Below are 72,089 nucleotides of genomic sequence, written 5' to 3'. Positions count from 1 at the left end.
TGTAGGGTCACCACACTTCTGGTTAAAATTTGGTTTCTTGTGGACATCTGATTAGAAAATATTACTATCAGTTCGAGTAGACCATTCTAGTATGCCATTCCAAATGCTAGTGTTATTTTATTAAAGTGGATTATTATAAATTCCTGAAAATAGTCTCTATTTGTCTAATATAATGAAGTTCATAGTTTTATCAATGTCCAGAAATCTATCAATATTTCAGCCTTTGATTTGAGAAATTTCTTTAACATTCATTCTAAGTTACAAAAACAAACCCAGAACACTATGAAAGCATAGCTTAACAACAACACTATGAAATACTATTAGTCAGATTAAATTTTCTGCAACTTAACAACTCACAGACATTCAGTAGTCAACACTGGCTTTTATTTTCTACATACTTACAAGGCTTAATTCAGTTAACAGTTAAAAATATTGGAACAATGTAATCAGTATCATCTTTCATAGCCAAGGGAAATATATTTTAAAATATAACTTGCCTAAGTCACAGGGTCTAAATTAAAGTTCCTCACCTTAAGACTCTAGTAATCTAAATTATTTGTTAATTTTGTCCCAAGAGTTTATTATATATTTGTCTCTGCTTCTCACCTTCAGGCAGCATTAAAAGAATTTGTTCCTGTCCTCAGGAACCACTAAAGGATGTACCTCCAGCCTACCTTTCAAACTGCTGTTTTGTATGTCAACATTATTATTAGCATGTTCTTTTGTTTAAATTTATTTATTTTACTTTAGGTGAATACTATATGTGGCATTTTCCCCCATGTTATCCCTCCCCACCCTCCTCTCCCTCCCTACCACCTGCTGCCTCTCCCCTGCAACCCCCACTGCCCCCAGTGTGGACTTCATGACTACAACACCAAAAGCAATGGCAATAAAAGCCAAGATAGACAAATGGGATCTAATTAAAATTCAGAGCTTCCGTACAGCAAAATAAACCATCATGAGAGCAAATCGGAAACCGACAGAATGGGAAAAAATTTTTGCAATCTACCCATCAGACAAAGGGTTAATATCCAGAATCTACAAAGAACTAAAACAGATTTACAAGGAAAAAACAAACAAACAAACAAAAAACCCATTCAAAAGTGAGCGAAGAATAGGAACAGACATTTTTCAAAAGAAGAAATATATGAGGACAACAAACATATGAAAAAATGCTCATCATCACTGGTCATTAGAGAAATGCAAATCAAAACCACACTAAGATATCATCTCATGCCAGTTAGAATGGCGATCATTAAAAAATCAGGAGAGAACAGATGCTGGAGAGGATGTGGAGAAATAGGAACACTCTTACACAGTTGGTGGGAGTGTAAATTAGTTCAACCATTGTGGAAGACAGTGTGGCGATTTCTCAAGGATCTAGAAATAGGAATTCCATTTGACCCAGCAATCCCATTACTGGGTACATACCCAAAGAACTATAAATAGTTCTACTATAAAGGCACATGCACACATATGTTCGCTGCAGCCCTGTGTACAATAGCAAAGACCTGGAACCAACCTAAATGCCCATCAATGATAGACTGGGCAAAGAAAATGTGGTACTTATACACCATGGAATACTATATAGCCATAAAAAACGATGAGTTCATGTCCTTTGTCGGGACTTGGTTGAATCTGGAAACCATCATTCTCAGCAAACTGACACAGAACAGAAAGCCAAACACCGTAAGTTCTCACTCACAGGTGGGGTGTTGAAAAACGAGAACATGGACTCAGGGAGAGGAGTACCATGTTTTTAAAACAGTCTTTTCTTATTGTTATTTTGCTTTATAATTTTGTTATTATTGACTCTTAACCCATACTTCTTTACATGTTCCTCTTTATTAGTCAATTTCCATTATATATTATAGAATTATTATCATTGTGTCCATCACTTTATTTGGAAGTCTGAATTTCCACACATGATGTAGCTGTCAGATGTAGGTAGCTACTTCTTTGTCTCTTCTGACTAGATGGAAGTAAAGGGAGGCTACTATATGCAGCCATAGGCCACTTTCTGAGTCAAGAGTTTTGTTTCTCATTAAAATATCCTCCTTTGTTTGAAGTAACCAGATGTAATTTCCTATCTTCATCTTCATTATGGACATGTAATCAACATATTATCTTCCAAATGACTTGAGCAACTGAATCCATTTTCTTCTTCAGGTTCTAATTTTCCCATCTGTTATTCTACAATAGGTTTATTGAACTAAGGAAAGGTATTTATTGCAAAATGTGACAGGAGCTTTTCTGTTTTCCCCTTGTCCTATGAAAATCTGGCCTGTGGACTTGGGAAGAAAAGCAGCACAGCTGCTAGGACTGAGCACATTCAAACAAACATACTGTAATGGTTTGTCTTTCTGTTTCCTGGTTTGAAGTAGGTATTATGAACAAGGGACTGTATTTGCCATTTCTCTAAGAGTAAGATCTTGTTCCTGTTGATATTAGGATAGGATGCAGTGGTTACACTTCAAGAGAATTATGTTCCAAACAGCAGAGATCTCACGAAACTTAGCTGAACCTTGAGAGATTTGTTGCTGTTATTGTTGTTCGTAGGATGGATTTACTGAAAAAACTGCTGCAATGAAAATCTAGAACTGAAGATATTGTGAAAATAAAACTATATATTTTAGAGTTAAAGCAAATGAATCAAGACATCTAGAAATCTATATGACAATCTTTTTTTACAAGTTTAAATGTACTATCATTTTTACTTTACAGCTATGACTGACCTGCCCTCAGCAAGACATGCCATTTGAATTTTCTAGTTTTTATGATAAATAGATTTTGAACTCTGCACAATCTTATCCAGACTCTCTTTTAACCCAAATGAACCTGCAAGTAGGCATCATTGGCTTGGGTCCTTGTCACTCGGTGTGATGTTGGCAAGAAACATATAAAGTTAAAAGAAAAGGAAAACTGAATCAATAAGTAGAATCTTAGATAGATACAAAATGAGATGCTGACCTTTTCTAGTTAAAAACTAATTATTAGGTCAATAGAGAGTGGTAAAGAAGTAAAAGAAATCCTCCAAGAATATCCACTGCAACCACTTTGTAAGTTATCTGTTATTAAAGCATTATTTAATTACCTCCTGAGATGAAAGCAAGATCACCATCAGTGGATGACACACAGACATTTTGACTGGTTTCTTCACAAAATGGGAAATTTGTGGGTTCTTTTTGTATTTTTAACACTACTTTATAAACTCTAAATTTAAGATGTTAAGTATATATGCTTTTCTTTCAGTCTTAAATAGAATGTAGGTTGGCCTTTGAAATAAAATGTAAGTGCCAGATTCTCTTAATTATTTTTAGTTGTCTTGTTATTGTTGTGTGTGCTAAGAATATTTTAAAAAGTATGTTGGATGAGAAGCCATTCTTGTAACATGAGGCAGGCAAACCCAGAAGTTAGGAGCATATTACTCCTTTTAACTGAGTGAGTAACTGGAGTTACTAGTCAGTGACTAGCGTGACTAGAGCATGAGAAAGTAGTGTCTCAGAGTGATGAGGTCAGAAGTGATATTACCTGTGGGATAAAAGAAAATTACTTTATCCAGATCAGAACAAATCTTGAATCTTGCTGTCAAAAGTAATATGCCGTACCTAAGCTTAGGTATAAACAAGTTAATCTCATTCATACAGTGTCAATTAATACAAAACTTCAAAAGACTTCCACTTGTGGGTATCACTGTGCTTGCATAATATCAGTGTGCTTTGGCTATTAGGAAAAGGTTTAGCAGAATAAACAAAAATAATTTGTGACTCATTTTAATCCCTTTCCTTACAGACAACATTTCTGAATATAGCTGAAAGAAGCAAAAAGTTCCGAGACCCTAGGATATGAATTAGAATTGGAGACTAAGTTGAGAGGATCACAGTGCCCATGTGAACTGCTTCAGGGAAGAGCAAAAGCCTGGGCATGCTGGAAAGCAAGACAGCTGGTGACTGGGAGCACATGGTAGGAGAGCTGCATGGATAATTTTTGGCTTTAACAAACGTGAATTTACCACAGGCACTGGAGAGTAGATATATATGAACCCAGGCTTACATCTGTGTGTGTGAGACTGATATGCACATAAGCAGGAAAATGTTGCTATTTCTGCCATTTTACTTTGTTTTCCTGTCAAACATCAAGTTAACAAATAAGCAACTAAAAGCCATAGAATTTCCAGCAATAGAAGCAAGATGGTTGAAAGTGATTCACCAACTAATAGATAACTATTTCTTAGTGGAAGCTTCAAGGGGGCATGCCTGTAATCTGCTTAGAACACAGGTCAGAGAGATTGAGCCAGTTGAGGGTGGTTGTCTGAAAGAGCTTAGACTGAGTTATACTGACGTTATTTATACAAACACAGATCACATCAGAAGCCAGGTGGCTGGCAGAGGCATGGATGATAGTATAGAAAAAAATGCCTGAGACTGTGGATGGGGGAGGGGAGAAGACAGAGGACTGAGAACATGACTACCTACCTTTACCTGAGTTTGTTTTTTGCTTAATGTAGATATGGAGTGAAGAAAAAGAAAATGACACAGCTTCACTTTTAGCTAAAGTTTTCACTGGTAGCTTAATATCAAATGGAGAGAAAATGTAGTAACTATTAAAAAAGTAACTGGCTATTAAAATGGAAAGATGAGATATGTTATAAAGACAGGCAGTATTCTTGGGTCAGGTCGATTAACTTCAATGCAATTTCCTTTTTCTCTGTAGTTTCCCTTATACCGTCTTGACACTGCATGCCTTTCATGCCAAATAACTTCATAGTAATGAATGTTCCACAGTGTTTGTGAAAGCCAAGCATTTGTGACCAAAAAACAAGCACCACCACCAATAGCAACAAGAACAGGCAGTGTTGTAATATGACACACTGGTGAAATATACCTCTATAACATCATCAATAACATGGTGATAACATGGACTTTACAGAGTTAGCATGAGAATTAGCTAAAAATATACATGCATATGTATATGTATGTATGTATTTATGTGTGCACATGTATATGTGTGTTTATATTCAAACAATGCCGGTCTGATTCATTTTAATAATTTAAAGGAAGTGATTATCTTGTTAAACTATAAATTCTCATGAAGGAGATAATGAACATATTGTTGATCACTTTATCCCAAGTTACTCATGTCTAAATGCACAGGGAGTGCTCACTAAATAATTGTTAGAAAAATTAATATTAAATTGAGAACATGCCTATAAATTATGTGACAGAAATTTCTAAATGTTTTATTCTACTTAGTTACTATTTTTTTAATTTGACAAAAATGGGTAATACCAACTTTTTAACTTTGTATATAATTAAGAAAATACTTCAGTGATTACTTAAAGAATTAACTGTGTCCAGTTTTAGAGGAATATGACACTAAAATAATGCAACAGTTATTGTAAATTGATTTTATGATAGATTTTTGATATCTCATTTATGTTATTAAAACACATACTTAAATTGTTCCCTTTGAACAACAAGAAAGAATAAACACTATAAATGTAGATAATGAGCAAGCTAAAAACTTGTTTGATATCTAGTTTTTTGAGTATAATACTGGAAATACTGGAAATTACATATATAGCTAAGAATTAGTATCTGTATATGTCTCTATAAACCATATACACAAAATAATTTTTAATTATGTTAGTATTTACATAAGATATTGTTTGATTACTGTTATAATTTTAATAATTCTAAGTAAAAACTTTAATATTTTTACCTAAATGACACTAGTAGAAGTTAACTACCTTATAAAATATTCTAATTAAAACTGAAGTAAGTTATTTTATATTTAAAAGTATATGTTTAATCAACTATTAAAATGTTATGCTTATTTTATAAATATGTAACTCAAGTGTTACATGATATTTATGAGTCCATTCCATTCATATTTAGTATTATATAATGACAAAGGATTTTTTGAGAAATTAAATAATATTTAATGGAAGCTTCGTCTATCAGGCATTGTAAGATCACTGGTATGGGACTAGTGCTTTCACCAAATGAAATAAAATCTGAACAAATTACATAAGACAACTATTTTCAGGCATTGAATTAGAGTCAACTTGAGACTGTAATCCCTGAAAAAAGGGATCCCTGTAATTTCCTCACAAGATGGGCTGCACCTTTGGACAATGTTCTAATTTGTTTCAGACAGCTTGGACACAAGAAAAGCCCATGATCCCTCTGAGCTGAGAAAACAGAGAATAGAGCTTGTGGCTTCTGAAGCAGCCTGAATATAAGATATGTGAGATCAAGTCACCAGACAAAAAGAGTCAAGAAGAGTTGAATTAGGAAGAATTTGTTTTTGAGGCCTTAACTGAAAGCTGAGCTGCACATATTCTAGTAGGGACTCAACTATTACAGAGTTGAGAACAGAAGAGAAATAGGGTTTGAGCAATGCTGGGAGATACTGAAATTCTGACCCAGCAAGAGAGGAGAGTTGATATCCCAGGTGATATTCACCTAAGGCAATAAAAATATTATGCATTAGAAGTAACAACAATTCTTACAGTTTTCTCTAGTAACAGAAATACATTCTTAAAATCAAGCCTAATAAAGTTCACAGTGCAGAACTTTAAATGCAGGAAGTGTTTCCTATATAGTTAGAGGCTTGATAAATAATACCTTATGTTTTCCACAGAGCCACCCTAACAATATATTAAAAATTACCCTAAACAAGTTAAAATCTATGGTTTTCACAAAATACATTGGCAATGTTAAGTGTACAGTCAATGTTAAGCATAATGTCAAAAGGAAAATATTCCCCAGAAACAAGAAAAAAAATAGAAATTGACTCTGAGCTCAATATTGGAATAAGCAGTCTTTAAATCTACTACTAAAATATATTGGGGGGAAAATATGTTGAAATATTCACAGAAAAATGTGGGTGTAATAAGTAAACAGAATAATATAGCAAGTAAATGAAATCTATAAAAATCGAGTGAAAATTGTAGATCTAAAACGTATACCTAAAATTTAAAAAATTCACTGGATGAGTTTAAGAATAGTGCAGTGGTACAAAGAAAGTTCAATGAACTTAAAGATAGTCTAGTAAAAAAAAATCTAATTTAAAAAACAGGGAGAAACAATTATTTAATACCGAGTGAAAGATCCTGAGGGACCTGTGGAACAATACTAAAAGTTGAACATATGTGTAATTAAAGCATCACACAGAGAAGGAAGTAACAATGAAGCAGAAAAGCATTTGAATAAAAACTGGCCAAAGTTTCCCAAATTTGATGAAGAATATTGATGTACAGATTCAAGATGTTCAGTGAGTCCTGAGCAGGGTATATATAAAGAAATATGTATTTAAACACATCATATTCTACAGCTTAAAAGCAAAGATCAAAGAAAAATTTTGAAAGCAGCTAGGGAAAAAGAGAGCATATTATATCAAGGGAAACAAAAATTTAAATGACAACTCAATGTGTATTATATTCAGTAGAAGATAAATGGAAATGGGAAGATACCTTTAAAGTGTTTAAAAAATGTAACTGTCAGTACATAATTATACGTCCAGAGAAAATAAGAGTAAAATAAGTAGCTTTTCAGAGAAATTAATGTTGTATTAGTTATTAGCCTCCACAACTACAAATAATAAAAAAATTTACCTTGGACTGGAAGAAAATTAGTTGGAAAATAAAATCTATAGAAGTAAATAAGGTAAATAAGTTGGTAGAAATAAAAATATTTTTGTCTTCTTCCAATTCCTTAAAAGAAAGCTTACAACTTAAAGAAAAACCGTATTGTACATTGTGATTATAATGTATATATGTATACATATCATACATAAAATACCTAAAAGTAATACTACAAATGACACATAGTAAAACAGATTTATACTTTTGTTAACTTGTTGCATTAATTGTGCAACACTACAATCAGCTTAATCTAAGTGATATTGCCACTACTACATCCAACAGTAAAACAATATATATTCTTTTCAAGTCTAAAAGAAGTTTCACCAAGATAGATTATGTGATGGGACATGCAAATCTCATAAACGATAAATATCATTTAGTATATTCTTTGGGGAAAATGAAACTTAATTTAAAAATAAGGAAATTTCAAAGTATCTGTAAATTAAGTAGTACACTTGTAAGGACTCCATCAGTCAAATAAAAAATCTCAAAAGAAATATTATAAAACATTGAACTAAAATAAATGCACAAAATATGCAAATTTGCAGGATACATTTAAAGTGATGCTTGCATTGAAATTTACTTTTTATACACTTATAGCAAAAAGTTTTTTTAAAAGTTTAAATAACAATTATCTAAATTTAAAAACTGAGACATTTGAAAAAAAGAGGAAATTCAAAATGGATCATGTAACTAAATGGAAAATTGAAAACATAGGGAAAAAAGCAACAACTTCATAACCTTGAGGCAGGCCTGAAACTTTAGATAATACTCAAAATACAAGGAATATATGAGAAAAATTTTTAATCTGCTCTTCAAAAATATTTAAGCCTTTTGGTTCCTTAAAACAAATCCCTCAAAAATTGAAAAGTAAAACACAGTCAGAGAAAAGCATTCTCAATACATTTATTTGGCAAAGAACTATATGTCTAAAATACATTCAAAAATCATATAATCTCATAAGTAGAAGACAAATCACCCAAACAAAAAAAGTAAACTTCTTATTTAATAACTTCCCAAAAGACGATATATGATGGCTAATAATACAGGTAAATATTTGGCATTAGGATGTACAGCTTTAACCACAATAGGATACAAAACAGCATTTCATTCATACATTAGAATGGCCCAAGTTATAAAGATAGATAGACAATACTAATTGTTTCCACAGATCTGGACGAACTGAAATTTTCATATATCATTGAAAAGGTAAAAGATATTACAAGCACTTTGGAAAATAGTTTCGCAGTTTCTTATAAAATTTAGCACCCATTTACCATTGATAGCAATTCCACATGGTTAATAAAAAATATATCTACAACAATACTTTATTCCTAGCACCTTTATTCATAATAACCAAAAGGTGAAAATAACCCAAATGTTCATCATCTAAAGACATGATGATGTATAATATTGTGGTATATTACTAGAATTGCATACTACTCAATAATAAAATGAAGAAAATACTGTTAGAGTCAGTGACATTATTAATTCCCCATCAAAAAAATAATGTGTGGCTGAATGAAAAATGTAAGCTTTCAGAGAGTACATATTGTATGTTAATATTTATATAAAATTTAAGAAGAGTCAAAACTAATCTAAAATGACAGATTCAGATCTATTTTTTGTTAAGAATCTGTTATGCGCTAGGGTGCCTTCTAATTCTCGTCTTGATAGTTGGCCAAAGAGAAGAAGGTATATTCCCTACATTTTCCCAAGGATGTGTAATATAAAAAAGTAAAATAAAAGACATGATATAGTATCAGGCAATGAGAAGCTACCAGCAAAAATGATTGATGGGTGTGAAATTTTAGCCAGGATGCTCTTTGAGGGGTTACAAGTGTCCAAAGACCTGAATAGCAAGAGACAAAGCAAGGGGATATGCCCTCCAAATAAAGGGAAGGGCAACAATAAGAGTTCTTGCACTAACAAGGTTTTTTTCTGGTCTGTGAAGCTACACACATTAAAACAAATAATAGTCATATTAATTTTTAGAACCAGTTAATGAAGTCTGATGTAATTTAAGTTTATTTCCATATTAACATCTTTAATCCTGAGAGTTGTATCAATACTAATATCACTTTTTTCTGATTCATAAGGTTTCTAACCTTGAAGACCTCATTGATTTTTTTTATGTTATTACATTTAGATCAGCTCAATGTCATATCCATGATAATTAGAACACTCTATCAAAAATATAAAATGCATTTAATTATTTGCTTTTTAAAAATGTCTTCATGGAAAGATGAGAATTTTCCTCCTTCCTGTGTGTAAGTGCCTGATAGCCTTGGACATCATTATTAAAAAAATAATTCAGTAATGTTCCTAAGGAGCAAACTCAGTATTCAGAATAGAATGCTGATATTATGCAGCATGGTTTTTATTTTTTTCTGTTTTTGGTTGCTTCTTAATTCAATTAAAAGCATTCATAACTGCCTAATATTTATCAGTTTATACAACAGGCACTTTACTTATAACAAAACTTAGTATGCATTTATATATACACATATGTATACATAAGTACACACCCACATATATTTTATAGAAATAAAAATATGCTATATGCATTTTATATAATCTATGTATCTATGTATATATATCATTTGATGAGTATAAACTATATGTATGTATATTTGCATTATATATACATATGCACATATACACACTATATGTATGTATATTTCAGACACGTGAACATTCACAAACTATATCTATTTCTACATACATATAGTTTGTGTATATACATGTGTGTCTGAAAGCTAATACTCTGAGATGTTAAATAATTTGCCTAAGGCCAAATAACAGTTGATTCCAAGGTCTGCAAAACTTAGATTTCTTGGATGCCAAGAAAATCGAAGCTGGTTGAAGACTGAAGACTTTATGAGGATAGATAAAACATATAATTCTTGTCCTAGTTTGTTTCATGCTGTGATAACAGAATGCCTAAGGCTGGGTAACTTATAACAAACAGAAAGTAATTGGCTCATGGCTCTGGAGGACAGGAAGTTCAAGATCAAGGAGCTGGCATCTTGTGAGGGTGTTGTTGTGTCATCCAATGTCAGAAGAAGAGAGAAAAGGAGAGAGAAAAAAGAGGGCAAAACTCACTCCACTGCTGAGATAAGAAAATCATTCCTACAATAATGCAGGAATGGCACTAATCTTTTCATGGGGACAGAGCTCTCATGGACTAATCATGTCTCATTAGGTCCCATTTTCCAACACTGTTACATGAGGTTAAGTTTTCAACACATGACTTTTCTGGGACACAGTTAAACCATAGTACTAGTGTATGAATAGTAAGAATCCATCACCAATTACCACACCCTCACCCTTTAAACGAGAAGTGTAGGGAAAATGCCAAGTGTTTGAATAAGATATTGAAGAGTTTTATATTGTATGTAACATTATTTGGTAGGGAGTAATTTATTTATGTAAGTGGGAAAATACATGAGGTCTTAAGCATCATTTGAGAAAGATCCAATAGAAACTCTGAACTGTACTTAGCCAAAACTCAAACTCTATAAAACTCAAATTTACAAATTTTCTAAACATAGTCTGGGATATAAAAAATTTGCTTTATTGTGTGATTTGTTTTTGATTCTGTTCAATTATGTAACTAATGCAAATATCTTGCTTTTTTATTGCATTTTAGGTATTGGGGTACATGTGAAGAACATGCAAGATAGTTGCATAGGTACACACATGGCAGTGTGATTTGCTGCCTTCCTCCCCTTCACCTATATCTGGCATTTCTCCCCATGGTATCTCTCCCCAACTCCCCGCCCTCCGCTGTCCCTCCCCTATTCCCCCCAACCGACCAGTGTGTAGTACTCCCCTCCCTGTGTCCATGTGTTCTTATTGTTCAACACCCGCCTATGAGTGAGAATATGTGGTATTTCATTTTCTGTTCTTGTGTCAGTTTGCTGAGAATAATGTTCTCCAGGTTCATCCATGTCCCTACAAAGGACACGAACTCATCGTTTTTGATTGCTGCATAATATTCCATGGTGTATATGTGCCACATTTTCCCTGTCCAGTCTATCATCTTGCTGTTTTCTAATAGCAAATATCTTGATAGGTATGAAATTTTAGCCAGGGTGCTCTTTATACCTAACAGGTGTAAATCCACATGATCAACAGGCAATCTCAAATATTTTAGGTTAGAAATGATAGTCTGGGCCACATGGGAACTTTTACATGAAATTTGGAGCACACATCACTCTTTGTCCATCAGTGACTTCATTGCACCCCATTTTTCTCTGTTTCATGGGCTCTATATAGTTCCACACATCTTCACTTTTTATTCCCCTGTAGGAAGGGTCCCTTGAAAACATTCAAGCTTTGCTTTTTATATAAAATTGACTCATTTTGATGAAATGTGTGGATGTTATTATTACTATTCCGGAAATTTATTATAATCACATGTCACTGTACTTTTACTTCATTTATAAAAATTGGGGAGTTTGGACATTATGCATATTAGTCTTGTTGGGGGGGGCTTTCATTCTCTTCCATATGTAAAATTTGGAGTCATGTCCTTTAACCCATTGGTTAAAATCTCAAGCTGAAGTTAGTTCTACCATTAATATGAACTTGGGCAATTACCTACCTGACTTATTTGTGGTCTAGGTTCTACATCTGTGGATATTAATCAACCAGAAACCCAAATGAGTTAACTGATATTAATAACGTAGAAAATGACTTAACAATTATTACAAAATACACACTGCTGCTTATATTACCAGTATCATCTTTGTAATTGAATGTTATCTTTATGCCTTAACAATTATCCAGTCCTTCAAAATATTTTCCATATCCGTACTCTGGAAATTTCCCAGCTGTGAATAATGTACTAGCTTCAATTTAAAGAAAATCAAAAGATATATTCTTTATCAAGTGTTCAAGCCATTGTCTTTTTGGCCCAAAATACTTTCTTTTTATGGAAATGGTTAGTGACATGCATACATATGCTGCTTATTTTTAAGATTCAATTATAGAAGACTAATGCAAATATCTTGCTGTTTTTTAATAGCAAATACTTTGCTATTAAATACCTGTTTTATTGTTGTCAGAGAACTGTTTTAACTAACAGAAAATACTGTGACTCATGCTCTGGAAATTTATATACCTTACAGGATGGTGAGGATAGTGAGAGAAAAGTTTGCTGATACGTTTCAACTTTTCAGTCAGAAATAGAAGACGTAGGAAACTAGCCTTGTGGCTGATGTTTATTCTTTTTTGCTTATAAAATACAAAAATAAGCAAAAATATGTACAATCAGAGTCTAAAAGAAATAAAATAAAATCTTACATACAGTATGCCTTGGAGAGAAGAGGGGTATTTAGAGTGTATTTAGTTTGACTGGAGAGAGACATTCTTTGACAAATAAATAAGCGCAGTCATTTTTAAAGCTTTTGTTGAGACTTTGAAAAGTTTCTGAACTATAAATTATGGAAAATAATTCAAAATGAGTTGTTGTTACATTTGTAAAAGTACTTATGAGTATACTGATTTTCTCCTATTTAAAAGTTAAAACATTTATTCATATATTATATTCCATATTTATACCACAGTATCACTATTTATTTGCTGCTTCTTTTCTGAATCAACATCTAGATATTTGAAAAGTTTTTTTAAGTAACAATGCTGAAAGATTTTAAAGTACAATTTCTATTATTCCTACACATAATTTTCCCTAATGCTGAAACATTAGGGAAAATTATGTGTAGGAATAACATAATTTTTATATTATTTCCTTCTTTTTTATGAATAATCAGGAGATCCCTGTTTATTTTTATAATATCTCTTCTGTATCTTAAATCTAGTTACTTTGTCATAGAGTCATGACAGTTTCAATGCATAAGTTATACCTTTTATTTTATATCTCCCTCATCATTTAAGGTTCTATATTACATATGTGATCAAATTAGTCTAAGTGATCAAGACTATTCTTGCTTTTAACACAACTGTCTAATTTTGGTTTTACAGCTTCTTCTACTTAGGCAAATTGTCAGAATTCTTTATAATATAAACCTGCAATTTCATAGGCATATTGTTATTTCACATCAAAGCTACACAGTGATATCTGCTAAACTGAGTAACATTTGGGGATTGCAGTAAACTCTTTGAAAAGAAATTTATAGACTTGCATTTATTATGTGTGTAAGTTATCCAGTGAAATTATTGTAGCATTGAGATCAACAGTCATCACAGGTAGTACACCTGCTCAATCAACTTAAGTAATTTGTGATTGTGAGAGTGGAACGTGCCTAACACACTATTCTGTATTCAATGTAAACGTGGCATTTCAGGTGGTGAAAAGGTAATACGGTATGACTGGTGTCACTACTTTCCTCTGTCTGTGGGTGGAAACAAAACATTTGTTTTGAATCAACAATTATCTATTGCACATGTGAACACTTATCTTTATGGAGTGTGTGTGTGTGGGGGGTGTGTGTGTGTGTGTGAATTTACTTCTACAACTTTCTATTGAAATTATATCTCATTATATTGTGCTGTTTCCCCAATATGTCTTCATTGACTCCACTTGAAGGTTAAATATTCAAAAAGCAAACTAATAAATTGTATATTTTGTTTGCTTATTTATTTGTTTCCCATTAAAGTAAGTGTGGGTCTTCTCTTATAGACCTTAACATTCTGTTTGATGCTGGCCCTACTCTCTCTTCCTAATCCTTAATACTATCCAAGTGTGTCAGGATTTGTGGTTTTTGTTGGGTGAAAAAAAATTTTCTTAAATTACAGATCATAGTCTTATTAAAATAGATAACAAGAGCTACTTTTTAAATATCCTGAAGATTTAAATGATTACAAAAATTCTTCAAGTTTAGCATAGTACATATTTTCTATACTACTGAATAAGAAATACTCTAATCTTCAGAAGGCAGGTTTTTTTTTTTTTTTTTTTTTTTTCTCAAGGGAAGTACTTTAAATCCTCAATACTAGGGAGGATGTTTGGTAGGAGAAAAAAGAAAAAATAATTAAGAAAATTGTGCTTGTATAAATTTGGAGAAAGACTTTCAGGCACTACTTAAAATTGAAGTAGTGCGTGTCCTATAGTTGTCACTCAATAAATATTTAATGAATGAAAAATGCTATCAAACATTTCAATCACATAGAAGAAAGTGCATATAGTCAGAAAGCATTTCGCAAAAGCTATTTAAGAAAGGCTGTAAAAGAACTTACTTTCACTAAATGATAAGTTTCTGAATGTCCAGCATTTGCACAGATTTGTACAATTGCAGCAAGACAGGAAATTAGCTAAAGCCCTGGGAATAGAGTCATTGGTACTGTATGTTTGAAGCAGCAATTTTCTGTAATTTCAAGACCAAACTCTCAATAAATCCAAAAAGATTCTAAGGACACTGTGATTTACAAGTGAATCTGGGGTAAGAGCATGTGCTGTGCATGTGGCAAATATAGGTGCAGCATGATGCCTGAATTTATAGAATTATAAGGAAGAAGACAATGACTCACCCAGAGCAATGCTATTCTGGTCACAACTTGATTGCCTATACCACATATGAAAATAGATGATTATTACACCATTCTCTACTCATGGCAGAAATGGTTCAGGACATTTTATCTATAACTTTCCTCTACAAGAGCTCCTCACAGAAATTACTAGCCATTACACATTGGTTTGTGAGTTGAAATTAGTCATTTCTGACCTACCTATTCAAAGATGTGAAAAAGTATTTTATAGTAATAATAGAACACATTGTAGTTCTTTGTGATAATGCTTATTTGTGATTTTAAAATAAATATTTGTGTGTGTGTGAGTGTGTGTCTGTCTGTGTGTCCAGCTCCCTGTCTGTGTGCTTCAATTAGAGGTTTGTTCTCTACATATCATTTATTTAATAAGTTCTGTTTTTTCTTAAGTGAGTGATTGTGTGATATACTAAAGAAGATTTCAAGGGCTGTAAGGAGAAGTAACGGAATGGAGCGAAACTGATCAAAAATTAAATTATTGTTTTCCTGTACAGATTGTGTTGAAGAAAACAAAGATAATATTTTGTAAATATTGAAGTATTCTGTTTTAATTTCTTCTTAATTATATTTCATTTCTAATTTCCATGTCCTTATTTGGGAGGGCTCTTCAGGGAAAGAGGATAGGTAGCTAAGCTCAGAACAAGGCATTAGCTTGAAAACCAAGGTTTGTAGCAAGAGACGGTTGCTAACTTTCTATAGCTTCTAGATAACACAGCATGGGTCAAGCTTTAAAGAGCATTATATATATATATATATATGTGTGTGTGTGTGTGTGTGTGTGTGTGTATGTGTGTGTGATAAGAAATATATATATGTTATATAAGAAATATATATATATGTTTTATAAGAAATATATATATGTTATATAAGAAATATATATATGTTATATAAGAAATACTTTCACTAAATATGCTTCATCTGAGGCTGGACTGAAATAATAACATGAAAGGATAAAAGTATAACCTTACCAAAAATGTTAAGAAAGCATTATAAATAAAAAAAAATGGCAGACTGTAGCATTCTTGGCTTTTTCCTTCTCATTTGGAGACTAGTCTTGAGGAAAGAAAGGGGTGCCAGAAGCATCCATTAAGTATGCTAAAGCCTGAAGGAAGAGAGAAGGAGGCCCCCAAGTACTTGAGGCACAGCATCCTCAGAACATCTTTGTTGGATCAGAGTGATGAGCTGAAATAGGGCCTTGGCATGTGTTTGTCTCAGCTTCCTGTTATATAAAAGTGTCCAGAAGGTCTCATGTACTTAATGACAGACAGAGAAGGTGGTCAAAGGGACTAATGAGGACAATCTAAGTGACAATTACAGCTAAGAGAATGAGTAATTGGAGAGCGATACCCACAGGGAAGACTGTATTCATATTGAGATCAAACAGGCCTGGTCTCAGGTTGGCCCACACTATATGACAGAAATTGGCTACTGTTCCCTAAGGGTGGTGTATTAGCTTTAAGAATGTAATTTTAGTTGTTCTCTTCATTATTAGTTCAGTCATATCCCCAATATATTTTATATGCCATATAACCCGACACATTTTAAAAATAATTATTTAATACCAAAATGACATACTTTTAGCTGAGATATAACTTCAGTACACAACCAGAAGGAAGCAAAGAGAAATTGCAAATTGGAGAAAAATTTGTTGTGCTAAAGTGTGGCCAAATAGAAGATTTAACAAGTTAAAAGTAGTTACTATTTTAGTAATAAATTGTTATTATCATTCCCAATTAGGGTATCAGCAAAATAATTTTGGTCTTCCCTGGTGAAACTGTACATATTAAGAGAAAGTAATTTCTTAAGGACATAAATGGAGGGTGATGTCATTAATTATAGCAAATTTAAGAAATGAAACATATACATGGATGGATCTAAAATGAGATCTAAGAGATCACTTTGCACCTCAGAGGCCATGAATCAAATAATTATGAACTGTAACATATGATGGACTAGTTCACCCCCATTCTGAATAAGTATAGCACAAGGAAATTGGGTTTAAAATTTAAGAATAATTCATTGAATACAAATCTAATACACATCAGTGAGATAGCCAGAAATGTCTTGTTCTAATGGTCTTTAGAATGTGATTTAGTCTTTATGCATAGCTAAAAATATGAGGAAGAGCCACACATCTTGTAAAGTAATTTCTTTCATGACTTTTAAATTTTGAAATATTTTCTTATAGATATTGTGTTTTACATGCTGTCTCATTCATTCAAATATACACACATCTACACATCTTTTAAACATGGCTAATGATTAGGTAACAATGCTCATGATTAATTATTTAAACATGAACTTCTGTAAATTATATCTCACAAATATTTAATCTAAAGGTGAAGCTGTCGCTTAATTGCTGTTCATATAGAAGGCAATGCTTGAGTAGAACTTATGGATATGGTCAGTTCTTTCCTCACAACTGATGACGTTATACAAAATTTTATATTAATCCTTAATGTATGTTTGTATTAAAACACAAATATATTTTCACACCTACTTATAAAGAAAAAACCTATAATTCTATAAATTCATCAGTCTATTTTATATTAAATAGTAATCATTTTGGGTGAAATTTTAAATAATTAATATGGCCTCTTAGCTGAAAAGCTTATTCCTTAAAATGCTTTTATTTATTTTTTATTAAGTATTATGAAGCAATATTCATTCTAATGCAAGTCAACATTCCAAGCTATCTAACTCCTATGTGAAAGGGGAAGATAGTAAACTAGCCTGTATCTCATAAGGAGAAGAAATCTGAAGTAAAAAGATTATATATTTTATAGCTCATAACTAGATATTGGTAGAATCAAGAAATCAGATTATCCTGCTTCTGAAGCACAAATCAATGCTTTCTCAACATGCAAACTCAATATGAGTTAAATCAGGAGCAACAGACTCTTCAGTCTAAAACTTGTGATTTAGGATATAAAATGTCATACAGTAAAGCATAATTTAATCTCCAAATTCTTCAGTGTAGTTCAGCTGAAGAATTTAAGATGAGTTTGTTTCAACTGTTGAGTTAAAAAATGGACGTCTGAATTCACTTCATTATCACTTTGATGTGTGAAAATTATGGAGAAACTCTCTTCCAGGAAGACTTCAAGACTATGCTGTTTTTGAAACAATAATTCTCACTCCTACTCTTCTTTGAAATGAGGCTGTTTTATCAGCCTGAGTGGGTGCACTGGGGAGACTGTTGCTTCATGTAGCCATGTGATACCTCAGGTAAAGACAGAACTCATGAGAAATTTCCCATTAAAAAGAAAAGCATATATACACAAAGGAAATGCCATTTTTCAGATACTATATTTTGCAAGTTATCTTTGTTCTCCTACCTATCCTCCTTCCTGAAGTAATGGTTAAGCTTTTCTTTGCCAGCGGCTAAATTAAGGTGACAGAAAGTGGAGACCTGATGAGTTTTTCCGGAGGTCTTGAACTTGTGCCAGTTTGCCTGTTTGACTATGCATGAGAGATGGCAGCGCTCTGTCAAGAAAGGCAATGTTTGGTGTCATGATCTCAGTCTGGTTGCATTCCTTTTCCTTTGGTGTGGGCTAGGGTAACTAACGATGATAGGCAAGAGTAGGGATAAACTTTTAAATACATATGCGCCCAGATTAAAAAGAAAAAAATAAGTTGTGACTAGTTTATTTCCTGTAAAAACAATGTAGTATGTGCTAACTCTTATAGAAAAGTTTGAGGCACTTGAGATAGTCTCAATAATACATGAAAGAAAGGATTAAAACACATTAAATTTACATTTATAAGGTGAATTTTATCCTTATGAAAAATTGATATTTTCATAGTATAACCATTTATTTTCCTAGTCCACTTTAAATCTCATATATTATCCACTAACTTTTATAGAAAAAATTAAACAAATATAAAACATGTATTTTTCTTTATAAAAATAGGCTCTTACAAACTGTATTTTACAGACAAGAAAATGAAGGGTCAGAGAGGTTAAGTGTCTTCCTAGAGTCACATAGTTAATAAATGTTGGTGTCAGATGTCTAACCTGGGCAATCTGGCTCCAGGGTCTTTACAATTAACTACTTTACTGTAATGGTTAAATAACAGATTTCTTGGAGTGACATGAAACCAAAAGGATATTAATACACAGAGGGCAAATAAAGGTCTTTATGTGGTCTGTAGGTTTGAGTTATGGGCTTGAGGAGGAAAAAAGTAAACTTGCAAAGTTATGACAAAATTGTGGACATTAGAGTTAACATTTTTAAGTCTGGGAAGCTGTATATTGTTGCAAGGTCCAGAGTGCCCCCATGCACTGGATTGCTACAGCAAAGAGGTACTAGGCCTTAAGTATACAGTGTTTGATGAATCTCACATAAATTTTGAATTTACTCTGAAACAAATACTGGATAAAAATGTGGTCAAAATATAGGAGTTGGAAAGGGTAAGTTATATGGTGTGGCTTCAAAGAGAGGTTTTATTCTACAAAACGAACTTGTAATAGTTTGGACATGACTAAAGAGGACTTCACTTGTCTTAAGGTAAGTAGATTGCAGCCATTGAAGTAGCCTTTGGAATATACAGGAAGTTTGTGTATAGGAAGAAAAAAAAAATCACCATTAATCTGTAAATGGCCTCAGAATCCGGCATAAACCTAAACAGAATTCTCTTTGGAGAGAGAACCCATAAAAATATTACATGTAAATTAAGAGAAAAAAACCTTCTCTTTTTAACCTCGACCCTAACATACCTCCTTAGTGGTAGAGTCATAAATAAATGATGGAACCTTGTTAACTGCACTAACTATAAGCTCAATGGCCTTTTCTTAAATTAATGATGTTTTCCACAGTTCTCCACCTCTGTAATCAAGTTATACTTATGGAATTGATTGCAATAAACAATCACGCTCTGAAATGTGGCCCTGAATTATCACAAATGGTAAAGGTAACAACAATGCAATGGGTAAATTGCCTTGTTCAAGAATGATATGATGTTTATAGATAAATCGCTGAAATGCAAAAGATTTTGTGTGTTCCAATGAGCTTCTCTACTTTTCCATATTATATTCTAAAAAGGAGCTAATGCACATGCATTTTTGTATCTGCTTTAGGGAACTCTTACAGATTTTATTATCTATATTTTAGTCGTACTCCCTGACTGCTCACACTGCTGGAGTGCCAGGCACTGGGGAAAGAAAAGCAATGGTCCGTGGTCAAGAGTAACTATAATAGTAGTTTCACTTTTAGCAGACTCTTTGCCCAAAGTCCTGATTCAAGTGATGCTAAAGAGCTCTCTGGAGGTTGTAAAGGAAGGCAATTGCAAATGAGTAGCCCAAAAAATTACTTTTACTTGGTTTGAATGATACTTACTGAAAAGTTTTTATTCTACTGTTTTTCATTGTTAGATGCTCAGATTTTCCAAAGTGGGCAAGTCAAAAGGCTGCAGTATTTGGCCAAGAGGCCAATTGCAGAAATGGCAGATCATTGTATTGTTTTCTTAAGAAGTGTTGTGTAAGTGCAATAAATCATGTAGTCCTCTGAAAGAAATATTTTATTTTCTCAATTCTAACATATGAATTAAAATTTATATATGGTCCATAATAAATGAATATCACTGTGCTTGAGTTTCTAAATGGAAAATGTTAAATACAGTGTAGGTGATGCTAGTTTTGTTCTTTAGTTCACATTTAATTTAATATTTATTTCCTTAGAAATATCTGCATTTAAGCTTTAACTTTTATTTATAAATATTAATGCAAATATTCTATTAAAATAAGACAGGTTTTTAAATATTCCTATTCTTATTTTCCATAATGTTAGTTCTTGATGGCCACTAGAATGCTTATTTTTTACATATGTGTGGTAATATTCTGGATACACTTTTATATTTTACCATGTTTTCTCATCCATCTCCTTTCACGCCACATTGTAGATATCATCTATGCTCACATCATTAAGTAAGCCATCCTTTTTAAATTGTTTTGAAATATTAAATTAGTATATATTAAATTTTCATACATATTCAGGCTCAAACATGTTCTTGATGCAAAGCCTTGTTTTTCTGCTTCCCCTCTGCCCTCTTTCTCCTCCTCGTGCATGCTCATGGTTTACTTCCTACATGCATTCCTGCCTATTTGCACTTCTATCTATTTACTTGAGTTTTTAATTATTTTTTCAATGAAAAGTTATAGTGGTTTAATATTGGTGATGCCATTGTTTTTCTTAATATTTTCTTCATATGCTTTATATTTTCTACAAATTATCTCCTAGAGACAAAAGATAGAGAGTATTGTAAAACAAAGCCACAAATCCACCACCCAGGTATGTTGTCTCATTTTTGTTTTATAGTTTCCATGCCTATTTTTTTGCAGAGTTTTTTTATTTAACTGTCTAGTTAATTAATCATATTATCTTTATTGCCTTTTTCAACTCATTTTCAAGTTATTAATTAATTAATGTTCTTTTCTTGAGTATATAAAATTTTTAATTGTACACTGACTTAAAATTTGAAGTTCATCAAATTCGCCATCCCCTTCTTAACCATTCATGACATTATAACATTATGTTACATGGACTCTGACCTGACTCTCCCCCTTCCATATGATTATATTATATTATTTTTGTTTCCCTTATTTTTAATTCATTCTCCAAATCAATTATTTATTAATTGTGTTTTAAACTATAATACTTATGTGGAGTTTACCAGAATGATTTCCTTCCTTCTAGGTCTTTTCTTCTTGTTGTCATATATAAATTTTAGAAGTTCTGAGAGTCAGCATCAAGGAAAGATAAAATCTCTGAATCTTTATCTGAAAGTTATGTGATTGTCATTCCTCTTGAATGAAAGTGTGCATAAGCTTAGAGCTTTCTGTTCACCACTTCATTCTCTCAGGGCTTTGAGTGTACTACTGTAGGTTCACATATAAAAAGCCTTGCTCTGCTTCCCCTCTGCTCTCTATCTGCTTCCTCATGTTTGCTCATGGTTTACTTCCTAGATTCATTCCTGCCTTGCTCAATCTTCTCCTCCTCAGAGAAGACTTCCCTGGGCCTACCTACTTTCATCTCCCACACTTTATCAGAGTTCATTATCATTTTTTATATGGCATTACATAGATATTTCCTGTCTCTCTCATTTGAAGGTCCAAGTCCTAAGAAGGAGCACTTTATTTCATTTGGTGCAATATCACCTGTGCCTAGACCACTGCCTAGGTTATAGTTGGCACTCGAAATGTGGTTGCTGAAAGAATTTGTAAAATGTATAGAATTTATACTGGATATTATACTACATTTTTATTCCTGTGAAATAGTGGTTATCAATCCTGGTTGCACATTAGAATCACCCAAGATATTTTAAAAACTTACCTGTACCCATATCCCACTCTGAACTTTCTGATTAAACTGAACTGTCATGGTGGCACGGAGTTGGTGCTTTTAAAAAGCTACCCAGGATTTTTGTTTCTTTCACAGTTTGCTTCTCTAAACAGAATACAAATCTATTGGAAAATTAAATTTCGATTTAATGCACATTTCTTACTGCATTTCTAGTTTGCACCACAGCATATAAACTATAGCTATAGAATAAGATAATCATCCCCAACATTACCAAACTTTGTGTATTTTCCCTCTTCTTTCTCTCACACTGACAAAAATCTTCAGAAGTCTTATTTTCCTTCCCGCTAGCCCTTACAAATAGAGACTATGAGACATTTAAAATGCTATCACTTTTGATCTTATATGCCCCACATCCTTGCCAAACTTTTGAATTTTTTGTGCTACTTAAAAAATTTTGTTTCTATATTATATATAAAACTGTATATGACACACGCTTTTGGTGATTTAGTCAACAACCATTTGATTGTTCTTCCCTGATTACAGAACTCTAGGATTTCTTGAAAGGCAAAGTGTCCATGGATAAATCTGTGTCAGCCTAAGACAATCATAATCAGATTCCCCTTTGTCACGATTGTTTTGTGTATGGACATACCTTCCAGTTTGGGCCAATCAGTAACTACAGGAAGGCTGCTATTGTGCTTATGAGACAGATATTTTTCCCACATAAAAGATAAACATTAGAAAAAATTATCATTATTTTTCTGCTTTCTTTTTTTCCTGTAAGAATGTAATGCCAGGATGGAGGAAGATTTACCAACCAAATGGAGACAGAAAAATAAAAAAGGCAGGAGTTGCAATTCTCGTCTCTGATAACATAGACTTTAAAGCAACAAAGACCAAAAGAGACAAAGAAAGACATTACATAATAGTAAAACGATCAATGCAACAAGAAGAGCTAACTATTCTACATATATACGTACCCAATACAGGAGCACGCAGATACACAAGGCAAGTTCTTAATGACTTACAAAGAGACTTAGACTCCCACGTAAGAATAGTGGGAGACTTTAACACTACATTGTCACTATTAGACAGATCAACGAGAAAGAAAATTAACAAGGATATCCAGGACTTGAACTCAGACCTGGAATAAGTAAACTTAACAAACATTTACAGAACTCTCCACCTCAAATCCACAAAACATATATTTTTCTCAGTATCACATCACACCTATTCTAAAAGTGAACACAAAACTGGAAGTAAATCACTCCTCAGCAATTGCATAGCATTTCACAGGTTTAAATGAAATATTGGTGGGCTGCTTGTTTGTTATTTTCCTCCCTTATTCCTTCCTGTCTCCATTGTTAAGCATATTTATTGGCATAAAAGAAGTTTTTAATACCCATTTTTAGACTGCATTGCCTGGGCAATAGAGCAAGATTCCTGTTCTCTCTCCCTCTTTTTCTTTTTTTTTCTTTTTCTTTTTTTGTGTTGGGAGTTAGTCTTTTACATCTAAGTTATCAAAAGTGAGTAACTATTTGTAGTATTACCTTACAAATACATACCCAATACAGGAGCTCTCTCCCTCTTTTTCTTCCTCTTTCTTTCTCTCTTTCTTTTTTTCTTTTTCTTTTTCTTTCTTCTTTTCTTCCTTTCTTTCTTTTTACAAAAAAAAATAAAATAAAAGAATGTAATGCCTGGTTCTGCAGTAGCAATCCTGTGACCATGAGATGATAGCATCACTAAAATAATAAAATGCAAGGATAGGAAGGGCCAGTAAAACTAAAACCAGCAACAGTAGTAACAGCCACCACAGCAAAAGAACCACGGGACCGTTATTACTGGAGTTCTTGGAAAGTACAAGATAAATGTTTATTCTTCTGTTCAGAATTTCTGTGGCTTTCAGTTTAACACAATCAAACTAGACACAAATTTCACTTCAGTTTCAAAAGCCTCTTATTGAACATATTTTTAAAACTGTCAGTCACACCATCATCAACAATTTGGATTCAATTATAGTACATTGTAAGATGCATCACTCACCACCGTTTATATTCCTTTTTCTCCTCCCTCTTGTTGAAGTTAGACCATTTTATATTAACACATTTACTGAGATCCCTTTGAATCTTTGCACATATGTGAACATAAATTTTCTTCACTTGAATGGTGTATTATTCTTGTGTCCCAATCTTTTTGCTAAGAAATCTGAAAACTTCTTGCATTGCTTTTTGGCTTTTTGTGTTGCAGATTTAAAGCCCCATGCTAGTCTAGTTCTCTTTTCCATCACTCCTTTATGTTAGAAAGTATATAAGATTTCCTTTATCTTTCAGGATTTCAGAAAGGACATTCAAAGGGCCTTATATTTTTATTAATCTTCTCCAGGAGTTTGCCTGAATTTGTTTCTTTTACTTCTAGATTGGCCTAACCGGATGGCTCATGCCTGTAATCCCTATGCTTTGAGAAGTCAAAGTGGGAGGATTTTTTGAGCAACATAGCAAGACTATGTCTCTAATTTAAAAATATATACATCTATATTATATATTTTAAACATTGTAATAAGAAATCTCCTCAATCTATGTTCCAACACTCTCAACTTCTCTCTTACTGTACCTTTGCATATTGTCATGAGATACATGTTTTTAATCTTTTAGGTCACTGTTTCAGTTCTTTTTTTTTTTTGGTTCCTTTTTTTTTGACAAAGTCTCGTTCCTGTTGCCCAGGCTGGAGTGCAATGGTGAGATCTCTGCTCACTGCATCCTCTAGCTCCTGGGTTCAAGCGATTCTCCTGTTTCAGACTCCCAAGAAGCTGGAATTACAGGTGCCAGCCACCACACCCAGCTAATGTTTTGTGTTTTTAGACGAGATGGATTTCACCATGTTGGCCAGACTACAGGTTGGTCTCAAATTCCTGACCTCAGGTGATCCGCCCGCCTTGGCCTCCCATAGTGTTGGGATTTCAGGCATAAGCCACTGTGCATGACCCATTTTAGTTCTTAATAGTGATCATTTTCTCATTAAATAATTTGATAAAAATATGCTGAATGCTATTTTTTAAAGTAAATATTCTAGAAGTCAACTTGAAAACTTTGTTTTTAAATGTTGCCCAAAATACTTATGTTTCAATGAGGTCACATATTCTGGGTTCAAGCTTGATTTTCCTTTTTCTGATTATTGAGTTTATTCTGGTTATTTTTTATGTATTTCTTTATCTCTGCCTGCTGAAGATTTTTACAAATCTGTAGTATCATTGACCATATAGTAGTAAAAATAAGAGTGGCCAATGTATTGTGGCCATTAGTAGAGAATTTGACAAATCATGTGTTCTTTGCTGAAAAGTAAGAAGGAGCTGTTTCTGCCCACAGATTTCAGTTGGTGCAAAAAGCAGTTGTGTCCCAGTCTCAGGGCCCAGAAAAGATGGTTACAACCAACAAAAACTCATTAGTGCCGTCAAGTTTGACTGGCTAGATAAGTTGCAGAGACTCTTAATTAACCCATGTCTTTTTATTTACAATCTTTGGATTCCCCATTTTTCCCAAAGAAACATCTGTTTTCTGCTTCACCAGTCCGTTAGGGAACAAGGCCGGAAATACACATTCCAGGATATAGGCCTCTTTCCATCTAAAGAGGCATTTAAGAAGATGTTCACAGAAAGATGAAGTTAGAAACAGTTTAAAGAATCCCAAAGCCTTGTACTGTATTTTCTAAAGCCCGTTTTAAAGGAGTTTATAATTTAAAATATTTTCTGTTTTCATTCATCATATGTAGTTTACACCATAACTAGAAAAGATGAGTGAAAATAGAAAAAAATCTTAAAAGTACAAACTACAATTTAAACTCAAGAATTAATATTAGAACTACATTTAATATCATTCATATTATTGGCTACTATGTCAAATATGCTTTGTGGTATATAATTGCACTGAGTGGAAAGAGCACAGTTTTTCCAAGATTTTGTTTAAGATACATCAAATGGAAATGCACACTTATAAAATATGTAAAAAGCAGAGTTTTTTTGAGATGAATGAATTTTATAAAATACAAACATTAAAGTATCCATGATTTTTTGCATATCTGTATAAACTGAAATCTGTACATATATATAATTATTTTGATAATTAAAATAATATTAAACCGGAGTAAACTCATACGGTGTATACCATACTGAATTTTCCTAAACTGGGGGTTCTCAAATACTCTTAATGTGTGTCAGAATCATCTGGAAAGTGTGTTAAAAAAAGGTTGCTAGATGCCACCCACAGAGTTTCTGATTCAGTAGTGCTGGCATAGACCTGAAAATTTGCGTTTTTTGTTAATTTCCCAGGTGATACTGATTTTAAAAGTCTATGGAATACAATTTGTTAACCATTGCTCTAGACAAACATATCCTTGATTCACTTCAGAAATTCATTTAAACCTTTGACAAAGCAATAGCATACTTAGTTGTTCACATTTTATTTACCAATCTTTTGTCTTAGCTTTTGGTTTTACTTTTTTTAAGAAAAACAAAGCAGCATGGTTTCTCTACTCTACTTCCTTCGCCAGGTTTCAAAGGGGAAATGCACAAGGATGGATTTCTTTGTTATTTATAGGGTGGATGTTCATCCTTGAAGAGCTGAAGCAGTGTTCTTTACTGACAAAGATGAACTATAAAGAGGCATCATCTTTACCCCATGACGGTCTGTGATGAGTGATCTGTGGAATGGATAAAAGCAAAGTAGCTGCTGTGCGGCATTCACTTTTACTGTAAATGATATCATATGTTTGCATTTACTTTAAACTTGATCAAATGTAATAGGAGACAGTGTTGACAGATGCTGAAAAAGTGTTAATATTTCCTTTTATCTTTCTTGCTTGTGTGTGTCTTGTACCATAAGGCTTCTTAGATAGTTTTATTAGCTGATAGATGAAATGTTGTACAAAATACCCACACAAAAATTCCATTGTTAGAAAGAATCGTTTGTAATTCTATAAATGATATAGTCAATCTGTTTGGTTCATGTATAGTAACACCAGACACTTTAAATAAAATGGTTTTGTATAAACGTGCATTGTTAAAAGAAAATTAATTTGTTTTGAATGTATGCTGAATTTATATTATGTAATTGAGTCCAGATATGTAGACAATTGGTTTATCCTATATCTGAAAACTATTTTTCAAGAATTCTAACTCAGCTGGTTTATATGAATTGAGATTATAGTATTTTGTTCTTAAAATTTGGAAATAAAGCTATGTTAAAAGATTATTTTGTGTACTATATATTTATTAAACTAAATAGGCTTCATATGAAGCAAGTGATCCTCCAAGCAGATCAAAGGATTCTGTTTTATTCTACAAAGTTAGTGTAGTGCATCTCTTGGAAATGTATAAAGACCCTCACTCTATAACATTAAACATACATATTAGGGCATAAACTTTATTTTATACTGAATGACATGGGACAACGTTTTGGAATACTAAATTCATCAGTATTATTTCCCTTCTATCTTTGTTGCCTTGCAATTCCAATTCTGAACCAAAAATAACTAAGACAGGAAAACTTGGTTAGTTGGCCTTTTTAGCAAAACAAAAGCAAAGAAAACTTCGAATTATCCTGAAAGTATTTTATTCTTTTCATTTTTTTCTCCTCTGTAATGTCAGGTGATGCCAGTTGGTCTTCTTTGGGGTCTGTTTTTTTTTAAAAAAAGATGCTACTCTGACAGAAGTTGAAGAGAAACACATGAATTAATAAAAAGATAGAGAACAGGGCAGGTACTAGGGAATATATACCAGCATCAAGAGCTGAGGGAAGGTCAAATCAGCCAGTAAGGGCTCCTGGAAATAGTCAAACAAAAACAAACACCCAAGAAAACAAACAAACAAACAAAACCACATTATGAATTAAGTCCAACACCAGATTTATCAAGGAAAGTCAAAAGTATTCCATTCAGAGGAGACAGAAGGCATATGGGGACTGTTGCATCTCAGGGTCATTTGAAACTATCTGCCACAATGCTCTACAATTATATTTTTGGGAAAAAAAAAGGAAGCAATTTTTTTTTCAAAAAAATTGTTTAAGTAATCCAAATGAATTATGATTTATACTAGATAGGGAGTTCATATTTTAACTCATTACCTGGTTTGGGAAGAGACCCAAGTAGTTAATATAGAGTGTCTATATATCCTGGCATAGTCAACCTCGTTGGGAAATTCCTCTCATTTCAACATTAGTTTGAAAGATCATTTGTCTTATTTACATTTCCTGATAAACATTACTATTTGTAGTTGCATCACGATCGACTGGAATAAATGTCCAGTTTCCTCTACACATAGTTTGTAGTATGTGAGATGTGTGTGCAATGAATGGAATTCTCACTCAAATGCATAGTTAATCTTAAAGACCCAACTCTTTTCTCAGTCTTCTCCAAGAACAGTAGGCACAATTCTTGCTGATAAAATGCTCTTCTGGGGTAGTTTGCTGATGATGAGCATGACAATATATTGTCCACATTCACAAGCCACCATGTAGATATATGGAAATTAATAATCATATTAAATACAGGAGACACAAATCAACTGAAGAAGCTTCAGCATCTATTTAATAAAACTCGTCCTTCTGGTAAGAAGACTGTAACTTGCAGATAAACATAAGTGATGACTAATTTTTATTTGGATCAAATAGCTATTTGGTCTGAATTCATTTTACTCATTTGATTTCAAGTTTTCTTGTGTGAAGCCAATTGCTGTTCATGTTGGCTCTATTAGCAGAAGAAAAACTTTTCTTTTCTTTCTTTTTTTTTTTTTTTTTAGAGACGGAGTTTCGCTCTTGTTACCCAGGTTGGAGTGCAATGGTGCGATCTTGGCTCACCGCAACCTCCACCTCCTGGGTTCAGGCAATTCTTCTGCCTCAGCCTCCTGTGTAGCTGGGATTACAGGCATGCGCCACCATGCCCAGCTAATTTTTTGTATTTTTAGTAGAGACGGGGTTTCACCATGTTGACCAGGATGGTCTCGATCTCCTGACCTCGTGATCCATACGCCTCGGCCTCCCAAAGTGCTGGGATTACAGGCTTGAGCCACCGCGCCCGGCCGAAAAACTTTTCAAATAGTTAAGTGACACAGTCTTATTTCAGTACCATCAGCTGTTACAAATAAAAATTTAAAGTATGGTTCACTTTTCTCTATCCATTTCATGGCAACAATGTAAACCATGTTGGCAGTTAATTCTGTCAATAATGAGACATCTGATTTTATTGTGCATGCCATTGTATTTTCAATAAATGTTTCAACAACTGTAGCTATATTTTTTGTTGCTTTGTGGTAATAATAAGAGTTTAAAAATTTGGTGGCTCATAGTATTATGCAGAAACAATATATTTACTAAACTAAAAGTATTTATGGAACTTGGTTGTAAATGCACTTGTTTGTGAAGCATATGTAACTCATACTTGCATGTCATCAGATATAATACAAATTAAAATAAATCTGTAATTATTAAAATGTGTACCTTTTTTGTAAAACTTACACCAAATAAAAAATAAAACCTTTAGCTTGGCAATCTGCACCTTGTTTTTTTTTTTTTTTTTTTGCTTGTTTGCTACCCATCCAGAAGTTAATTTAGATTATATTTATATATTTTAGACAAACAAGTTATTTTACAACATATAGTTTTGCCACGTAACTCCTCTTAAAAAGAAATAATTACTCACAATAGAAAATATGGTCAGCAGAAGGAAGAAAATGGGGTGAAGAGAAATTCTATGTAAGATCTCTTCTACAATTCTTAACTTTGAAATTCAGTCATTCAGAACTTAGTTGTAACATCTTGGAACATACTTTGAGAGACTGGGTTTTAAAATAAGTCTAGACAGAAAGGGAGCTTGTAGATAGTTTTGGAAAGCAAAAGACAGCTTAACTCATTTCTGTAACCCAGAGCTTGGAGCCATGCTGGTCTCCTGAACTCAACTGACCCAAAGTGCAGCTACATCGACTTATGTCCACATCAAAATCATATACGAAAAAATTTGTCTTGCTTTCACAGGTGTTTGCATCTTTGTATGAAGGCAAAGATTTTAGATAATCATATCTAGAAAACATTCTCATTGTATAATTTTAGAAGAATAATGAAGATTATCACCTAATGTCTGAAGCACATGATTTACAAAAATGATTGGAGAGAATGATAGCTTGACAGGCTATATAAATCAATTCTGGGGGAAGAAATAACTCAGCGATGAGCAGAAATCCTGGTAATAACTTTGATCTTGGGTGATGTCCACATAGTTTTAATACCTTTCTATTTTCTCAATGTGGGTGTTGATGAATAGGTTTGTGGTTTCCTTTGTCAACAAATAGATGAGTAATAACCTATGTATAGCTGCCAGCAAAGTTTTTATTAGATATAATGTTATTGACCTTTCAATTTACTAACATAGAGGATTTTAATTCATAAGACATAAAGGATGATAAAAGACTCTGAAGATCTATGTATACCACATTGAGTAGATACAAAAACAAAAAATCCTGTAAGTTAAAATTAATTTGAACTCCTTTAAAAATTCTTTCCAGGCACAGATTCCATGTATTTACTCACATAAACCTTTCTATATGGAACTACTTTATATGTAACAATTCAGAAATTCAGATGTAAAAGGTCAAATAATTACATCCCTACCATCATAGAAAAGAAAATAGGTATATGAAAATTATAGAAGATAAATTGTTCCTAAAGTTAGTTTACATAAATAATGATTAACCACTATAGTCCATGACAAATAACATCTAGACCATTTATTTTGTTGTTTATTTTTTACTGCCTAACTTATAGATATTTATAACTAGAAACAGCTTCCTTTCCATCCTAGACCTTTAGAAGAATGATGAACAGATTGTAGCACATGAATTTTAACCATATTACTCACACAAATGAATTTATGGAAATATAGTTTGACAGATTTTACAAATTAAGTTTGAAGGAGAAACAATAGGTTAAAATTAAATCATGCAATGATAGAGAACAATATTAATGTCTTCTACTTTTTCCTTTGAACTAGTGTTCCTTGTATTATTCTGTTCAAGTGACTCTCATTTCCTGTAATCTTATATTAATGACAAACTATATTCACATACTTTTCTATACATTTCACTCTGTCCCTCTCAATATAATGTTTATTTAATCATTATCTCCAATACTTTCCTCCTGTCTCTGGTGCAACCTGTTCTCTTTTCATTTCTTGAAATTTTTTGTTTGTTACAGGGTCTCTTATTTTACCTAAGCTGGCCTCAAGTTCCTGGGCTTCACTATCCACCTACTTCAGCCTCCCTTGTAGTTGAAACTACAGGTGTACCTCACCATGCTAAGCATCTCAGGACATTCAGTACTAGTTCCCACTTAGCATTTGAGAAAACATTCTGTTTTGTTGCCACCCTGTGTGACTAAGATGCCCTTTAACATATGAACTCTTAAGTGGTACATATATAATTCAGAAATGGGAAAAACACATCCTACAGTAACACATATCCCCAGGAATTTAGTTGCTTAGCACAACAAACATTTTTCTCTCATGCTATTTGTCTAATGCTGGTTGTACGCAGGACTCTGCTCATAAGCACTCAAGACTGAGGTTGATAGAGGCTTCATTTCAACACAAGCCTTCACAATGCCTAAGGCAGAGAGAAAGAAAAAATGAGTTCTGTGCTGGCTTTTAAAACTTTTTCATGGAAATGGCACATGCATTTCTACTCTTATGTCATTGCCGAGATTAAAACACGTTGCTATACCTAACTTTACGTGGGGATTGGGTAGGGAAGTGAAATTCTTCTCTTTTCCTGGAGAAAATGCTAGATTATTTATGATAGAGGTCACGTTCTATGTATTCCAACTTTAAAATCCATTCTCACATTTGTGGTAAGTAGAATCCTGAAAAGACTACAACATCCCCATATTGGAGTATACATAGCAAAATCTCCTTTCCTAAAGTGTGGGCAGAATTTATAAATATGATGTGACATCACTGCCTTGGTTAGGTTTCTCTAGATGGTAAAGGTAAAGAAATTTTGCAGATGTAATTAAAATCCCAAACAAGATGATTTTGAATCAATTGAAAGAACGATGATAATGAGGGAATCTGACAATCAGGAGAATTTATTATAATAGGGACTGGGCCTTTTCTGAAGAAAGAAACTTTTTCTAGCTATAACAAAAAAATGAGCTACAAAGTTGTGACATGGCCTGTGAGAAGAGTGTTTGGGAGAGGGCCTTGTCATAGGGAACTGCCTCTAGAAACAAAGAGATTTCTCTAGGTGACAGACAGCATGTATTGCAACCTAGGGAGATCCTGAACTTACCTGTGGCTAGACTCTAGAGCCACAGAACCTGTGAGATAGCAACTGTATGTTCATTTAAACCACAAAGTTTGTGGTAATTTGTTATACAATAATAGAAAAATAATACATAGTTCCATGTTTTCTTTTATATTGTCTCTATTCCATCTATTTTATATTTTTGGGAATTTACTGGATTATACCTTTATGTATATAATATATACAGTATGAATACTTTATATGTATAAAACATTCATAAAGAAGTAATTGAATAAATTCTCGCCAAAAATGTAGAGCAATTAAGAGACAAGATATTGTGCTATTGCCTAAACTGAAGTATATAGGTATGATTGTAGCTTATTGCAGGCTTGAACACCTGGGTTCAAGTGATCCCAGCCTCCTGAGCCTCAGCCTCCTAAATAGATAGGACTACAGGTATGCACCACCACACTTGGCAACTTTTAAATTTATTATAGAGACAGGGTCTTCTTATGTTTCCCAGACTTGCCTCAAACTCCTGGTCTCCAGTGATCCTGCTGCCTTGGCCTTTCGATAATGCACTAGGATTACATATCTATGCCAGCATGTCTAGCCTATTAGTGTAGTTTTAACAGCTATACCTTGATTGCATAATCCATCATTTCCTAAACATTAATGTATGCCTATTATGAGCTCAAAATAGTGATATTTGTGATATAGTACTTAAAAAAAAGCAAAGGCTAAACGTTTTTATAGTGAATAGGGTAAAATAAATGTGTTATTAATAAAAATAATAAAAGCATTTTCTGAATGTTGAGTCTTTTGTAAAGTGGAGTGATTTATTCACGTATTCATTTTTTCCCCTAATACATACTGATAATCTACTATATTGCACGATATAAGGAGCAGCTAAAGTTTTATAGAATAGGTGATGTGTGAGCTGGTCTTTAAAAGAAATTTGCATCTGCCATAAGATGAAAAGTACATGACCTTACATGTACACAAGTAATATAAGCCCTTTATGAAATGAAGGTCATCATAAATTGTCTATGATCTGAGGATAGAAAAGGCCAGAATCTCAGAGGTCATGGGGTAGGGGCCCTTTAAATCTTGATACATCAGTGACTTTGATGTTATTCTACCTGAATCTGAGGACAGCAAAGAAGGCTAGTTGAAGAAGCATGTTTTAAATTCCTTCTCAGGATTTATTCGTTATTCATTCTTCAGAGGACTTTAAATTTGAGAAAGATCTCCCTGAGGATAGTCCAGGTCCAGGTCCACAGGCAAGAATATGGCATGATATTCTCCAGCGAATTTTATTCTTGAGCTCCTGAGGCTTAGAGCAAGGAAGATAAAAGGCAATTGAGCAATACATATATATATATGTACACATACATACAGTAAATTTCACCCTAATTGTTTCTGGCTTTACCATAATTAAGAATGTAATAGGGAAGTCAGTAATAGGAATGAGGATAAGAACTAACCACCTCCTTTTCTTTTCCACCTTTGGTCAATTAAGAGAGAGCATGTTGTCAACAGCCTACACCTCCAATATCTAGTCAAGCAGGCTCCACTAGAGGTCAATTCACAATGGAACTATGTGTTCACATGATTAACCTACTCATTCACACCTGAGCCACACTGTAACTAGGAAATGGGGAAACTTTCACTTTTGCAGTCCATTATTACTCCTGTGAAAACAGGACTCACCATAGCATTATTGCTCTCAACCTGTAGTGACCTACTAACAGGAAATTAACTTTAGAAGAAAACAAGGTGGATTGCTAACTCTATTATTTACCATTTAATTTTATAAACTTATTTTCATCTTTACATGCACATTAACTCCAAATTATATTTTTAATTTTTAACATCTGAAAACAGGAGGTATATTAAATTTAACAAAAATGACTTAAAATTCACAACTGAGAAAGTTATTTAAAAGAAATTAAATCTAGAATTTCTTCTTATTATTGATATTTTTAGCATTCTTGTAGAGAAAATTCAAAATGAGGCCTCTGAATGTTTCATACTTGGGAAAATATTAACATTATAGAAAAATAGTTGTATTATTGTAGAACTTTCTGATTAAATGTTTCTCATCTGTCACTCAAAGTTTTGAAAACTAGAATTTAGTTTCTCATCTAGAGTTGTCACAATGTTTTTTAGCTAAGTAAAATTGGCTGAATTAAAGATATTATCCTTAAAATTGCATCCATATTATAAGAATCAGTGGAAGCATAATCATTTCACTTAATTTTGTTATACTTTAAAAATAGAATACATGACATATAATTTCTGTTAAGGAATAGTATGAATTCAAAGTCATTTGTGGGAGTAAAACTTTATTCATTTTTTCTTAATTTTCAAAAGAAATCCTAATCTCTAGACCACAATTTGAAAAATGCAGCCATGAAGCATGCTTACACTAGTTTTAGGTCTCAAAAGAAAGACAAAAGTAATCCCCCTAAAAAAAAGTGCCATTTAATCTCCAGTGACTGCACATTTTGTTATGTCTCCTCCACCTCAAATGACGTTGTGCCAGCATTTTAGGGAAAATGTCCAGTTTTATCCCTTTGGTCAAATGAATGTATTTTCTTCTCTAGAAGCCAATCTCACAACTTCAGGAGAACTTTAGACTTTTCACCACTGCCTCTAAAATATGACAAGGTCAAAGGAGTGTCAGAGTTCAACAGAAATGGTATGTGATGTTCAGAGTCTTCATAAATGCAATGTTTACCAAGTGGCTAGTTTTTTGCATTTTATGAAAGTTATGCCATGTACACAGTGACAAAACTTTGAGGTTAAAATAGCAAAATTCAATGTTAAGTGACAAGAAAATGTTACTAATATGCTTTACAGGGTAGAATGTAACATAATTTTACAGTGTACAATCATATTTTATATAATGTTTTGAACAGCAACTAATATGAATCAATGCATTACTAGCTAAGTTGTAACAAAAGAATACTCAAGTTGTATTTCTTATTTTTGCTTTCACTTAGTTCTATTCTTACATACTTTATTTCATTCTCTAATAATGTTTAATCAAGGTAGGGATCCCCTTCATCTTTTTTAGATGAGGAGACTGAGGCTTAACATGGTTAGGTATATTCACCTTATTCATTTATTCATGAAGTATCCTTATTTACTGACTTATGGATTTTCTGAGGTATTGATTACTTAACTACATGCAGGGTACAGTGTTAGGTGCTACAGAATCCTGACAGAATTCTAAATCTAGTAAACAGCAGTCCAAGAATTGTGAAAAGACAAATACTTTTCTCAGGTTCATGATTCTAAAATACCCTATATACTATGAAGACTAGGCTACGCTGAAATGTTCATTTAAAATATATGTGCTTAAATTGCAGTAGTTTTTAGAACCTAAGAAGAATCTAAGTATCCCACATAGCACTTTGATGAACTAACTTGAGCTCTTAGTGTGCTGACCAGCAGAGTGCACTGGTTTGTTCCTTGCTCTTGGAATTCTTTGGTCTTGTCATAGTTGTGCTGTTTGGGAACTCAGTTGAGCCCAACATAGTATTGCTTCAATAAAGGGGAAATGGGAAGGATCCTTTGCTGTCTTTTGACATATTGCTACACTTAAACAATCACTGTGGTCACTGGGATACAATAATAGGTCTGAATAATTCATTGAAAAGCAGAGTCTTTGGACAGGACAGGTTCCCTTTTGAATCCATATCTCTGGCATAATGTACATTAAAAGCACCAATGTAGAATTACAGGTCTACTGGGAAACTCACCAATGACTTACATTAAAATAATTTTTTAAAAATCTTGAATTAGGAAAGGTATTTTCTGTGAATAAAATAACTAAATTAACCCTTATTTCCTAGGTTGAGGAATTCTGACCACTGCAATGTTGTGATAACATACTTAACAAATAATACTGTGAAATGAAGCAAGAGGGGTTTTTTAGAAGGTATCAAAATAACTAATGTTTTAATATAGTATAGATTTTAATGTATCATAAAAGAAATGATGTGATCATATATTTTACTAAAGAGTTTAGTGGTGGGAGTAAAACTCAATTAAGGCCAGATTCATTAACATTTAATTTCATTTGGGCCTTTATTGCTTGTTAATGTATAGTCTCTTAACTTTCTCCTTCACTCTTACTCACAATTCTAGTGAGCCTTACATCTTTCACGGATGACAGTGCTTCTCTATGAAACTCCCACAGATGAATTTTTCATTTATGAAGAAATGTGCACTTTTTTTTTAGAGCTGACATCCCCTAATTTAAGAGAGCTAAGCTAGTTGAGAAGCAGATACTTGTCATTGTGAAAATGATTCCAAGTGATTTGAGATAATGGAAGGAAGATGCAATTTTAACATGTACCAGTAGTTTCATACACATAACATAAATAATGTCTACAGTTTTGAAATAGGCAAAATATCACTGGATCTAAGCCAGTCTAGGATTTTAGCACACCTGTAAGTAGTTTGGCATTTTATCTGAGGAACCTATTTCAAAGTTGGAAATAGTAGTATTTATTTGAGAAATAGAGTACTCTAACAACGTTTGGGTTGAAGTTATCAGAAGGCATGTATTACTCTATTACTTTAGTACTTCACTAGAGAAAACTTAATGTTCCAGTACTCCACAGGTAAATAAGAAGAACCGTGTATTATTTTTGACTATTATTAAAGCATATAATCCTTACATATAAGCATAAAAAATCCAAAGTTTAATATTACAAATATAGCCATGTAACCACAGTCTAAAATCTAACAAATGTTAAAGCTTCACCCTGATGATTTCAAAATTATTTTTAAATAAATAAGTGTTACAGATAAAGTTGAGAAGGTAACCTTCCCTTGGTACCTGTCCTCGATTCCACTCTTTCCTTCACACAAGTAACTATTACTGTGAGATTGATTGGTATCCATGTTGTAACACATCTATTAGTGTTACTTGTATCCATAAGTAACATTTGGATTGTCATATATGTGTACTGTGGATGGCAAGGACTCTCTAGAGAGAACAGGGTCTCTTTCAAAGTCTCATGATGAGGTGTCACGATATACTCATTCTAAAGATTGTTTATTCATCTTAGTGTTTTTGAGATCTGTAAGTTTATATATAAAAAGATATAAAGATAGGTCATTCTTTACATATTCTTCTAATTAATCTCATTTCCAATATACTTTTGTGATCTTCCATTTTATGTAAATGTAGAACAAATATATTATTACTAACCTTTAGATTTTTGCATTTATGACTTTTTCCTCTATTATTCCTGTCCTGTCTTCCATTGAATTTTTTGGTCTGATTTTGTTTTGATTTTTAGCATAAACAGATATTCCAGATTTATCCTTTTTTTTTTTTTTTTTTTTTTTTTTGAGATTGAGTCTCACTCTGAGGGCCTGGCTGGAGTGCAGTGGTGCTATCTCCATCACTGTAATCTCTGCCTCACTGGTTCAAGTGATTCTCCTGCCTCAGTCTCTCTAGTAAATGGTATTACAGGTGCATGTCACCATGCCTGGCTAATTTTTGTATTTTTAGTAGAGACAGGGTTTTACCATGTTGGCCCAGCTGATCTCTAACTCCTGACCTCAAATGATCCACCCAGCTCTGCCTCTCAAAGTGCTGAGATTACAGGAATCCAAGTATATACTTTTATTGATTACATTTAAACATTTTAATATAAACATATAAACAATAAAGTTGTGGATTAACGTAATTTTTACATGCATACTTAAAATGTACAACAGGGTTATCTTATTTTTTCCCATTTTCAAGATATTATTTTCAGTTTTATTATTCTTGATTTAATTGCTATCTATAATACCACTGTTGTTTTCTTTAGCACTAAATACTAAGATTTAATAAATTGTTTTAGCCATTTATTTGCTTACTATTGGTTTTTTCATTTATAACTTTTTCTCAGTTCTTTTTTGTTCCTTAGTAATATATTTTCTTTCAACTTTTTTTCAGTGAAAGTACATAAAAGGTAAGCATTCTTTTATTTCTGAAACCATTCAGCTTTCACATGTGAATGGTATTTATTTTGGTATGAATTTCTGGATTGACAACTATGTTTCCTAAACATTTTTGGAATATTATTACTTTGAATACCAGCTTCAAATGTTTTGCTGAAAACTGCGATGAAATTGGTTGTAATTTCTTTGAAGACAGTCTTTCTTTTCCTTTTATTTTTTCTTTTGGTACTTTTTTATAGGTACCCTAAAACTTTAGGTTCTGGGGTACATGTGCAGATCCTGCAGGATTGTTGCATAGGTACATACATGGCAAGGTGGTTTGCTGCCTTCATCCTCCCATCACCTATATCTAATATTTCTCCCCTCATTATTCCCTCCCGCCCTCCCCACATCCTGCTGTCCCTCCGCTAGCCCCTCTTTGGGTACTTTAAAATATTTTTTCTTTGTTTCATGTTATGCATTTTCACTACAATGTAAACAGATATGGGCTCATTATTTATTTATTTACCTTGGTTTTCTGTGTGCTGCCACATTCTGAGAACTCTTCTTCTCTCTCTTTCTTTAAATTCTCTTTAAAATTTTAAAACTTTCTTTCATATTTAAATCTTTTAGTCATGTCTTAAAAATATCTTTTCACATATTATCTCTACTCTCTACTTCTGGAATTCATATTAGTTATATGTTAAAATGACTATTTTTTAAATGTCTAATAGCTCCTTTATAGTCTCTAAGTTCTTATTTATCTGCTATACTTTTTATATGTCCTTAAATCTAAGTTCTAAATATACAAACTTTTCTTCAGTTCTGTTTACTGCAGCTATGAAAACTATCCTCAAGCCTGAAATCTCAGCACTTTGGGAGGCCGAGGTGGGCGGATCACGAGGTCAAGAGATCGAGACCATCCTGGCCAACATGGTGAAACCCCATCTCTACTAAAAATACAAAAATTAGCTTGGCGTGGTGGCGTGCGCCTGTAGTCCCAGCTACTCGGGAGGCTGAGGCAGGAGAATTGTTTGAACCCGGGAGGCAGAGGTTGCAGTGAGTTGAGATTGTGCCACTCCACTCCAGCTTGGTGCCTGGCGACAGAGCAAGACTCTGTCTCAAAAAAAAAAAAAAAAAACAAAAAAACTATCAACACATTTTTTTCTTTATGTCAATAACTTTATTTTTTATTCTATAATTTTTGTTTGCTTTTTCACAATATAGGCAGTTTTTTCTATATGCATTATAGTCTTTCTATTCTTTCTTCACATACTTGGAGTTGATTTTTTAAATATATTCAATTTATAACATGATTTTAGCCTCCACATTCACAGATAGCACATACTGATGTTCCAGCTTAACCTGGATGTTTCCTTTTTTCCTTCCATAAAATTAATGATTAAACAACCAAATTGTTGAGACTATCCTCTAGGCAAATGGAAAAACATATTTTTAGAATGGTTTCACATTGAGGCTTCATATTATTTCCAGGTAATACTGGGTAATAGGTTCTAACAATTCATATATTCTATTCAGTTTTATTCTTGATGAGCTTTTCATCCTTGAATTATCTCATTATTTCTAGATATTATTCTTTCCTTTTTTCAAGCCCAAGAGAATACATTCATTATTGTGATGGACCAGAGTGACCAGAGACTCTTTGAACCTTAAACTTCTTATAATTTCCCCATGCTCAACTTTCTGCTTTTAATAATCCAATTTTATTTCTCCACTGAAAACACATCCTCAAAAATTGGTCCTGATCTTCTAAACATTGAATATATATCTCTCCCAGTAACATAACTAACAACACATAATACAGGAAAATAAACATTTGCAAAATAATATGAAAAAATGTGAAAAGTAAATAATTTAATTTATGATAATATTTGAGAATATAATAATGATACTTGGTGTTTATGTTTTTTGAAACATATTCATAGACATTTTGATATCAAAATAACATCATGAGACATGAGGTATATAGGCAAAAATATAAATTGATCAAAGGGTTTGGCCTTTAATTATTTGTCTATGTTCACATTGTTAGCAGGTTCAGGGCTGTTATTAGATCTCTTTCCAACATCTGATTCAAACATTAGTCTTTAAGACAAATTTTAAAATATTGTTTAAATACTATATCTGATTTTCAAATAGAGATTTACAATTTTAATGTTATCTTCAAATACATTGATCACTCTTAGGAGACAAATTTAACATTTATTAACTGAAAATGAAATTTTGATATCATAGCCTATCCAATTTATGTTGAACTCATTTTTACTTGTTGACTGTATTGCAAATAACTTGGTCTCTTTGGTATCCTGATAAATTGTTTGTTCAGCTGGTAGTTCCTTCTGTTGTCTTACACCCTTTGCTTTGTCAATATTCATGTTTAACAGTTTATTATTTTTACACTTGAAGTTTCCTCTTCAAGAGGTAACAAAAGATTAGCCTTTTTTTGCATCAATTGGAAAAAATAGTTAATTTTCTAGAAGGTAATGAATATAGAATCAAATATTAGAATGGGGTAGCTTCTAATTTTAAGTCTTAATGTTTAAAATAATTTGAAGAGTCTGAGAATGAGTATGAACCTAGCTTAAAAAATACATTCAAGTATTTTCATTTTTTAAAGTAAATAAATTCGCCTTATTTCCATTTTTGTCACAGATCACAAAAACTAATTTGAATATAATGCCCTCTCTCATAAATCAGAATAAAAATTCAAATTATGTACAACTCACAGTAGAGATAGTTAACAAAATAGTAACAATACTAATCAATGTGGTTATGGTATGCTAATCATTAATTATATAATTTCATTATTATATATTAAGTACTATTACATAATTATGTAATAATTATGCATGCTAGACATAAAGTCATGTACTAAATGTGTAGAGATGAAATTATTTAGAATTTGTCCGGAGATATTTGAGATTCATGTGTTGTAACCTGGAGTGAGTGCTGAGAATGAGTTGTCTGAGAATTCACTAATTGTATTTAATATTCTTAGAAATCACCTCTAACCTATGTCTGAGAGTTTCTGGAGATGAAACCCTGTAATAGTTTTGTTTGAAATTCATGTTCTACCAGATCCAGAGTCAAAATGGTTAGTTTTTACTAGTTTAAGATCTGTTTATTGTCTTTTAAAATTAAATGTTTATATTTTTTTATCCAACTATGCCATTTTATTCTTTCAACATTGGGCAATTTGAAATAAAGGGAAAATATCAAGAACTGTGATTGCAATTTATTATATTACCTTAGCTTCTATACCATTAAAATCTCTCTCAGAGAATAAGCTCATTTATGTAACTATTATAATAATGACAATTATGCATTTAAGATATAGTATGCACCAGGATCTGTATGTATATTGCCTCATTTAACTCTCAACAACTCTGTGAAGTAAAAATTATTACCTCAATTTATAGATGATGATACTAAGCCTTGGGAATTTAATCAGTGTTTGAGTTCTGGTCATTATAACTCCAAAGCTTTTCTCTTCACTACTAAGCTGTACCATACACTATATATGCTCCCATGGAATGGTTGGATAGCACTATCTTGATCACTAGATCAGGTCTAAACTTACTGCTCTTAGCTGCTTCCTTTGCAAGAAGAAGAAAGATTTATTCGTACAAAAATGACCCTAGAAATCTAATAAAGAATAAGTTTGAAAAAATAAATTTAATTGTTATTTTATCTAATAAATAATTGTGTGTGGGCTTATTGTTATGATTATAATTATATGTGGCTAATTTTTGAAATAATTTACTGTTTTATATTTATTCCTAAATAATTTAATTAGAAAAGAATGAAAACTATTTTGATCGTTTAGTAAATTATTATTCCCTAAGAAAAATGGAAGTTAAAGTAGATACAAATAATAATTAGAAATGCAATATTAATGTTCTAAATTCTAATAATCGTGCAGAAAGTTTTGTTAATTATAGAGGATTATCTGTCATATTCAGTGAAGTTGATTAGAATCACTTGTAGACATGAGAATGCTTACAAAATCAAACGAAAGTAATGTGGTATTTTAATTACCCACACCTGCAAACATTCGAAAGAAAACACCCTGGTGATTTTTTTTCAAGTGTTAGAAATAAATATACAACTTGTATTCAGTCTGAAATGTAAAAGAATGCTTCCAAACTTTATTCTTTTATGAAGCATGAAAACTAATATTTCCTCATAATTCTAAGATACCTTCCTAATAGATTACTTTTTATCTAGTTTCTCCTCCATCTCTTTCATTTGCTACTTTATTGTTAGAACTGTCTTTCTACAATTATGTTTTTTTTAAAAGGTACTATTATTCAATTTTATATAGAATAATCTGCAAATTTCTTGGCATAGTTTATGCAGACATTAATAGTAAATGCAGTTATTTAAAATGGATCCAAACCCATTAAGGATTATTTTGCTTTAAAGAAAAGAAATCTATTAAAATTAGCTATGAAATCATTGAAAGATACAAAATTGTTACAAGACACAAGTGCAAAGGCACAGCTTGGTCTCACAGACCAGAACTACTTCTCTGGCTTCATAAGTCCCGGATATTGCAGCTGATTGGTTTCTCATCCTGACTACTCTTTACATCTTCTTCCCTCTCTCTTTCTGCAGTCCAGATTTTCTTCTTTAGTTTACAGAAAATAGCCCTTTTATTTATGAGTATATACTTCCCCTCATACTTAAATCTTACTGCCCAGACTCATTCTGTCCTAAATTCTAATCCTCGAGAGAAAAAAAAGATCAATTGGATATTGGATCTATTTGAGGGTCAATGTCTACATTTTTCTAATCAGTTATAGCTGGCTGGCAGGAAGTGGCATGGCTGCTCCAAGCTAACATGGAGGTGTAACCCAGCATTTTAGAAAGAAGTCCAGGTAATAACCAATTCTCACAAAAGGTAATGCAAGCCTGACATAGCCCCTTCCCCCAGTGCCCAGCCCCAAAATATGTCATCTCTAGGAGCATTTTCATAGCAGCATGATCCTGACTCACTGATCCTTCTCATTTAACAGACAGATACATTTCCTCATGCAGTGCAAGCCATGTCCCTGAGATGTGATAGTTAAGTTTCAAGTAAATAAATTTGGGTGTATTGGGTACCTAGTCATCTGGGCTAACTTCAGTTAAATAGATACTATAGCCATCAATGACCCCTTTCTTGACCTCAACTACATGGTCCACACATTCTGGTATGTCAACCCATGGCACATTCCATGGCATTGTCAAGGCTGAAAATAGGGTATCAAATTTTATACTGCTATTGTTTTGGGAATATCTTTATGTCTACACATTCAGTAGCATAAAAAATATCATATTTTTCTAATTATTTTAACAAACAAATAAAAATTCAATCCTATATTTGAGGAAATTTTCCAAATTGTCAATCTTGTTTATACAAATTCTCTCCTTTCAGCCTAAAGAAAAGTCCCTGAAATTTGGTTGATTTAGGCACTATAACATAAGCTTTCAGGATAGAACCTGTTTCGGTTTAAATTGTGTTTTTGTTCTTTAGATACTGCATGAACTGAAGCAAAAAAAAAAAAAACACACACACACACACAGAAAAACTTGGCTTTTCTTTGCCTTTGTTCTCTCAGTTTTGAAATGGGATAAATACTAATGCCATAGGGTTGTGAGGATTAAATGTGTCAATGCACGTATAAATGTCAGTAGGTGATAGGTCTTTTGTCAGCCCACAGGTTACCAACAAGATATGAACTTCTCAGTTTGTATGAGCATTTATAATTTGGCAGCATAGCTACTTCTGCACCACTTTTGATTCATAGGTATTAGAGAAACCATAGTGACAAATATTTTTTCTTTCTTGATGAAACATCAAACTTTGTAAGCTCTGCAGGTTGCTGCCACTAAGCGATACAAATGTATCAGCTATTCTAGAACTTCTCAACTTCTGTCTTTTAGCTCATTTTAGAAAGCCTGCCTTTTACCTTGTCCCCCAAAGTATTTCTGTTTCTCCTACTAATATACAATATATCATCTCTTCTGAGTCTCCAGTTTTTAAAGGATTTTAACTGTCCCTGTGATTTTTCCTGCAAAACATACTGAGGCATGGAATTTCAAAGGGCCTGCTTTTAATACCCATTTGAATTGGGGTAAAGGAAAAATACTAAAGAAAACACAGACATTGATACATTGAGAATGATCCTGTCATGCTGCAAAGTTCAACTTTACATTTTTTTCCCTACTTACGGTAGTTTTAGCGATTATTAACTTAGTTATATCAATTATTTAGTATTATGTTTTAATTCACCTCACACTATAACTTATTACTTTTGATTATATTAATTTAAAAATAAAATAAGCAAATTTAAGGTGCTTCTTTAAGATCATTCATGAATTAATAAGAAAAATTACTTTCTGAAAAGATAGAAGCGTAGAATATCTAGGAGTAAGAGTTTCAGAGTCAGACAGCTATGGAATGGAATATGGGTTCCACCATTTCCTAGGCACTTACTAACTTCTAACCAATTAAGATAAGTATCAGATTTGAGTTTGCAAAGGGGTTGTGGGTGGCAGGAGAAATTGACCACAAAAGGGAACAAGAGAACTTAAAGATGTGATGGATGTATTCTACTTCTTCGTTGTAGTAATTTGAAATACACACACACACACACACACACACACACACACACACACACACACTACACTGTACATCTAAAAAGGTATGAGTGTTATTGAATAAAAATCGTGCAACAGTAAGCCTCAGTTTAAAAAAACAGGATGATGACTTTTTAAGGATGTATTTAACACCCAGTGAGCTCTCAGTAAGTATTAGCTTTTATCATCATTAATACCTAGTATTCTGATAAGAAATAGAATTTTCCTTGAAGCGATATGTGCAGCTTTTTGTTATAGCATATAAAAGTATAAATGGTGAGGAATTAAGAGGGAAAAATATTGGAAATACGTCCTACAGTCTCTCAAATCTATGGATATGGAAAAATGACTATATTGACATGGTGCTGAGACGTTCAAAGGTGGAAATGGAAAAAAAAAAACACACAGAAGAAAACAGTCAGATTATCAAGCACTTTTTAAGAATGGTTTCTGCTTTCTGTTTTCTCTGTCACTGCCACTGGGATTTTGGGAAGCATTCCACTCTGCCACCTATTCATATACAATGGTTTTGTTTTTTTTCGAATGGCCCAGGTAAGCTGTCTCCAAGCTTAAAACTAGAAATATAGAACCTCCTTTCAGAATGATTATACAATAAAAATGGAGTAATATTTTAATATTATACTAAGCTACTTATTCAGAATTTAACTGAAGTGCGTAATTGCAGTGTTATGGAATATATCTTCAATGTTTATACAATTCTAGCAGTTTTTGTAACTTTCTACAAATTTAGTATGTATATTTCTGAATTAGTTTAGTTTAGTAGAAATAGTAAAAACTATATAACCTCTTCAGTAGAAATACAAACCACTTTTTAGGTAGCTTAAGGCTGTTTGGCTAACAACAAATGATGTAGTTGGTTTTTGAATAGAAGGAAACTGAAGTTCTTTACGGATTATTTGAATAGGGGAATACACACTTAAACTGAGGAGTGTTTAATTGTATCTTTTTATTTCAGCTCTTTTAACTTACTAGCCATATGATACAGGACAAATTACTTAACTCTGAGATTCAATTTCCTCTTCTGCAACAGTGAGAGAATTACTCCACCTACTTCTATCTAATGCTGTGAGGATTAAATACTACAAATCAAGTAAAGTACTCAGCAAAATGCCTACACATAAGAATTCAGTATCTATTACTTATATTATTATTATTATTATTTAAATAATTTGGCACAGGTCAGAAAAAGCAGATCTAAACATAACATTTGAAAGAAAAGCAAATGTTAAATAAGAATAATACTTTCTAAATCATATCTATTAAAATTTGTTTTTTTTTCTTTCTGTGCTTTTTCTTTTTGTTTTATAGGGGCTAGAAGTTTGTGTCTCTAAATTGAATGTATTTTATGGAGGAGGTGAAACTATTACAAAGGTAGCAATATGTAACAATTATGAAACACTTATTTAGTCCAGGTCCTGCTCTAAGCACTTTCTATGTGCTTAGTAAGTCAATCCTCACCACCCTAAGAATTAGGTACTATGGTTATGTCTCTTTCAGAGGGGAGACAGGCCTTGCACTAGTAGTTTGTTCTGATTACACAAAAATGAAATGGTTCAAAGACTATTACACAAAAAAATGTTTCAAAGAGTCTTAATTGTGTTATGTATGTGTATTCTTATTATTAACACTGGCATTCCAGTCTTCTTTTTATTACTCTGTTATTATTATTTTTTCCACTGCCATTTATGACTTGCTTACTATGTTCTCGTGACTGTACCAAACAGTTTCAGTATATTATCTCAACTGATGTACATGAGGAAATAATGTCAGAATTGTCTCATTTACAGATGAGAAAACTGAAACACGTAACTCTGAAACCTGCCCATGCTTATTAAGAGGCAACGTCAGGTTTCATATATCATCTACTTGGTTGCATAATCTGATATTACTAGCGGTATATCAGTAAAAAATATGATAGAAATGTTTTCTGACCACTATTTTTAAATAGCATGACATGGAAGGCACAACTGTTAAATCATATTGCCAATTTCATTCATTCATACAACCCATTATAACATAGTAAGACAGTGGCCAAAACAGTAGCTGTTATAATTATTATACATACTATTCTTAATAATTTGTAGACAAATTATGATTATTTATCTTATCAAATTCACCAAGAGAAACAGATTTGTGCATTTCACCATCTTTGCATAGTGTTACCTGCTTCCATCTCTGACTTTAACTTCTTTTTCTATTATATCAAATTCAAATATTGCTAAAGGGATCTAGACTCTCAGGGGTTTATTATTTTCCTTTCCCAAGCATGCTGCAGAACAACAACTGCCTCCTCATCATTACCATACACCACATATGGCTGGGGCGGTTGCACATCCTCACCCCATGGCAAACACATATATACTTACACACATACATCTACCTGTACATTTGCCATTCTTCTGTTTCAACTGAGCAAGATAATATTAAGAAACTTTACTTCTAAAATTGGCTTCAGATTTTACTTTTCTCATGTATAATGAAAGAAGTAATGTCTTGACAAAATGATTTCCATGTTCCTTGAATTTTCTCAGTCATTCCCACCTTGACCTGATTTCTATAATCCTTTACCACTTCAGTCATCTCTGTTCATATTCTGTCTGGTAGATAATTCTCTCAAACGTGTCAAAAATATCTAAAGCCTTATATTTTATTACTTTGTTCTTTTCAAGAGAAACAAAGGCCACTCTTACCTAATACCGGATCTTGTAGCTCATACAAGCATCATAGTTTGATGCTTGAATCAAATGGAGATTTAATTTTAGATGTTTTATTATTTAGCTTATTAACTTTATATAATATTTTTAAAATAAATTTTTATCACTTTACATAGTATTAATAGGCTTATGTTATAAAATATTAAGTAATGAAATAATTTAATTTTACTTTACTTCTTTACCTGACACATTTTCCTAAGTTTGGAATTATTTTGATTTCTTTTTATTTTGACATTTAATTATTTTAGTGTAATCTAACTATATTAAGTGCAATCAATTATGCTTAAGCCACTTTATACTCATTTACAAAATTTGGAGAAAATCTATTAACTTTGTACCACAAAAGATATAAAGTATAAAAATCACATTAATCATTAATATTCTTTCTAATCTCAGGTTTCACCTCCTATTTTTGTTTGGTGGTTGTCCCATTTTTGGTTATTGCAGTTTTCTGTCTTAAATGCATTTTATATTGAAGAAAAATCTGCAGAGTCTTTTTTTAGCTGCTATCTTGGCTCATTTGTTCACAGGTGGGGTCCTTATCTTGGAAATTCTCACTCTCCTTTAGCAGTTCTTCTATTCTCTACTCCTGGAAATGACTGCAAAGGCTATTTTATACATATGTTTATTATTCTTGGAATTTCTCAGGGCTTACATGGTCTTTGTAAAAACTTTAAGGGCTAGACAATTATAACATTTTTAATATAAAATATCCATGAAGTTGTTGAGATTCCAGTAACAGAAAAGCAGGAAATTCTTAACAAAGAGAGACGCTGCTTAGTGCTGTTATTGGCACACATATTTAAAATTTATCCAGCACATGTTAATTTAAGCAAGCCATAGAATGGAAGTGCGTTTTATGGTGACTCTTAATTTGAGGTATTACAACAAAACAACTAAAACAATAGATCTATGGAATTGTATATTTTTATTACCTTTCTAAAGTCAGAACATATTGCTTTAGAAAAATAACTTTTTATTTTGGGGATTGTCACATACTGAATGCTCAGTAAATCTCTGTGTATTTTTTTTAACATTACAGAAGGGATAATTTTGCTGCAATGCAAAATCTGATGATGGTAGACAATATACTCAACTTCTAATTGTTTCCCTATAGTAACTGAATTACATTTTAATATGTTTCCTTCCCAGCAGTAGGGCAATGAGTTTTTCAAATATTAAACAATAAGAAATAAATTATGCACTTCACATAAATATAATTTTTTAATAAATTAGCTACATAATCATCTCACCTTCTTTGCAACAGAGATAAAAGGCTGGTCCAAATGATGTATTAGCCCTATCTATCAAACCTTATCATTCTTCCATTTGTATGTTTCAGAATTTTTAAGCATCTGGTATGAGAAAATTCAGTGGGTTTAAATCAACAGCGAGAACAGGCAAGTGTTAGTGGGTAAGTTATGGAGGTATGTCCTACTTCTATCAGATGTGTAAGAGCCTCTAATTGCCACTGTTTTCAATGAGTTACATGGGAGAGATCTGCAACATACAGAAGAGTTTTATATATCACTATATCTAAAGAAAAATCCATCATCTACTACACACTACTTGATGGAACACATTTTCTTTTGTGAAGCTAGAAATGATCAAGAGTTAATGAATTTGTCTCTTGTGTAAAATATAGAATTCTTTCCCTACTATTTTACTAGATATTGATAGGTAAAATTTTGCTTTCCTAAATTGAGAGTGAATAAACATAGATCATCTTTATGGTGTATGACTAATGAATACGGAATTTTTTGTGTGTGCTAGGCAAAGTGGTGGGTAGGTCAGAAAATGCCTTTATAGTCAGCAAAGATATACTGCCACATTTACAAGCAAAAGTGTAAAAGGAAAACGCAAATGATTACTCTTAACTTGATGCATCTTTCAGCCAGCATGTAGACAAAAATAATATAGTCTTCCATCTAAGTTTGTCATGATATACATGATATAATACTTTGAAGCAGAATGTAGAAAAGCTAAAATGCTTTAATAACTATATACATTTAACGTTTAAAATAAAATGCTTTATTTAAAAAATAACATCAAAATTCCCTATTTGTATTAACAACAAGAATTTTGAATGTATTATTCCATAAAAGATAATATTGAGAAAATAATCCAAGATTAGGCATTGCCAAGAGCTAAAAGTTAATGCTATGAAATGATAGTTTGTTTTGTTGTATTTTTAAGTAAGAAAAATAGGCTAGGGAGAAGATGTAGACAGCATGAACAAGAAAAACAAAACTTAAATATTTGACATATGTAGGGCAAGGTATTCTTGATGGATCATTGTCTTAGCTTGTTTCCTGACCCACATAGTGCCTAATATCAATCAGAGAGAAAGTCTTCTGACTACAACCCCATTTTACAAGCATTTCTCCTGAGTGCTCTATCAATTGAAAAAAAAAAGCTTTGATTTATTCACTGACAATTATTGGCTATTCTATCATTCTTTTCCCTGTTCAAACATTTATTTGGAATTTCTACAAATACAAATTTAAAATTACAAACAGGGACTTCAATGTACTGGCCTTGGCACGGGTCTGTATTCTATACAGATGCATTCTACCAGAAAAATTAATGTTTTCATGGGAATTCAGCATGAAGATACTAAAAATGCAGATCTTTGCTAAGGAATTCTGATGTAAGATATATATCTCCTGATTCACAATGCAACTCATGCTAAGTAATTTTGTGAGATAATGATGAATTTGTTGAATAAGCAGAATGTGTTTATATTGAACATTTAGTTTTTCCCAATTACAGAAATGTCCCTATTCATATGGGCATTTTGCTGTTATGCGAATATGACGCAAAATATAATGTTAATTCTAAACATTGTCAAGTTTAAGTCTGTGTGTTACAAAAGGGTTCAGATAAATATTATAAAATACTAGTAAATAGTCAGACATTTTTTCTAAGTTACTATAACCATGCATATATTTACCAACATTCAGTTAATAGTTGTTTTTACAATTTTCATCTAGATATTAAATATTAAATACTGAAATTTATATCAAATACCTATAGGAGATTTTGCAAGGAAAGAAAGTGGATTAAACAGCAGTTATAATGCCTTTGTTTATTAATTACTTTCAATTACATTAACTATATCATTTAAATTGCTAGATATGAAGAATAAGTATTTTACCTTTAAATACTTTCCTTCTTGTAGATATATTTTATGTATCAATATTACCAGTAAAGAAAAATCTGAAGGATGAGTTTTTAGTGTCTTTTGTTATGGTTTCCTTCTAATTTCAATGTGAAAGGCCAGAATTCTATCTATAATACATGATCTGACAAGAAAAGAAAAACATCTGCAATGATTTCATTTGTGATTCCATTTCCTGTGTTGCATTAGATGCAGTATAAAACCTTCTACACAAAACATCAATTTTATTTTGACGATTAAACTTAAAAAAAAAAAAAAGCGCTCCCAGGATGAAAACTGGTCCTATTTCCAACAAGCAATCTCTGTTTATTTTATCCACCTGAAACATCTGAATCTCCAGATTAAGTAGTTTTGCTAATTGGTTTACATCTCCAATCGGGTGTAGTTCCTTAAATATTTATACAGTCTTAATGTATATCATGCTGGTTTTATTAATTTTAACCCCAAAGCCTCTTCTACCAATTACCACTTAATTACTATATTGCTTTTCCTGTTGATTGCCTTTGTTCTTTACTACAATATTTAAAAAAAAAAAAGCGTTGGGGGAGGGCAGAGATATGAGTCTTAAAATAGCTAAAGAAAATACCTTTTGGAATGATTCACTACGCAGGACGGCACTTCTCTGACTCACCTGTCTATTGCAGGCAAACTTCATTTTTTTTGTTTTGCGTTGCTTTTTCTTAACCCAAAGTCCTATGCTTTTTTTTTAGCCTAAGAAAACAAAATAAATAAAAATATTTTTCTTTGATGCGGTTGATTTTAGTCTTGATGTACCTTGATAAAAGCACATCAAAGTCATTGAATCATCCTATTTTTCAACCCATCAGCAAAAGGAAACATGCCCCACAGGAGCTTACTAAGATCCCTCAACCAAAAAAATTTAAAATATTACCCTGGTGAAACTCATTTAATATTTTACTTTACAAATTGTGTTTGTGAAAGACATTTGTTTCCAGTGCTAAGTTTTTAAAAATTCTAATGTCTTTCTAGAATGTGAATTATTTTAGAATGTAAAATTAAACTTGTGAAATATAACGATTAGCACACACACACATATATTGGAATATTTGACATTTAAAATGTTAACTTTATCTGAAATAATATCATTAAATATAATAAGGAAGTTTATTTTTTAAATTTGTATTTGCCTAAATAAGTACAAAGAAATATTTTTCACTACAAATAAAAATCAATTTTTAAATACTCAGAGGATAAAATTCCATACTATTATATTTTAGACACTGTGTATTGAAATACTCAGTTCTGGTTTCTAAAGAATATAAGTTAAAATTATATTATACTCATATTTTATATGTTTACTTATATGTTTAGTGACATTTTTATCTTCACCTATCATTTATCGATTTGCAAATAAGATGTGTATATATATATATATGTATGTATATATATCTCACACACAAATCACACTTTTTCTTTCATTCATATATATATATATATATATATATATATGTTGATGGAAGGGCAGTGAGAAGCAGTAAGAGTAACAAATAGATATGCATTATTTGTTTTTAAAAAAAGTGATTTATTATTATTCCATCTTGCTAGATGTCACTGGTTGATATTAGTTGCCAAAGTTTTAAGATAATTTAATTTAATTTAAAATGACATACGCTCATTGTTTTTTATATAATTTCGGTTCCTCACAGTTGTTCTAGCTTTTTGATGGCAGTTCTATTTAATATGTAATAAACTAGATTAAACATTTGTTAAATAAATTATATGTAAATATACATAAAACATCTGAATTAGGCTTTTTAGTTAACCATACAACATTTTTTCAATTTTTAATCCAAATTCTTTTTTTTTTAAATTACACTTTAAATTCTGGGATACATGTGCAGAAGGTACAGATTTATTACATAAGTATACACGTGCCATGGTGGTTTGCTGCACCCATCAATTCATTATCTACATTAACTTTTAGAATACTTGAGTATTGATTCTACATTGTGTTTTCCAGTGATGAAAAATATATATACATTATGTTGTCACTAATACATGTTTCTAACATTTTAAATAGCATTTACATGTAAACACTATGTAACTACTAATTTTGTCCCTAGCACATACGAGATGCTAAAAGTATTTGATGCTTATATGCATCAATCAATAAGTAAGTTCCATAGTATAAGTTTTCAACTTATCCTATCAAGTAACCACTGCACAACTCTCATAGTTTTTACGTAAATAAACAAGCTCCTAATAATTTTTTTCTTTCTAGTCGCCTTGCAGGAATTTGCACATTATATTTTCCCATATTTAAGTTTTATACCTCCAAGGGAAACTTATTTATCCAGCCTCAGCTTCCTCAGCTTTCTTGTGTGTCAAGGCATTCAGGACACTTTCTAGTCTTGGTCCAAACTACTTTTCTCACTCTCTCTCTGTTCCCTGGCATGTTCTCCATTCTTCAGAGAATAATCTGCTAGCTTTCCCTCAACCATGTTTAATTTGCTCTTAACATCTTTGTTTCTGTTGAAGCCATTATCCTCTTGCTTCTAACACAAATCACACTCATTCTTTAATCTTTAGATCAAATCCTATCACCCCCAGGAAGCTTTCCCAACCACTGTGGTTTTCTACATCCCTTAGAATCCTGACACCATGTTATGACTCGATCATTCTTTTGTTTGGGGTTATGATGCATGCTTCTCTTCAAGTAGCAACATAAACCCTAGATTTTTGCCAAACACCAGTATGGTATTTGTATAGAGATACTCGATATATTTTAGTGAGTAAAATAAGTAGATCTGCTCTGTTGGATAAGTAGCTCACATTTCTACTCACCGGAAAATAGTGAGTAGTTAGAGCCAATTGCATAGATACTACGAGGATTTAATTATATTTCTTGACATGAAGCTGGATTTCACCACTGAACAAGGTTCTAATTAATCCAACATATGTAAATGTACAACATTATACACACACCAAGCCACATGCTGCTAGATTAGGACAAGATTTAAAATCAAAACAAAACCAAATCACTTCCTTTTGCTGACATATAAAATGGAATTTGTTTTCTTTCCAGGTTTTTAATTTGTTTTTGAAAATCAGGTATCATTAACAAGACAAATGCTCTTCTAGTCTGCATTTTGGTAAAAATAAAGATTACATGATACATATTTTAAAGCATATCTTATTTTTAAAACTGATAGTCTTAATTTTTCTTTAACAAGGATTTGAAGAGATCAATCATCTATTTTGATATTCTGGAGTTCAGTTGTACACAGAGGATCTCATTGCTTGAACTTTCCTTCTCTTTATACATAGACATTTTAATAAAATATTCATAAGAGATTGTTGACTATAGAACTATGGCAATCCTCTTGAGTGATCCTGGGAGTTTTTCAGTCAATGAGCTCCATGCGGCTCTGGCAGCATGAGCTACGCTCCATAAATCAGACTAAAACCATTTTATGCTGCTTTTAAAATTACTGCTATCAACAAAACCCATGAGGCTGAATTACTTAATCTATGCAGATGTTGTTAACTGCATTAATTATTTAATTCTGACAATAAAACAGCAGTTCCATTTGCCTTAATGCAGACCATTCAGGCTGCTGTTTTGAAATGACATTTAACAAAATGACCGCTAGATGGGAGTAGACAACTTTTTAAACTCTGTACAGACAGTTTGAAAATGGTAGTTGCTAAACTTAGATGTAAGGTAATTCTAGGCTACTGTATTACATTTCTAACCAAGGCTCAGGAAGTATCTTTTGTTAACTAGTGTAGGTTACATTAAGATTGAATTGCTTTCCTCAAGAACTAAATTAATTTTAGGGAACTTTCTTCTTTTTTGTTAACATAGTCATTTCTATGATTTCATGATGAATACAGAATATTAGAAACTTTTAAATCTTTATTGACATGAAAACCAATTTCACAAACCAGTTAAGTAACCGCTAGTTCCATAAATTAAGTGATCCTTTTGAAGTCTGATGGTATTTATTTAATCATATTAATCAGAAATTAACACAAGGAATTGTATAGGTTATTGCTGCCTTAGACTGCTAGTTAATGGATTACTTTATGCACATGTGTTAAATATTAAGCTTCTCCAATAATGCATGTGCATAAAGGCAGACGTACAGAAAGCAAAATTATTCTTATTTTTAACCATAGTGAACCACGGCAGGACAATGAAATTATAATTGGTTCTAATTAGCACTCTTCAAGCAGTTAATTGTTTAAAAATTTAAAAATTTTGTTGTTTTTGTTGTTAACCTCCATCTAAATCACACAGGAAAAAAGGTAAAAACTATCTTAGGATATGATACAAAGATAACCAAAATTCATGGGTGGCTTTTTCAGTTTGAATGAATATCTATGAAGCTTACATTTGTGTGTGTGTGTGTGTGTGTGAAGGCTGGGGTTGGGGGAGTGGATGAACTCTGAAAAAAAGTTTATTTTAAATTGCAATATGTTTCTCAAGAAAAAGCATGTCTCTGTAACAGTTATGCTCTTTTTGTTTTTGTTGTTATCATTTATAGCTACATAGAGAGAGGGGTCATTAACTTGAGGCAAATGTCACAATTTTTGCAAAAGCTTTGAGCTTTCTTACTTTGCTTTGTTTCAAGAATCACTGGAAATCTCTCTGATTCTAGCTCCAGTTGTCTTCAGTGAGGCCTGCCACACGTGAGATGAACATGAAACTGATTATCTTCTTTGTGCAATGCTAGTCGACATAAAAAAATTTAGATATCCATTTCTCTTACATATGTCAAAAATAAAAAAATACAGTCTTTCAAATCCATGGTCACACTGTGTAGCAAATTGAAATCTCTACGATATATTTTTTTTCTGTGTGCTCAGGTTCACCTCTATTTTTTAAATGTGAATTCTTCAATGTCAAACTTTGCAAAATATCTGAACAGATATGACATGTGGAGCTGTTCTTTCAGGCTTTTTTTCTCTATAATGCCAATAGGGTCTTTAGCAACCAATTATCAATTAGGGTTTACTTTCATAATAACATGTTTTACTTTATTTCTATGTGTTTCATACAGAATTCATTACAAATTTAGCTTCTAATAATGCAGTCTTTAAGAAATTATTCATAAATATAATCTCTTACAGCACGTTTCTTCCATTTGATCCTTTAACCACACTTTTTCTCTTTCAGTCTCATCTCACAGTTACCATTTTGTCAAGTTTACATCAAATCTATAAAATAACTTGATTAATAGAAATGTTGAATTTTATCCAAATTAAATATTATACATTTTAATCTCAGTAAAAATGCCAAAAAATTATAAAAAGTTGTCTTTATGAAAATTGTGAAATTTCAAATAATACAGTAACTATTAAGTATGTTTATTATCCTATTAAATGGCAATAATATGTCTGCCACATGATGAACAAGAAAAAATGTTCTTTGTAATATAAATAAGATATGCAATTTCAGAGGAAATTTCTAAACAGGTTTAATTGTCTTCTGTATTCCCCTTAAGAAAGTTGAATTACATAACAACATTTTTAAAAGCAAAAACAGCACTATGATATTTCAATATATTTTTAAAGTAAACATTTTCATTCATACACAAGATGTAAAAATGCATATCAGTTTAGATAACCAAATGCATTTCATTAGTAGCCTCTCATTTTATCTAATTTTATATGGTTTGAGAGCCTCAAAAGGTTGTTACATTTATTTCAGTAAAAATTATAACAATGACGTTAAAAAGAAAATGTCAATTCAAAAATAGACCTAAATCTCTTGTTTTTATAACCCTGATGACATATTGGCTACAGAAAATATTTTCATTATAATTTATATACTTCAGTAGGAGTAGAAGAAAGCAAAAGATTGTTAAATGGTGACTGCTTCTTTTTAGCCTTATTTTTCACTAAAATGCAAACAGATTTCTCTTGGTAACTCTTATATTATTATACGTAGGATCCTAAATTATTTTCAAATTTTCATTTTTTTTATGGAAGCATGTTTTTTCCACATACTCTGTATCTTATATTTTCCAGTTAACTAATTTTTATTATCCTTTCTTAGTTGTAAATATCAATGAAGCAAATATATATTTGTATGTATAACTATATATAGAATATATATTTTAAATTCTATGAAGTGTTTCACCTCATTTTTTTTATATAAAAATTGAGCTGCCTTAAAAGAAACTCCCCACTAACTTTCTACATGTACTCTAATTCATTGCCTCACAGCCAATCATAAAACTGCAGAAGATACCAAATTGAAATTCCTGGGGACAATTCAGTCAGGCCACATGGGATTTGGGTCTGGTTTCTGTTGTTTTGGAAGTGTCCAGTTTGTAAACAATGTGCTAATCCTGGAAAGAGCGAGACATCTTCAATTTAAGTATGAAAAATGCAAATAAAACCAGGTGATATGTTTCTGTGCAAAAAAAAAAAAAATGTTAAAAAAATAAAAACTAGCTATGAGGGCTTACTAACTTTTTGCTTATGTTTTACTTATATTTTGTTTTCTTGACTTAAATATATTATTGCCTGGGAAACTACATAACTTCTTAGTGTCTCAGTTTCTCTATAAAAATAAAGAGAACACCACCTGCTCTCTCTCTGTCACTCTTGTTTCTTTTTTTTTTTAAATCACAGAAATATTAAAAGAATTAATGAAATCAGTTTTGCAAAAGCACATTCAGCCCTGGGGTAGAAAATGCTCTGAGGAAATATAACATGATAATATCAAAGTAAATGTCTCTCTAACAACAACAAAAAAGTGTATTGAGGTGAACAAAACAACTAGTATACATGCAAAGAAAGCATGTTTTAAGGTATCTAACTTCACTGTCTGCAAAACTGAAGCTCTGGAGGATCCTCTCTTGATTGCCAGTTAATGCTAAGGATTATACAAATTCAATAACCAAAATAACTTAATTGCTATAAATGTTCTTTGCCAAAGCTTAACAAGAACCTGTTTATTTCCAATTAAATTAGATCAAAATTTTATGTTATGAAGAAGTAGAATAGACATGGTCTTCTGCTTTTGCTATTGGCACTGGTAACAGATGTATGCTGTTTTCCCTCTTCTGTTTAATGAAGTGTGTGTGTATGTGTGTGTAATTTAAGTATAAGTTATATGTTTAAATATAAATATGACATACATATTTTAGATGTGTGTAAACTTCAGAAAGTGCATATATCCAAAAGCTGACCTACTAGATTTTCAATCTATGCATTTTTTAAACAAGAACTTAAACGAAATTCTATATTTCAAAATAAAGTAAATATAAGGCAAGTGTATTTATTGAAATTGACAACAATTAGTATAAAAATCAAATATACATAGCTATAAAATATTGCATAGAAAACATTTATACATATCGATCTAATTAGCCATTTTGGTTTACCCAGTCAAGATACAATCTCAAGCCCTTTTCTGTTAAACAAACAGTAAGTAGTGAGAGATTTCCCTTTGCCTTCAAAATAAAATACACTACTAATTTTTCATAGCTCCAGAATTTAAATAAGTAAACACATATTGTGTACGGTATTACATTTTATAGTCACACTCAGCATATTTGATTTGTAGAGAAATCTTATTCAAATTTCACAGAGTTTAGTGTGAATGGGAACATAGAGTACATTATCAAAGTCAAAGGGAACCAAGGTGGAATAAAGCTGTGGCTTCAGCATTTCTAAAGAGAGGAGAATAACCCTTTCTAAACAAGCTTATTTGATTTGGAAATTTTCCAAGCTTGCTTAACATGAACTACATTTTAATTCCAGAATAATCAGCCAGAGGGAATGGTTTTATAGTCGACACATAAGTTTTGAAATACTTGGACTTCCTGCAATTACAGGTTCAAATCCCTGTAGTGCTCCATTCTTCGGTGGTGGCTGAGTTAAGTACCACGCACGTGTATACACATGTGTGAGGGGATTTTTTACAGATGAGGCATCCAAAACGAGAGCATTGGTTGCACTGTGTGAGGATCCCAATGCAATTTTCCAAAGAACAGAGTGTGTGGCTCATGAATGACTGCAGCTTCTGGGAATCTTGCCAAAAACCTAGGGCAACTGAGAGTATGGCTTTGCTCTAAAGGAGATTAAACTCCCTATTTAAAAGCTCCCTATACTCCACCATTGTGAGGGTTACACGCATTACCTTTACTATGTTAGATGGTGAGTTAATACACATGCCTAAATGCAATATCTTAATTGTCCTCTCTCTCCTTGTCAGACAGAGTTGGTAGAACTGCCACCACACACAGCATTCAAGGTTATTGATTTTCAACAGCACACACCAGGGCTATTGCAAGGGAAAATATTATATGCACTGGATGGATAATCATGTAAAAGGCAAAAAGTGACTCATAGAAGTTAGTAAGAACATAAAAATAAATATTTTTTAGTAAGCTAAGGTAAAGAGATTAATTTACCTATGATTCATTTAGTTATATGTTTTCTAACTCTGGCCTGTAACATATAAATATCACTGTTTTTCACAAAGATTAGATAGGATAATAAGAATGAATAAAAACCTGACACCTTATTTGAGCCTATCTCCTCAAATACATCTTTCTAGCTTATCAATGTGTATAACACACACATTTATATGGCCTTTATATATAGTTAGGGGAGAAATCTGTTTTACTTAACAAATTATTTAATAAATCCAATTTATTTTACAATATTTAACAACTAATATATTTGAAAAAATCTATAAAGAATGCGAGATGGTAATTAATGAGTAATAAACAATGTTTTTGCTGCTGTTGGTGTTTTCTTAATAACCTTTTAAATTTTTAGATGACTGTTATAATTTAATCACTCTGTGATATTGCAAGTGTCTGACATGGAACAAATCATGGAATAAATATAATACAGGCTTCCAACATCGATTTTTTCTTTATTTCTTTTTTTCTTTTTTTTTTTGAGATGGAGTTTCACTCTTGTTGCCCAGGCTGGAATGCAATGGTACCATCTTGGCTCACTGCAACCTCTGCCTCCTGGAGAGATGGGGTTTCAGCCATGTTTGCCAGGCTGGTCTCAAACTCCTGACCTCAGGTGATTTGCTCACCTCAGCCTCCCAAAGTTCTGGGATTACAGGCATTAGCCACTGAACTGGCCTCTATTTTTTTCTAATTTTTAATAAATCTACTGAATTATTCGCCTGAGAAGTAATTTAATTACATCTCAGCTAACAGAATCCTATGAAGATGAGTTGTGTAATGGATGCTAATATTCTCCAAAAAATATAAAGCCTTGTGAAAGCATGTTTTTTCCCCTATACTTTAGACTTGCATTAAAATTAGCAATCTTTGAAGGAGCCAAAGAAAATAATAAAATATGACATAAGATAGTGAACATAGAAGTATTCCAAATGAATCATTAAATTCTAAAACAAATCATGGTAAATGTAGTTAATCTACATTTAGCTTTAGAGGTCTTACTATTGGTGACACATTTTGATTTTCCAGCATGTCAGTTTAGTGATTTATTAAAATCTGGTTTTGGACCTAGACTATTAGAATAAGTGTGTGTATATACATACATATATATATATATATATATATATATACACTTTTTTTTTTTAACAGAGTCTCATTCTGTCATCCAGTCACCCAGGCTGGAGTGCAGTGACATAATCTTGGCTCACCGCAGTCTGCCTCACGGGTTCAAAAGATTTTCATGCCTCAGCCTCCGGAGAAGCTGGGATTACAGGCGCACATCACTACTCCTGGCTAATTATTTGGTATCTTTAGTAGAGACAGGGTTTCACCACTCTGGCACGGCTGGTCTCACACTCCTGGCCTCAAGCGATTCGCCCACCTTGGTCTTCCAAAGTGGTAGAATTACAGGAGTAACTTACCATGCCAGGCCTTGAATATTTTACATTATCATTTTTAAAATAACATTGGTTTACCGTTGTAGCAAGCTCGAAAGCTCTGAGTGAGACTGACGAGTTTTTAGGTTTGTTTCGTCAGCTGATTTATATACCAAAGGTTTGAAGACGTGATTATTCTACAGGATTCTTAGGGTGCCACTTCGCTAGCCGGAAACCTCTGTGGCCTGGCGTTGCCTCTGCTTGGGTTTTGCTTACATCCCCTGGGCTCCTTCTGCCCATTTGGCCCAGCAGGCTGCGCTCAGTTCGCGCGACCGGCCCTTATCCCACGCCTACCAAAGACAGGCCCTTATCCCACGCCAGACCCAGAGCGACAAGGATTTTATAAGCAAGTGAAGGACCTTGGGGCCCTGCCTTGCCACTGTGCACAGCCAGGCACTCCGCACAGGCTGTGTGTGGTGGGGTGGCTGTGGTGAGGCCGGCAGCTCCAGGCGCCGGCACAGGCGCTGGCTCTGAGTGAGGCTGTGGCTGGACTAGAGGTACAACAAGGGGCTTCCGGGGCAGGCATGGGCAAGGGGAACGTGATGGCGCCTGAAAGCTCAGATATGCTAAAAACTGCAGAGCCCCAAAGCGGGTGCTACAGCATGTCACAGCCGTGGCTCAGGAAACCCAAGGTCTGGGCTCCTAAAAGGGCCATAGCTCTTCTCTCCTCATTACCACTAATGTGGCAAATGGGGGCAGGTACGGGGACTTCAGCCCTGTTTGTGATACAGCTCTTTCAGTCCTACCATTCGGTGGGTCCGGAGTTGTTTTCCCGCATCCAGGGAGACTGAGGTATGCAGAAAAGTGGAGGGTGAAGCAAGGCGGAGAGGAGCTTCACTGAGCTACAAAATGGCTCTCAGGAGACCCAGGGTGGGTAACTCCTTTCCGCATCCGGGTAGTCCGGACGTGTGTGTCTGAGTGTGGCTGAGTCCTCGGTTTTTATGGACGCAGAAAGGCGGAAGTACGTGATGATTTACCCATAGGCGGTCTATAACTTCTCACTCCAGTCAGTGGACGCCACCAGAACTCGCAGTTTAACCCCAGGCTTCAGACTGTCTCTGGCTTGAAGGTAGGGGTTTTATTGGGCACCCGTCCCTTTCTACCTAGAAACCTGTCTGCCTCCTGTCATCAACATGCTGTCCATGGTGCTCAGGTTGTTCATGCCGAGGAGTGCCTGCTGTCCTGTGCGGAGCCGCCCTCTGCCCTCCATCCCTTCCCTCACACTCCTCGGAGCTCAAAGTCCGGAGAGGGTCAAGGCGGCAGGGGGCTGGCATGTCAGCATGCACACACCAGGCCGGGTCACACACAGCAGCATCTGGGCTCCACCACAACTTTGCTCTGCGCTGGAGTGGGCACTCGGAGTGGGAAGAGGCCAGGGGGTGGGAGCAGGTCCTTCTGAGCCTGCAGGGGCCAGGGCTTCCCAAGCCCCCGAGGCAAAAGGGATGCCTGGGTCCGAAGCCACAGCTGGGCAGCTGTAGCTGCACCCAGGAGCCTTGGGCTTCCACTCTGCCAACTTGGTAGGGGGCAGGGCTCCCACCTGTTTCTGGCTCCCGCTGGCTCCACGGAGCACACAGCCCTGGCCATGCCTCCCCTGCTGCAGCTGGCATTCTGCAGTGACTTCTCCAGATGGGCCACTGCCGTCATCAATTATTCACAGATGACATAATTATCTATATGTAAAAAACAAAAATATGTATTTAAACTGATTTCTAAATGAAATGTTACTGAGTTGATTGCATTAAAATTATTATTATTCAAAGGAGAAGGGGGCAAAAGTCCTGAATAAGTATACGAAATATGATCCAATAGCACGTTGATATTCTAAAATTCTTAATAAGCAAGGAAATATAAGACCATTAAGATACAACTTTTTACCAAGCAATTTTGCAGAAAAGAAAAAATGACAATAGGAAGTAAAGATGAAGTTATGGAGAAACTGGAACATCATTATGCTGTTGAAGAGTTTAAATTAGTAAAATTAGCAAATCTTTAGCAAATCGATGTTTTTTAGTATTCACCCTAGGGAAAAGGGTGCATTTGGAGACCTTGGCAGTGTTATTTGTCTTAGCCCCCCAAAAAGAAACAAATCAACTGTACTTCAGTGGTAACATATGTAAATAAATTATGACATATAAAGGAATTCTATACTTAAGTAAAAACGAACAAATGACAAGTAAAAAGAATAACATGATTGAATCTCAGGAACAAAATCAAAGGCACAAAAAGCATGTGGCAGAGAAACATGACTGCTTTAATTTATTAAAGTTAAAAATATTTAAAATGTTTTATTAAAGGTAAAAACAATTTAATATAATAATAAATAAAATCAGGATACAGCAAGAAATTCAAGAAAGAAGTTGCCTCTAAGGAAAACAGGATGAAGTGGAAGAAAGTTACGTAAAGGGTTTCAATGTAATAGAAATATTTTATTTATGGAAGATGATTGGTGATGAGTTTTATTATTATTATTCACCTACATGTTCAATGGATACAATATATGTGAGTGTAAATATTATTTTTCATATTTCCATATTTAATAAATGTCATATATTGTCCAGAAAAAAGACTTATCAAATAGTCATACGTTATTTATTTTTTACTGAGAACATTTTACACAGGCTGTCAAAACACTTGTCAGATTGGATCATTTGTACTTGGGCAACAATTTCAATACATTCTAGTCTTCTTTTCTGACATGTGAATGGAAACTGTCACATTGAACTTTCCTGATAATGTAAGAGGAAGCTGCCCTGTAATACTTATGGTATTAATATATGGGATGTTCTTGAAGACAGCATTTATTAGATCATTCATTGTACCCTCATCAGGACCAATGAAATGAATTTTTCTTAGCACTTAGTTAAAAAAAAAAAGCGGTTAAGAATAATTAACTGATGAATAAATTTCTCATGAATTATTGTTGTAGACCTGGAAACAACTTTGGATAACTGTATAACTGAGTCTAAAACTTTTCCTTATTTCTTCTTGCTTTATGGCCTCACAGACCCTATTTTGTAGCTAACTTTAAGTCACCAAATAATAATTTATAGTAAGTATTCTGTGTAATATGAAATAGTATCTTTTATTTCACATTATTTTCCGGCATTTACCTTTATTTCCATAACTTTATATATTTTACTTTTGTACTGTATCTAACATATATGTTTATCAGCTTTTATGCATTCTGTTCTGAATGAATCAATTTCTGAGTGACTTTTTAAAATGGATTAAATATTTTAAGTAGTGTGCTCCTGCATGAATGATATTGGCAAAGTCACACCAGTTTTAATACTAAATAATCAGAATGCTGATAAAATTTATATGTTGCTTATACAAATACGTAAAAAACTCTCTATAGAAATATATTACATAAACATTTACTTTTCCAACATTCTTAAACTCAGATAGCAAGAAGTAATTGAAATAAAATGAATAATTACATAAAGCATGTAGGCATATTTATTATGGAAAATAAGATATAAAGAAATAAAAATACTTAAACATCTTTAGATAAAAACAATTTTTTAAAAATTTATATCCCTTGATATTTTTTAAATGGAATTGAGAGCTATCTGCTAAAATTGGCTCAAAATTCTCACTGGAGTCTTAATTCACATTTTTAAAAGTCAAACAAATCTTTTACAAACATTTTTGAAACTAACTGGATGACTTAAGCCATACAAATGCATCAACATATTTGTGCAGAGAGGCATAGCCAACTTTGTGGTGTTTGGCATCATGCAGATGGTGGCTTTCAGCATGAGCCTTTGCTTTCCTTCAGGAGTGATAGAAGTGTATATATTCCACCTCGTTCAGTTCTGAAATAAGCTATCTGAAAAGATCCAATATCCAATATTGTGGTACAGAAAGGTAGCACTGAACTTTACATACAGAGATAGATCATCATTACCATTTCACCAGTAATAGGCCATGACAAATTTTTGCCAGATCTCAGAATGAGTGTTATCATTGGGTCTTAGTGTCAGTGTCCTGTGCATTTTCATAATGTGTTAGAGAAACCACTTATGTGCCATCTTTTCAAGAATATTGTTCTCTCTCTGTCTCCGTTTCTCTTTCTCTCCTGCTTTCCTTTCTTTGCATTTTTCTTTTCCTTTCCTTTCATCTTTTAATGTCTTTTATACTGGTGATTTTAACTGTTATAATTAACTAGGTTTAAAAGTATCATGTTCTCCTTCATACCACAAGTTGTTTTCAAGCATTTTTGTTTCTACTATTGAGTCATATCAAGTAATAATTGATATGTTTTAGTAATCAGTTTTAGCCTTGGGGATTTTCATAATTGATTCTGGTCACATTATTTTAATCTTTACCCATGATTTTGATATCTATATTCCAGATATTATACAAAATAAGTCAATTTTAATTAAACTGCATGGAAATAATTGAATAGATTCAAGACTGACTCTTACCAGATGGCTCTAAAAGCTTTAAAAATACAGTGCTTCCAATCTGAAATATTTTTTTTGCCCAGTCTCAAGCTTTACCCAGCTTTGTTTTCACACTCCCTCTGTAGTCATTATACCAGTCAAACAATTGAATAGTGTGTGTGTGCGTGTGTGTGTGCGTGTGTGTGTGTGTGTGTGTGTATTTACTCATTCCTTCAGGCTCACGAATAAAGTTGAGCTTTTTTAACATAAAGAAGCTTGCATTTTGGGTTCCATTCAATTTTATTCATTCATTCATTCATTCTTTATGTATTGATAATGTTTTATATCTTAGAAATTCTTCTAAGTTTTATGAATATATTGATTGGAAAAAAAAACTCTTGTCTCCATTGAGTTTACACTGAAAGAAAAAAACAATTGCTTTGCATATGCTAGGCACTAAGCATTTTACATGCAATAACCCACTGATTTCTCAAATCAACCCTGGGAGTGACATAGTAGTATCTCCATTTATTTATCCAATAGCTGTTGTTTGCCTTTTACATGTCACACACAGTCACTTCTCTTATTTTGATTACACCAGAATGGAAGAGATACATATTAAATAAGACTTGCAATAATAAGTATAGAATGTTTGTGGTATTTAACTTAAACGGAATGTTTTCTAGAACTTATGATTGTGGTGAAAACGAAATAAATATTAAGGGCCAAGCAGACAAATTAGGGTTTATTCTAAGCATTTCCATAGAAGGCATTAGTGTATGTGAAGGCTCTATTCCTCAGGTTTGGACCCCTCTGAACAAAGTATACCATTTTATGTTTTCTTCAAAATAAAGCAGAATAAAGTACAGGATAGTATTAAGTTTTGTTTAATATAAAGTCTTGCTTAGTTAATAAATGAGGCAGAGTAGGATAACTTGGAAACAGATTTATTGTTACAAGAAAATATTTGGTTTGGGCCCATGCAAACAACCCAAGCATTTGTTTCAGTTGAAAACATTTGTTTCAGCAGAATATTTGGCTTTCATATTTGTATGTGAATTTTCACATTGGTTTCCAATTGTAGTGAAGTTAGCATTTGGTTGGTGGCAGTTAAGATAGCCAAATGCTTCTGCACATGTTAATGGAGTTCTGGGGGCCCTCCCAAGTTTCAGGGTCTCTTATTGTGATTTTACTGGTTTTCTGATGGAAGACTTGTCATGCAGTTGTAAATTAGAATTACCCAGACAGTCATTTAAACAAAAATAAAAATTTAGAAAAGCTCACCAAAACTGAAAAATAGCCTCCACACCCTTAATACAAATATTTATGCTTTGTTGATTCTCAAACTTTTAAGAGACAGAATACATGTTAAATTATATTTGTATTTATTTACCACTCACAAAAATATTTTTTTTAAACATTCCATAAACCTAGACCTTAGAGATAAAATCAAGTATGGCAAACTGGAGTTTAACATTTGTTCAGGTTAAAAGTAAGATGGTTACATCTAAAGCATCCTCATTTCTCCTTATGTTTATAATACAGAAAAGTCAAGGTTCAGCTAATTCACAAGAAATCTAGAGTAAAATATTAGGAAGTTATAGAAAGTTTCAGGTTGTCTCTCCTATCTGTTCATTCGTTTTTCTTTGTATATGAATGTCCAGTGAGCTATACCATCTTCTAGCCATCAGGTGGCTAGATGTGGCCTTATGATTAAGTTATCACCAAAAGAATAGAAAAAGAAGTATAAAACTTCCATCTGATCAACTTTATAAAATTTATTGTCCTGGAATTCCTGCCTCTTTTCCTCTACCACAAGCTGAACACGGATGTAAAACTAGTACAGCATAAACAATGAAGCAAAGAACAATGTGATAGGCCCTAGAATGACAGTATAGTGGATTGTTCCATGACAGAGAAGTCACCTCTTTTAGAAAATCTATTGTATGTTGGGCCTGTTTTTTACAACAATCTAGCATGTACATGAACTATTATGATAAATATACTAACCAGGTTATCAAGTTGCTAATTTTGTAATAATGGGAGCAGTCTCCTATATAGATAATAAAGATGATTTTAAGTGTAAAACATAATATCTGAATGTGTAAAAATATTGCTTATGTCTCCACTGTTTAGGTAACTAAATCTCAGTACATGTATGTGTGTATCTGTGTGTGTATGCAATTTTGTATAGATATATACAAAATTTTACCCAAGGTTTCTCACATAATGTAAAACTTTTAGTTTTTAGTATAACTAAAATAAAAATAAATTTGCCAAAAAATATCATAATATATGAACATTTTTGTCAGAATATTTAAATAAAGTAAGATACATTATAAAATTTAATTAAGGAAACTTATTAAATAAAAAATAACAAAGACATATGTATTTTATCTTAAATAGAACCTAGAATCTGACATATTACATCCTCAAGATAAATTGTTTTCCACAGCAGAGAGCATAAAGTGAAAATAAAAATGCACTGAAGAAACTGCAATCTTTTCTGTAGTAAATACCACAAACTATGGAGAATGTCAACAAACAAGCAATCTAAGGCAACCCAGTAATAAATATCGAATATATTCTGAACCTAAATAATAAACATTTAAAAATAACTAAAAAACATATTTCAAAACAGTTTTCTATCCTATGCTGTATCAGAATATAGCTCTCATGTTATTTTTATAGATATATGTAAAGACATTAATTACCTGACTCAATGCAAAAATATTTAGATAACATAATATCTACATTAATTAATATACCTGCAATGAAACAGAGATGAAACTCTTACCTGAAAATGCCTATTATGAAAAACAAAACAAAACAAAAGTACACTCAAACAAACACAGTAGCATCCTGGTCTCTCTGGCCAATAAAAGAGAAAAAGGGGTAAGCCAATAGAGATCTAATGGGAAATTCAATGTCTAGTAGCTCTATTGACCACATCTGCTCTCTATCCCTAGCCTTACACCTGTGACAGTGGGGCTGACTGCATGACAATGACACTAGTAGCAGCAGAATCTGAGTGGGCCAGTTCACATTCTTCCCTGGGTCCTCCAGCAGAAGCAATCCAATATGCCTGTCATTCCCACCCAAACCATGTCCCACATTTGTTAGTAGCAGATGGGCTTCCCCAATTTCACTGGAAGTGCCAAGAGGCCTGGTGTTTTTTCATCTTCTGCCCAAGAATAAAAAGCAATACTCTAGCCCTCCACTGCAGTGGAATAAATAGGTCTAAGTCAGATACTAATTTGTCCTCTATCCAGTGTGTTAAAGCTAGTTGACATAGGCACCTCCCTTCCTTTGGTGCCACCACAAGAGACATAACGGGAAATCCAAAGACTCTCAGTGAAATATTCTCCATCTTGCAGGTTCAGCATCTCCTACATAAGAGATCTGGGTGCTTAGGTAAGCAACTTCCATCTCTGTCATTAGTACCAGGAGGGAATAGAGAGATTAAGCTGAATCAAAACAAAGCAGGTCAGACTAGCATTGTCAGGCTCAGAAAACTAAATTGTTGCTAGAATTACACTTCACAAAACAAGACCAGTACCTGTAAACTAAACATAAGTAGAACAACTGCCTGTTAAAATTGGAGATTTAAATAGAATTAATAGTCTCCTAATATACAATCTAAGATATCCAGTATGCGGTCAAAAATCACTCATCGAAACAAGAGGTAGAAAATATCAATACTTGAATGAAAAAAAGAAACCAACAAACTGTTGCAGACATGGACATAAATAATGTATTAGAACTGTATAGCAAAGATTTCAAAGTAGTTATCACAAGAAATGCTTCAATAATTAATTACAAATCTCTTGAAATCAATAAAAAACATGAAAATGTAACTAAAGAAATAGAAGTTGTAAGACAGAATCAAATGCAAATTGTAGAATAAATAAATGAAATAACCAAAATAACCCATCAAGCGAGTTTTTGTTTTGATTATTGCATTTCTTGGTTCCGTAATTTTCATTTGATTCCATCTTATACCTTATATTTCTTTAGTGGGCTTAGTAGTAGAGTGGAGATGACAAGAAGATAGAGGCAGTAAACTTGAGGGGATCAACAGATCAACAGAATTTACTTAATGTGAAGCACAGATGCCAGACTTAAAAAAAAACTAAACAGTTTCAGGGACATGTGGAATAGAACAAAGTATTAAACATTTCTATTATTGGAGACCCAGAGGAAAAGGCAAAAGAACATGAGTATAAAAACATTCAAAAAGCAATCACTGAAAACTCCCTAGATTTGGCAAAATTACATGAATTTACAGATTCAAGAAGCTGGAGTGAATCCCATACAAGATAGATTCAAAGCAATCCTCTCCATGACACATGAGAAGTGAACTTTTAAAAATGAAAGACAAAAATATCACAGGCAACCAGAAATAATGATGCATTACGTATAGCAAAAAGCTTGTTCAAATAAGAGTGAAATTCTTGTTTGACCATGAAAGTCTGAAGAAAGGGGCACAATTTTTTAAGTGCTATGAGAAAGAAGAACTGTCAATGACAAACTCAATATCTGGTAAAACAGATATTTTCAGGGTTGATGGGGAAATTAAGATATTCTCAGACAAAGAAACATTAAGAAAATTTTATGCTAGCAATTTACCCTTAAAGAAAGGTTAAATAATCTATCCAATTAGAATGAAAATGATGACAGAAAAATCTGGAATTTCATTTAAAAATAGGTATTTTATGTAAAATGTATTTTTTCTACTCATGAGTTTTAAAAATCATATTAGATGGCAGAAGCGAAAATTATGTGGTGGTCAGTGTATGCAAATAAATAATTGAGACACATTTTTAGAATGGGTAGGGACAGAGATATTAGTAGAACTACAGATTCCGTACTTACTTAAAGTGGTAAAATATCACTGGACATGGTATTGTGCACCTGTAATCCCAACTACTCGTGAGGCTGAGGTGAGAGAATTACCTGAGCAGCTCGGGAGTTCAAACCCAGCCTGGGCATAGACAGAACCTTGTCAAAAAAAAAAAAAAAAAGAAAGGAAAGAAAAGAAAAAAGTGATAAAATGTCAGTAACTGTTGGTTGTGATAAGTTATATATGTACATTGTATTGCATCGAACGACCATTAAGGGAAGAAAACTAAAAATAAAGAATAAGAAATGGAGAGAATAGAAATAAATGAAATCAGATTTATGCAGTCCCACAACAAAATTACTTAAATGTAAATTATAAAAAATAAACTGATTTAAAAAAAGAGATTGACAGAGTATATTTAAAAATCCATGCTTTATATGATGCCTTCAGGAAATTCACTTCAAACACAATGTCACATACAGGATGAAATGTAAAGAATGGAAAAAGATAAACTATGTTAACATTAAAAATACAAATTGAGTGACTATATTAATATCAGATAAAACACATTTTAGAGCAAAGAAAATCAGTTATAGAAAATTATGATATAGTGATAAAAGAATTAATCCATTAAAATGTTTTTATTGACTGAATTATGTTCACTTAGATTTATACCTTGAAGCCGTAATGCCAGCGTGACTGAATTTGGCAATAGGGCCTTTAAATAGGGAATTAAGGTTAAATGATGTCAGAAGAGTGACACTATTCAAAATGATTGGCATCCTTAAAAGAAGAAGAGACATCAGGGATGTACATGTACAGAGAATAAGCTATGTGAGCACAGAGCAAGAAGGCAGCTTTATCTGTAAGCCAGAAAGTGTCATTAGCTTCACTGACACTTTCCACAATGTAGACATATTAAAAAGCATCCCATTATTTCTCATAAATACACATAATTTGCTTCAGAGCAAGGAGACCAACAGGTTACCTAGGACAGCAGGAGCAAAAGGAACCAGATAGGAAGTGACAGCAGTAACCAGTAACGCTCGTTAGAGATGATGTCAGTGTGTGCCAGAAAAGTACAGTGGAGGTGGAGAGATGTTTTGAACGTCTAGTAAAGAATTTGAAGAGTGTGTCAGCACAATTTCTTGATAGATCAGATATGATGTCAAAAAAAGCAATATTATGGAAACAATAATATAATCACATTCAAAACAACTAAACTCTTGTGTAAGAAAAATTTCATTTCTCTTTCCCAACCACTGTATTCTCAGTACCTACAATATGTTCAGTGATTTTTAATACATTAATGAACCAATGTATGATTTGATTAATCTAATAAAATAACTGCTCTGATGTAGAAGGATATCAAATGAAAGCCAACTTACATATTTCAGAATGATTCAATCAAGAAAAAGTTGATTACAAAAATTACATTTGTTTGCAAGAACTTCAATATCATATACTGTCAGAAACTTTTCAAAAATAATTTATCTGATGGTATAGTGTAATGAATGACAGAACCAGGTGACATGAATACATATAGCATGTGTGTTAAGACTAAAATGAATATCAATGGTAAGTTAAACTTCTTGAGATATAAATGTCTTCAAAATCTTTATGATTCCATATGCCATACTTAAATAGTTAAAACTCATGAATAGGGCTTTGTAAATTTGATCAGGATTGTACAGGTAACTCAATATTTTCATGTTTGGTTAAGAAATATACAAATCTTTGAAGCAATACCATTGGAGGTGTTATTTT

General features: G+C 32.7%; 1 long non-coding RNA gene across 1 annotated transcript; it reads right to left on the bottom strand.

Annotated features, from left to right (window-relative positions):
- Positions 1-33,606: 33,606 nt before the first annotated feature.
- Positions 33,607-62,052, bottom strand: LOC128931797 (uncharacterized). Its single transcript, XR_008480751.2, has 3 exons — positions 61,838-62,052; positions 51,882-51,961; positions 33,607-34,073 (listed from the first exon to the last, which is right to left on the bottom strand). It is a non-coding gene; the product is annotated as an uncharacterized LOC128931797 (long non-coding RNA).
- Positions 62,053-72,089: the final 10,037 nt, after the last annotated feature.

Source organism: Callithrix jacchus, chromosome 4 (assembly GCF_049354715.1).
Source record: "Callithrix jacchus isolate 240 chromosome 4, calJac240_pri, whole genome shotgun sequence".
NCBI classification, from domain to species: domain Eukaryota; kingdom Metazoa; phylum Chordata; class Mammalia; order Primates; family Cebidae; genus Callithrix; species Callithrix jacchus.
The sequence above is the reverse complement of the archived record's forward strand: the minus strand, read 5'-3'. Positions and strand labels throughout refer to the sequence as shown.